The sequence below is a fragment of the Rana temporaria genome, chromosome 13 (genome assembly GCF_905171775.1).
Source record: "Rana temporaria chromosome 13, aRanTem1.1, whole genome shotgun sequence".
NCBI classification, from domain to species: domain Eukaryota; kingdom Metazoa; phylum Chordata; class Amphibia; order Anura; family Ranidae; genus Rana; species Rana temporaria.
The window spans coordinates 31,955,660-32,027,748 of record NC_053501.1 but is presented as its reverse complement, the minus strand read 5'-3'; the positions used below and the strand labels follow the sequence as shown (position 1 = coordinate 32,027,748).

At 45.2% G+C, this 72,089-nt stretch overlaps 3 protein-coding genes across 7 annotated transcripts in view; all 3 read left to right on the top strand.

The window, feature by feature from the left end:
* Positions 1–6,257, top strand: part of HSPA2 (heat shock protein family A (Hsp70) member 2) — a 15,829-nt gene extending 9,572 nt beyond the window's left edge. The window contains exon 2 of the mRNA XM_040333323.1: positions 5,417–6,257. Coding sequence (XP_040189257.1) covers positions 5,417–5,920 — 504 coding nt within the window. The 3' untranslated portion in view covers positions 5,921–6,257. The remainder of the gene's footprint in view (positions 1–5,416) is intronic.
* A 5,483-nt stretch (positions 6,258–11,740) lies between these two features.
* On the top strand, positions 11,741–56,194 carry PPP1R36 (protein phosphatase 1 regulatory subunit 36). Of its 5 annotated transcripts, none has more exons than XM_040332195.1 (11): positions 11,741–11,962; positions 14,382–14,446; positions 24,545–24,663; positions 27,389–27,455; positions 35,202–35,297; positions 35,990–36,127; positions 41,870–41,909; positions 47,015–47,217; positions 50,174–50,368; positions 55,356–55,602; positions 56,106–56,194. In XM_040332195.1, the coding sequence occupies exons 1-10, from the start codon at positions 11,954–11,956 to the stop codon at positions 55,564–55,566; spliced, it is 1,143 nt and encodes a 380-aa protein (XP_040188129.1). In that variant the 5' UTR covers positions 11,741–11,953; the 3' UTR covers positions 55,567–55,602; positions 56,106–56,194. The 5 variants fall into 5 exon arrangements, with proteins under 5 accessions (XP_040188129.1, XP_040188128.1, XP_040188130.1 ...); XM_040332194.1 differs by having other exon boundaries at positions 11,743–11,962; positions 41,867–41,909; XM_040332196.1 differs by having other exon boundaries at positions 11,744–11,962; positions 41,867–41,909; positions 47,015–47,202.
* Positions 56,195–68,038: 11,844 nt separating this feature from the next.
* BRF1 (BRF1 RNA polymerase III transcription initiation factor subunit) overlaps positions 68,039–72,089 on the top strand; it is a 437,396-nt gene continuing 433,345 nt past the window's right edge. The window contains exon 1 of the mRNA XM_040332965.1: positions 68,039–68,332. Coding sequence (XP_040188899.1) covers positions 68,149–68,332 — 184 coding nt within the window. The 5' untranslated portion in view covers positions 68,039–68,148. The remainder of the gene's footprint in view (positions 68,333–72,089) is intronic.

Sequence of the window (72,089 nt, the reverse complement as noted above, 5' to 3'; positions counted from 1 at the left end):
TCTGCGTCACACGCTGTCATGTACTGTCATCCCCTTCAGTCTTATCACCTGCTCTGATATCTGTTGCTAGAACACAGTTTATTTTACAGTGTAAACTTGAGCGGGGAACATTACATTTGTATGAAGGAAGATTCCTAACACAGACTATGACTAATAGGGATGGAGCTTGTCAATCCTAGAATACATTACATTCACTATAGTCATACATGCAGCTATCTAGTTACTGAGTGGTTCTAAAGACTAAAGGTTTTCCACCATAATACATTCTTAAAGCGGTGGTTCACCCTGCTGAACAACATTTCAGCATAAAATTCGGCATCGTAGCGCGAGCTACAGTATGCCGGTCTTACATTTTTTATCCCTGTACTCACTGTTATATCGTCCATAGAAGATTCCGTCTGCCGCGGGGAATGGGCGTTCCTAGCAAGAGGGAGGGTGATTGATGGCCGACTCTGGCACGTCACGCTCCCCGAAGACAGCCGGAGTAGGTCTCGGCTCTTCACGGCGCCTGCGCACAGGCTATGCGCAGGCGCCGTGAAGAGCCAAGCCTATTTCGGCTATTTCCGGAGAAGCGTGACGCGCCAGAGCCGGCCGTCAATCACTTTCCGTCTGGATTGGAACGCCCATTCCCCGTGGGCAGTCGGAATCGTCTAGGTAGGATTAAACAGTGAGTACAGGGATAAAAAATGTAAGACCGGCATACTGTAGCTCGCGCTACGATGCCGAATTTTATGCTAGAATAAAAAAAATTTTTTTTTTTTTTTTTTAATAGGGTGAACCCCCGCTTTAAGGTAAAAACCGTCTGTGTCACAGGTCCTCACCCCCTCCTTATAACCTGAGCCCGATCTCAATGGGATGGGGCCGAGCCGTGCTGTCTGTGTCAATAGATGCATACAGTGCGATTCGGGAGTGAGCCTGCAACAATGCCCCAATAAAAAATGGCTTTCTATGGTGCACTTGCCAAAGAGGAGGAGCCAGGAGTGCAAGTGGGGGACCCCAGAAGAGGAGGATCAGGGATGCTCTGTGCAAAAGCTTTGCCCAGAGCAAGTGAGTATGACATGTTTGTTTTTTTATAAAAAAAAAAAAATTAAAGCTTTTACAATCACTTTAAAGTCCTCTAAGGAGTGATGACTCAGCTGTAGCTGAACTCTGGTGAATTGAATACAGATCGTGTTAAGTCTGTCCTGGGTATAGAGGTAAAGCTGGCCATACACTGTAAGGCTGGCCATAGATCGATTTTTGCAGGAAAGAAAATTGCTCAATTTCCCCAGCAACGTAGAATCCTTCAGACGGACCATTGTGTTCTTCCAGCAGGGGGAGCCTTTCCTGCTGAGAGAACACTGTGATTATTGCTAGCAGCTATGACAACCACTAGCAATAATCACATGTAAAATCCAACAGGCTGGTTTCACCCAAGTTGATCAATCGATCAACTTGGGTATATTCTGCCTGTCCATATATGGTACAAATCTTGGCCAGTTCAGCGGGAACCGTCTATGGCCGGTATAAGATTTCATTGAATTGCCCCATCCATGTTACAGTGTGGATGGACGAATGTCTCCTGCCAGCTATTGAATTCTGGTAGCTGCTACTGTTAGAATACGCCAGCAGCGGCTCATCTGATTGGATGCAGCTGCCGTTCCGCCAACAGTTTCTCACCTGGCTCCTAGGATTTTCAGAAAGAAGACTATAGGGCGATTGCTGAAATTTTCTACATGTATGGCCAACTGCAGATCTTCCAACGTTGCCAGCATGACCTTCCATGCCCTGCTAACCCCGAGTGCCTCCCCACTGATGAACAATAAGACGCAATAGTGCGATAATGATGACATGGGCCAGGCAGACCTAATGCCAGACTTCCTGACAGACACAAGAAAGCCGCTCTGCAATTTTTACATAATAAAAGACATCTTGTCCAATCCACGGTGTGATCAAATCTGGCAGGACTGCAGAGTGTGCTATCCGTTTCCTTCACAAGAGTGTGAAAGAAAGCGTGCCAACACATCTGGAAAGTTCTAATCAAAGCAGAGTACAGTGTACAGCATGTCCGGCCAAAACACTTTGCCTTTAGATTGTGGGAAAGGATTAGAACCCCTGGATTTTGCGCCGTAAGTTACGGCGGCATAGTCTATCTCTGGCGGCGTAAGGGCGCGGAATTCAAATCTGCAATTAGTGGGCGTGTTTCATTTAAATGAAGCGCGTCCCCGCGACGAATGAACTGCGCATGCGCCGTCCCTAAATTTCCCGCCGTGCATTGCGCTAAATGACGTCGCAAGGACGTAATTTTTTTTAACATAGACGTGAATTACGTCCATCCCGATTCACGGACGACTTACGCAAAAAAAATTCAAGATAAACGCGGGAACGACGGCCATACTTAATATGGCAGGTCTAACTATACGCAACGAAATACCAGCTTTACCTATACGCCGGAAAAAGCCGTAAAAAAAATTCGCCGATCGTGGATCGTCGGAAATAGCTAATTTGCATACCTGACGCGGAAAACGACGTGAACGCCACCCAGCGGACGCCGAAGATTTGCATCTTAGATCCGAAGGCGTACGAAGACCTGTCGGATCTAACCCAGATGCCGTTGTATCTTGGTTTGAGGATTCAAACCAAAGATACGACGCGGGTAGTTTGAAAGTACGCCGGCGTATCAGCAGATACACCGGCGTACTCGCTCTGTGGATCTGCCCCATGATGTGCTAGTATGCATCGTATCATACCGGTCACGGCACTCGCTTGTGAATAAACAGCACGGGGGGCCAGTTCTTCACAGCGCATGCGCCGATGACATCATCAGTGCAGTATAAGTAAATATCTACTAAACGGCGCACGTTTAGGAGATATTTACAGTACCTATAGATAAGCCTTAATATAGGCTTACCTATAGGTACAACTTGCAAAGGGAGGTTTACAACTTCTTTAAAGGGGATGTAAACCCATTTTTTTTTCATTATTAAGGCTTGCACCTTGTACAGTATAGGATTTCATGTCATCTGTGCCCAGTCTTGCCACAAAGAGGTAATCCAGCGCTGAGCAGTCCTCTTATCTTTTTTGTAATCTTACATGTAAATCCCCTGTCACTCACAGCAAGGCGTGCCCACGCAGCGGTGCGATCCCGATGCGCTCCTGTCACCCGGACACAACGCATCTCAGATCGGCAGGAGGTCTCTGTGATTGGCCCTCCTGATCACATGACGGCCGTGTCCAATCACAACCAATGGTCCCAAAATGTGTCAGAAGTGTCCGCCATTATGTCGCAGTACCGAAAAAAATCGCTGATCGCCACCATTACTAGTAAAAAAAAAATATTAATAAAAATGCCATACAAATACCCCCTCTTTTGTAAACGCTATAACGTTTGCGCAAACCAATCAATAAACGCTTATTGCGATTTTTTTTACGAAAAATATGTAGAAGAATACGTATCGGCCTAAACTGAGGGGAAAAAAATGTTTTTTTATATATTTTTGGGGGATATTTATTACAGCAAAAAGTAAAAAATATTCATTTTTTTCAAAATTGTCGCTCTATTTTTGTTTATAGCGCAAAAACTAAAAACCGCAGAGGTGATCAAATACCACCAAAAGAAAGCTCTATTTGTGGGAAAAAAAAGGACGCCAATTTTGTTTGGGAGCCACGTCGCACGCCCGCGCAATTGTCAGTTAAAACGAAGCAGTACCGAATCGCAAAAAGTACTCTGATCTTTGACCAGCAATATGGTACGGGGGTTAAGTGGTTAAAAAATATTTTTTTTTCCCAAAGTTCCGGTATTTTTTCGCTTATATCGCAAAAAATATATGGTGAATAAATACCACCAAAAGAAAGCTCTATTTGTGCGAACAAAATGATAAAAATCGAATTTGGGTACAGTGTTGCATGACCGCGCAATTCTCATTGAAAATGTGAGAGCGCGGAAAGCTGAAAATTGGCCTGGGAAGGAAGGGGGTGTAAGTGCCCAGTATTGAAGTGGTTACAATGAAGATACTTATACTGACCTCTCCTGAAAATTCTAGATGCTTAGCTGTCTTGCTCAAGGTATTTGAGGCACTGACCAGGAACACTATGGGGGGGATTTACTAAGACTGAAGAGTGCAACATTTGGTGAAGCTCTGCATAGAAACCAATCAGATCCAAGTTTTTATTGTCAAAGCTTAATTGGAGAAGCTGAAGTCAGAAAATGATTGGCTACCATGCACAGCTGCACCAGATTCTGAGTGTCCCAGTTTTAGTAAATCTCTCCCTCTGTCTTTCCAGATTTTGATGCTTGTTCCAGGTCAATGACAAAGAACGTACCGTATTTTCGGCGTATAAGACGACTTTCTGGATGCAAAAAAATGCATCCAAAGTCGGGGGTCGTCTTATACGCCGGGGACAGTCTCCGTGCTGCGAGAGCGTCAATGGTTTAAAAGCTGCGCCTTCTCCTCAGAGTGTTCTGTGAAAGGCGGAACACAAATCTTCCCAGCAGCGCCTCTGTTCTGTGTTCCTCCTATCACAGATGCCTTCTCATTCTCGGACGAGATGAGAGGACGTCCGTGATAGGCGGAACACAGAACAGAGGCGCTGCTGGGAAATTTTGTGTTCCGCCTATCACAGGACAGTCTGAGGAGAAGGCGCATCTTTTAAATCATTGACGCTCACAGCACGGAGACTGTCACCGCACAGCCTATTCAGGAAAAAAGTGAGTGATGGCAGTGTTTGCAGTGATTGCACTGGGGGGCAAGTTCAGGCACAGTGGGGGCAAGCTCAGGCACAGAGAGGGGCAAGTGATGGCACAGAGAGGGGGCAAGTGATGGCACAGAGAGGGGGCAAGTGATGGCACAGAGAGGGGGCAAGTGATGGCACAGTGAGGGGCAAGTGATGGCACAGTGAGGGGCAAGTGATGGCACAGTGAGGGGCAAGTGATGGCACAGAGAGGGGGCAAGTGATGGCACAGTGAGGGGCAAGTGATGGCACAGTGAGGGGCAAGTGATGGCACAGTGAGGGGCAAGTGATGGCACAGTGGGGGCAAGTGATGGCACAGTGGGGGCAAGTGATGGCACAGTGGGGGCAAGTGATGGCACAGTGGGGGCATGTAATGGCACAGTGAGGAATGTAATGGCACAGTGAGATTTGAAAAAGCCTGTTTCTGTCAGCGGTTCTGGCTACCCCTCAGCTTCCAGAAAGACTAGTAAGAAGGGGATAGTCTTATACAGTGAGTATATCCCAAAACCAACATTTTTCCTGGAAAATTAGGGGGTCGTCTTATACGCCCAGTCGTGTAATACGCCGGAAAATACGGTAGTTTAGAATAACAGCCAGGTAAATAGCATTTTCAGAAGGAGGTTAGCATCCATGTTTCTTTCATGTTAGGTTTACTTTATGGTCGGTATTGTGATTCTAACATTTGCACTTGCTTTGCCTTTTGAAGGTAACTTTTGACATTGATGCGAATGGTATACTGAACGTGACCGCCGCGGACAAGAGCACAGGCAAAGAAAACAAAATCACCATCACCAATGACAAGGGCCGGCTGAGCAAAGATGACATTGACCGCATGGTGAATGAGGCTGAGCAGTACAAGGCGGAAGACGAGGCCAACCGTGATAGGGTGGGGGCTAAGAACGGGGTAGAGTCTTACGTCTACCAAATCAAGCAGACCATAGAAGATGAGAAGCTGAAGGGTAAGTTGAGCGACCAGGACAAAGAGAAGATTTCGTCCAAGTGCAAGTCAGTCCTTGATTGGCTGGACAAGAACCAGATGGCGGAGAAAGAGGAGTTTGAGCATCAGCAAAAAGAATTGGAGAAAGTATGCAATCCAATCATTACCAAGCTTTACCAGGGAGGAGCCCCTAATCCAGGAGCCACTTGTGGAGGAGCAGCAGGAGGAGCAGGTAAAGGAGCAGGAGGACCCACCATTGAAGAAGTAGACTAGGTCGCCTGAGCTCTGTACTGGCAGGGTTTGCAATCAGAAATACAAATGGTAATATCTAGATTACATTTATTCATGTATTAATGTTTGCCTTGTAGACAGTCCAGTACATGTTCCTTCTAAATTAGTTCAAGGTTAGAAGTTAATACTTTCATTGCTGGAAGGAGTTGCCAAAGCCAATTTGCCTTTTTAATGTTTCCTATAGTGTGAGAGCTTTTGGTTTTACATTTCTGTTGGATGAAGGTTGATCATTACTGACGGGTCCTTGGAGAGGTTTAAGCTGCTCAAAGCAAACCTACCTACCTGTCTGAAAATGCAAAACGAAGAATTCTGCCTTTGACTAGAAGATGAAAGGCCGACACCTGTATATAGGCAGATATGGGGCGCTATTCTTACCTCCTCATGATAGTTTCTGGACGGTCTCTGGTGCTAGTAATGAATTATCAACCTGGATGTCAGAAATCCTGACTTTCTAGTTTTGGACCAGTGATCAAGAACAATCCACATGACTGTAACCTGGGCAGCATTTTCAGGAGGAGGCTTAAAGCGGTGGTTCACCCTCAGTAACAACATTGTAGGATTAAATTAAGCATAGTAGCGCGAGCTACAGTATGCCTTATTTTTTTTTTTTTGCCCCGTACTCACTGTTTAATCCTATAGAGAAGATTCCGACTCCCCGCGGGGAATGGGCGTTCCTATCCAGAGGCAAGATGATTGACGGCCGGCTATGGCACGTCACGCTCCCCGAAGATAGCCGGAGTAGGTCTCGGCTCTTCCCGGCACTATACGGCGCCTGCGCACAGACATCGGAGCTGACTGCGCAGGCGCCGTGAAGAGCAAACACCTATTTCGGCTATTTCCGTGAAGCGTGACGCGCCATAGCCGGCCGTCAATCACGAGCCCTCTGAATAGGAACGCCCATTCCCCGGAAACGTTACTACTCGATTACAGAGTGAGTACGGCGCTAAAAAATTATATAAAGGCATACTGTAGCTCACGCTACTATGCTGAATCAAATGCTAGAAAAAAAAAATGTTTTAGGGAGAACCCCCGCTTTAAGATATGGTGGTCTTCATCCCCCCCCCCCCTGCACTTGGAGGATCCCAAGTATAGGGAGGGTACAAACTCAACCCCTTTGCCACCTTATGTGAACGAGACCCACATGTAGTGCGGGCACTTTGTCAAGCCTACCCTAAGACATGATTCTTTAACTTTACATTTTCAGAAAGCATGAGATCACTTTTTAAATATACCAACTTGGTAGTTTTACCTGCGAGGTCTAAAAACAATGAGTCTTGAAGATGCTTACATTTTTATAGTGAATAGGCTCAGTATAGCCTAATGCAGTGATGGAGAACCTTGGCACCCCAGATGTTTTGGAACTATGTTTCCCATGATGCTCCACTACGCTGCAGAGTGCAGAGCATCATGGGAAATGTAGTTCCAAAACATCTGGGGTGCCGAGGTTAGGCATCACTGGCCTAATGCATTGAGGACACATGGGTCACAGCATTGCTGATCGTTTTTGTCCTCGTCCCCTCTGAGTTTCAGTTAGTGTAGAATAATTTTAGCAATACACACCCTGGTGACTTTGTTCATGTACATGTTTCAGCCTCCATGAAATGGTATGATACCAAAGACCTGACAGCAGCCATTTTGTTAATTTAGAATATTTTTATTCAAAGATGTAACCTTGTTGTCAGAATTCCCAGTGTGATCTTCCTTCAGGAGAGATGCCGGCTTTTGCTTTCTGCAGGGGGAATCTGGACTATGGGTGTAATGGGCTTAGCTTCCTGCTTGCTCCTCTGTTCTGCTGGAAAACGCATTTCTACGTTCTTTGTTACATGTTAAAATTTCTAATCTTATATTCAATAAATATATTTTCTTCAGCATGTTGGTGGTGATTTATTCTCAAAATGAAGCTGTTGTCATTTTTTGGTGATAAAGGTAACTTCATCAAAACCAAAACCAAAACCATCAGGGGGGTACAGGCAGTAAACCTGTAAGGGGCCCGGATGGCAACCCCCTTTTTTTTTTTTTTTTTTTCCTGTTAGAGGCCCCATATGGCAACACCCCCCCCTTTTTTTTTTTTATAAAAAAAAAAAAAAAAACAATTATAAAAAAAATATTGACTTTTTTAAATATATATATATATATATTTATTATTAAAGGTCCCCAGGGCAACCCCCCTCAATTTGTGGCACCCCCCCCCCGCGCTTCTCAATTCATGGCCCCTCCCACCCGCTTCTCAATTAGCGGCGGCAGCTCGGCTATTGGAGGTGCTGTGTGTCAGTCTGACACACAGCAACTCCGATTTACTTCATCAGCTGTGACCAATCACAGCTGATCATAGCGTGAACCAGGAAGTGCCGGTAAACGGCTCTCTTCAGTTCATGCTGACAGGGAGAACCGATTGGCGGCTCTCCCTGTCAGAGGAGGGGGGGGTCTGTGCTGTTAATCAGCACAATGAGTAGCCCCATCAAAATGTGCCAATCAGTTTACAATAAATGCCCATCACATGCCAGCCTGTGCCCCTCTATAAAGCCTGTCAGTGCCCACAACAGTGCCCAAAAAAGTTCCAATCAGTAATGAATGTCAGTTCCCCATCAAAGTGCCAATCGGTGCCACTCAGAAAAGCCTGTCAGTAGCCCCTCCTCATTGCTGCCTATCCAGTGCCGACCATCAGTGCCAATCAGTTTTTTAGTTTAAAGCCCAACAATTTAAAACCACAGAGGTGATCAAGTGCCACTAAAAGAAAGCTCTATTTGTGAGAAGAAAATGCTAAAAATGTCATTTGGGTACAGTGTAGCATGACCGCGCAATTGTCATTCAAAGTGCGAAAGATAAAAATTGCCATGGGCAGGAGGGGGGGGGAAAGTGCCCGGTATGGAAGTGGTTAAAAATGAGTAGGCCCCCTTTTGCCAAAACAGCCCTGACCCATCAAGAACACCGGCAACGGAGGGAGCAGGGGCCACATAAGTTCATGCTTCCTCCGTAGTGCTGGCTCCTGATACCATGTGCACTCTGCCTGGGACCTTTGTTGGCAGCCTAGCAATGCCAGCAGAAGAAGGAAGAGATAAAGGTTGGTTTATTAAAAATCACATCGTTTTGCAATGGGCATATTAGCACTTTAAAAAAAGGGTTAAAAGGGAAAAATTATTTTCGTTTCGTTTTAATTCGTTATTTAATTAATTTCGTTACGTTAGATTCGTTACATGTGTTAAATTCGTTTTCGGAATTTGTTCGTTTTCAACCAAATTTCGAAAAATCCGGTCGAATTCGAAAATATTTCGACCAGATTCGATAATATTTCAATCGGATTCGAAAACAAATTCTATTCGAATTCGAAAACAAATTCGAATGAAAATTGAAAGCAAATTTGAATCAAAATCTAAAAAATATAAATCGATTAATAAAAAAGAATGCTATAAAATAGAATATAAAATAATAAAACAATAGAATGAAAATCAAAGAATAGTAAAGAACAGAATGTAATTTAATAGAATGTAATCAAATACAATAGAATATGACCTGGCTTCTTCTATCTATCTTCCATTTTCTGAAATTCGAAATTCATATAGAATGAACTCAAATTCGAATAAAAAAATATTAGAATAGAGCAGAAAAAAAAATATATATATATATATATTTTATTATTCTACTCTTCTAATATTTTTCTATTCGAATTTGAGTTTATTCTATATGAATTTCGAATTTCAGAAAATGGAAGATAGATAGAAGAAGCCAGGTCATATTCTATTGTATTTGATTACATTCTATTAAATTACATTCTGTTCTTTACTATTCTTTGATTTTCATTCTATTGTTTTATTATTTTATATTCTATTTTATTGTATTCTTTTTTAGAAATCGATTTATATTTTTTAGATTTTGATTCAGATTTGCTTTTAATTTTCATTCGAATTTGTTTTCGAATTCGATTGTTTTCGTGATCGAATTTCGTACGCGGATTTTTGATTCGAAAACGTTCGTTCGGATTCGGTTAATTCGTTAATATTACAATTTGGGAATTCGTATGCATCTGAATGTCCGAATAATGAAAAATGTGTCAGAATTTCGATTCGGAACGAAGCGAAATGCACATGCCTAATCACCACTGTGTTGTACATGGCCTGTGCAGAGAGCAGAGCTGTGGGAAGGACCCAGCAGGCCCCAGACTGCCTTCAGAAGAGGAGGGGGCGGAGACAAGACTAGTCCCCCTGCACAAGGAGAGAGAGCAGCAGTGACCGGTCCTTATTACAGGAAGCTCCCTCGCAGAGACAACGTTTTCTAGACAAATACCAAGTTTCAAGGAAGAATACACGTGGTGGTGCATAGTTGGCCAGTTCTTCTTTGGTCACCTTTCTATTGGCAACTGTTACTCATACAGTATTTCAGCACTGCTAGAAGTGAGAACAAAAACATTTGCACCTGACGTACTCATAGCTAGGTATTGTTAACATACTTGTGACTGCTAGTACTCTCTACTGCAGGGGTGCTCAATCCATTGCCCACGGAGTCCTCCGATGTGGTCCACGACCTCATGCTCTGGGATGGTGTGTTTGTAAGCCCAGATGATGTGTTGCTGATCCACCGTCAGAGAGCATGGCGCTGATGTTGTGCCCAGAAATGCCCCCCGTCGAATAATGCCCCCCCCCCTGTACTGCGCAGCGCTTGCGCAGTACCGAGCCGCCAAAAGTCTTCGAACATGAACAGTTGTACACTGTGCTTGCGCAAAGAAGACAACATTCTGCCACACGCTTGCGCACGCTCCCGATGCTTGTGCAACTCTGCAAGGGGTGGGTGTATTATTGATTGAACTCTGCAAGGAGTCTGTTCCATTTAAAGAAGAAGCCGTATTGTATTATGATGGGCAGAGCTGATACGATGGGCGTGGATTCCTCAAAGGGGAGGATGAATCAATAAAACATCCGCCCCTTTGAGAAATCCAGCCCCATCGTATCAGCTCTGCCCATCATGATAAAATACGGCCTCCTCTGTTGGCATCTGCCCCTTGCAGAGTTCAATCAATAGTTGCACGAGCATCGGGAGCGTGCGTGACCGCGTGTCGTCTTCTTTGTTGAGGCACAGTGTACAGCTGTTCATGTTCGGAGACTTTAGGTGGCTCCGTAGTGCACGCGCTGCGCCTGCGCAGTACAGGGGAGAATTATTCAACAGGGGGTAATTTCTCGTCAGAACACCGGCAACGGAGGGAGCAGGGGCCACATAAGTTCATGCTTCCTCCGTAGTGCTGGCTCCTGATACCATGTGCACTCTGCCTGGGACCTTTGTTGGCAGCCTAGCAATGCCAGCAGAAGAAGGAAGAGATAAAGGTTGGTTTATTAAAAATCACATCGTTTTGCAATGGGCATATTAGCACTTTAAAAAAAGGGTTATTAGGCTGCTTTCACACTGATCTGCAGGTGCAGCGCAGTGCACCTGTGGCTTTCCTGCGGGTTAGCGCACTGAGCCATAGACTTCTATTATATCTTGCAGGTTTAAATGCAGGAGTTTTGGTGCATTTCAGAAAGTGCAAGATATAATAGAAGTCTATGGCTCAGTGCAGCTAACCCGCAGGAAAACTGCAGGTGCCCAGAGATAGAGCTGGAGAAAGAGCCTGTAGGAATCTGGCATTGCACTCGCCATCCACCGATTGAGGTTGCAATGCTTTGCAGGCTCATTTGCAAAAAAATAAATAAACACACATTTGTTTCCGCAAATAAAGGTGCATTTATTTTTATTTTATTTTTTTGTAAAAAAATTGATGTAGCCATTAAAGAATCACTATAGAGGGAAATGATTGTAGTCTGTATTCAACTTAAGCAGCAACAATAGTGATCTTATAAGGGGAACATACACTGAATATCACTGACTCTTCCAGCACAATCAGCTCTCACACTCATCTCAGGCTGCATCCTGTAGCCACACCCCCCTGCCAATCACAGCCTACAGAGGCGTCTACTACAGACTGCCTAGCAACCAACTCCTGACTGTAAACAATGCAGTGATTGCAAATGGCCATCCTTCTAAACAGCCATGGAGCCGGTAAGTTGCTTTATTCCCATTGCTCTGCGGGATCAGTGTACTTCACAGTACTGTATATCCTGGAGTCGTTTTTAATGTTGATTTTATTCCAGTGAAAACTCACCCTAATTCCAAATATCTGTACACAGAGATCAGAAATAATGACATTCGAGTGTATGTGAACTCCAACAATAAGCTTCCCTTACGCCCACTCACATATGGGCGACGTGGAACGCCATTCCAAATCGCAGCTAAAGGCATGACGTGCCTGAAAGGCACTCCAAATGCAGCGTGATTTTTCTGCGATTGTCACATGACAAAACGTGCAAAAATCGCAGCAAAATCATCACTGACAAAATTTGGTCTTTGAGCTTCTTTGGAGCGACAATTGCGCTCACAAATTGCTAGTGGGAACCTGCGTTCCTGATAAAGCGATATGTCAACGAAGCCTTATTTGCTCCCTTTTGTTTTGCTAAATATACCATTAGCACAGGTTCACACTGGGCTGCGGGAATGAAGCCGCGCAAGTTCAGCTGAAATCGCACAATTTTACTCCTGCTTGTCAGTCCCGATTTCGGCCGCGATTTCAGAGACATCTGTGCAGGTCAATGTAAATTGCAGCCTGAAATCGCAAAAAGTAGTACAAAAACTACTTTTTGAAATCGGTGCAGCGTCGCAGATGCCGCCGATTTGACATGTCAAATCATATGTTGAAGCGCACCGGTGTGAACCAGGGCTAAATCGCACTTTATGACATCTGATAAATGCAAAAAGAAAATAGCTGCTCATCCAGCTCGAAATCAAGAGAGCTGATACCTCCCTGTACTCTCTGCACTGTTATCGGTTAGCATTGTTTCCTGCTATCTCCGTGAACTACAAGACACCTCCAGCATTAGGGAGTAGAGAGGAAGGTTATGTAGTCCTAAGGGGGGGGGGGCAATGGAAGATGGCAAGCAAACTAAGTTTAGCACTGCTCTATTCAGAAAATAATATTATCCACCAAAATAAATATTATATCAATGGTAAGTGACCAAGTGCTCCAATATTAGACCCTCCAGCCCAGCTCCTCTAATTGCCACCCATACAATGACCTAAATAAACCTGCACAATATATGTGGTACCTCATCCTGGCTTGGCACTTCATCCGCGGGCTGGGTCTCGATCAGAAGGACTTGGGCCCCCGAGCGACGCCGAGGTGGATCCGGCCTCCTGTAAGCCACATTTCCCGCAACTGTCGTACTGTCCCTTTACGTTTTTTGCTTCTTGCTCAGATAGATAAGTGCTCAAATATATGGACACATTTGGGTGTTCCAAAATGGCAGACTTCCAGCTGCATCCGGAATTGACGTCAACACGCTTCCATCCTACGCCCCACCAGACTTTATCAGGGATTAAGTGGGGCGTGACGTAATGTGTAGGACAGAAGCATGATGACGTCACCTCAGGGTGCGGCCTAAACGTCTGCCATCTTGGTACACCCAAGTACACCCTGTTTTCTATGTAAGCTGTGAATGGGTGTTTTTAGCCCTTTTTATCTGTGAGTAGCTTTTTTTTTACTGTTTTAACCTTTAAAGCGGAGGTTCACCCTCAAAATTAACTTTTTAGCTAACCTATCTCCAGCCTTAATAAAGGCTTGTAGCGTTGTCATTTTGTTTTAAATGTGTACACTTACCTGTCTTCAGCCTCACTTCCGGGTCTTTTTCCTTGCGGGGAGTGGGCGTGTCGCTCCTTTTCCTTGACGGGGAGCTCTGCGCAATGTCTCCTGGGAGTGAGTGTTGATCCTCCCAGGAGACGCTCTGTGCTCGAGGCATAGATGATTGACGTGTGGGTAAAGCGCGTCACGCCTTCCGAAAATATCCGAGGGGGACTCGGCTCTTGACGGCGCTATACGGCGCCTGCCGTGTAGAGCTGACTGCGCAGGCGCCGTAAAGTGCCGAGTCCCATCGTCAATCATCTATGACTCGTCTTAGGAACGCCTACCCCCCGGGGGAGCGAAAACCCGGAAGCCGGGTGAAAAGAACGAAAAAAAAAACGTAAGTACAGCAGAAAAAAAAAAATCCAGCATACTGTTGATGTCAGCAGTATGCTGGAAGTGACGGTATATAGATGTTTTAGGGTGAACCCCCGCTTTAAGTAAAAAAGTTGTTACTTCACCATTGGAGGCATCTTTGTCATATTTGAGCACTGACCCATCCCATTTAGCCTACTATTTGATGCCGTTTGGCGCGTGTGTGTGGAGGGCATGGTTGAGTTCCTGCACCTATTCTTCTGAGAAAGAAAAGCCCTGGGGAGCAGCCAATCAACAAGCCTGAACACTGTCACATGAGGAGCAGGATGCAGTCATTATGACATGGAGCACATACAGGTGGAAGGTGAGAATAGGCAAAGTCCGAGAATCTCTTTATAAAACATATGACATGTATGTGATATTTCATTGCAGATCCCGAAACCCACACCGGGACACTGGTACTGGAAAGAAGACACCAAGACCCTTGAATTTTCAAGGTAAAGATACAATTTAATGTTTAACACCTAATACATTGTTTTTTTTTTTTCTTACAGTCTATAAGTTATATACACTATTACAAAATCAATTATGTGACCCGGATTACAAGTGGCATGTTATCATACATACTGAAACTATAGACTGCTTTTAAATTATTTCCAAGCAAGGCGGTGCAGATATTGGTCAACACTGTGATCTCTATGGGCCAGATTCTCAAAAGAGATACGTTGACGCATCTCCAGATACGCCGTCGTATCTCTGCCTAGCGCCGTCGTATCTATGCGACTGATTCTTAGAGTCAGTTACGCATAGATATCCTTTAGATCCGACAGGCGTAAGTCTCTTACGCCGTCGGATCTTAACTGCAATTTTTTTTTTGCCCGCTAGGTGGCGCTTCCGTCGATTTCCCCGTTGAGTATGCAAATTAGCTAGATACGCGAATTCCCGAACGTACGTGCGGCCGACGCAGTAAAGTTACGACGTTTCCGGCTTTTCCCGGCGTAAAGTTGCCACTGGGTCTATGAGGCGCAGTCAATGTTAAGTATGGCCATCGTTCCCGTGTCGAAAATGTATAAAGTTACGTCGTTTACGTAAGTCGTTCGTGAATGGTGCTGGACGTAATTTACGTCCATGTCAAAACCAATGACGTCCTTGCGACGTCATTTAGAGCAATGCACACTGGGATTTTTTAGGGACGGTGCGGGGACGCGCTTCATTTAAATGATACACGCCCCTACCCGCCGAATTTGAATTCTGCCGGGTGATTTACGTTACGCCGCCGCAACTTTACACGCAAGTGCTTTGTGATTAAAGCACTTGCCTGAAAAACTAGCGGGGGCATAACGTAAATCAGATACGCTATGCCCGCCCAAATTTACGCCCATCTACGAGAATCTGGGCCTATGTGTTTTTTCATTGTTCCCTGTGATCAAGCTGAAATTTCATATCAGGCTGGCACTGGAAATATCTGCACTGGTTGCAGAAATTGGTTGCATCCTTACCGAGTTCCTGACAAAAATGACATTGCGTGGATTAACTGAACATCATTATGCAAGATGTTTTTTTCTTGATATTCTAACAAAGAAAGAGAAGCCTTTCTTCATCATAAAAGACTGGTATAAAAGTATATTGGTACTTTCTGGTACAAAGGACTGTTCCATCTGTTTCTCTGTCCTCTAACGCATTTCACTTTGTCAAAAGTTTAAATGTCGACGCGTGTTAGAGGGCAGAGAAGCGTACGGAACAACCTTTGTACCGGAAAGTAACAATACATTTTTATACCAAGCTTTTATGATAGAGAGTGGCTTCTTATTGGAATGTCATTATAACAAAGCGGGTAATGAACTGCTTGAAGCCAGCACCTATCGGCCAGTGGTGCAGGGGGTAAGAGCGATTGCAGGGCAGCATACAGCCTGTCTTCAATATGTTTTTTTTTTCTTCTCTATGACTTTTCTTTCATCCCTTGCACACTAGCTTAAATATCTAAGCAAGTATTTAACACTAAACTCTATCTACAGTCACTTATCTCAGAAGCTGCAATAGTACAATATTTCTTGTACAGGCCAGCGAATGCCTGTTTGCACATGTTTTGCTGCCAAACAAGCTGCTGACTAGGCCTGTGCTTTGAATTCACTCCAGGAAAAATACCATTGTAAGTCTAGTTCCCTTCTGGTTTGTTCACTTTGTTGCCAGTCAAGCCCTGAGACCCCCGAAATGCATTGGCTGCTTTTTGAATTGTACCCCTGACCTTTAATGAAATAAAGATGAATCTGGACCATTTAGCAGTGGTGTGGCACATCAATTTCAACTCTGTTTGCACATGTTTGTCAGGTATAGTTTAGATCGGTGTCAGTAGGGGAGACTGGAGGCAGACATGTAACTACAGGCTTAGAAAATATGAAAAATATTAAATAGAACGTTTAATGGGTTAGTTCACTTTTACCAAAAACTGCCAATGCAGGGATGTCTGTAGATATAAGCAAATTGTGCAGCTTTTACCAAAGTTGAATAATGCCCTTGCTATAGGTGTAGGTCATATACATACCTCATGAAGCCTGACTGGACTACCCCCAGTACGCTGGTAAGTGAGGCCTAGTCATTACTGCTCACCTCCACCATCACCAAAGTGAGATCTCAAACGCTGAGCTCAGAGCTACTGCATTATGGGAGAGAAAGAGCATGTGAGGGGGTTTGAATCAGAGAAAAAGCTCGCTCCTGTGATGGTGAAGGTGAGCTGTAATGACTAGGCCTCTTTTAGCAAAGGCCTAGCAATGTCCTGGAAGTATTCCAGTCAGGCTTTGGGAGGTATGTAAATGGCCTACACCTATAACAGGGGCTTTCCTCAACAATAGTCAGAGCTGCACAGTTTGTTTTAATTTACAAGCATCCTTTACCTGCTTACCAATCCCCGCCAACTACCATGCTGGGAGCACGCTCTCAGCACGGTACGTTTTTTTACAGGGCTGCATATATGCGGCCGCTCGACATTAAGGCCTACGCGCTGAGTGGGTATATACAGTATACCAGTATATACAGTATGCATGCAGCTGGCATCAAGAGGTTGAGGTACTACAGGCAATTTAGAGACTGAAATACTGTGAACATGATTATTAAAAAGTACCCTACATGTGTGTATAGAATCATATGCATATTGAAACCCCTGCCTCAACCCCATGCAAGTCGAAACAGTGACTTCAAAATGAAATGATTCCATATTGAATAATTTCTGAAAACTAGCCAGGATGGGAATGTAAACAAAGACGGGAGTATTTCAGCCAATCAGGGGATCAGAACATGGCCTACAGGTTTGGCATCTACAGTAATCAATATTTATAATATCAGTTTGCGTTAACCTATCGGGCCCCTTGTCTGCGTGGTCACTTTGTGGGGAAAGATGTGCCAAAGTTGAACTCAGCCAGATGCTTTAATCTGTCCAAAAAGCGGTTGTGCGCCAACACTAATTTAGCCCAGGCATGTTCTGGGAATGAAGTAGTAAAACGTTCTGCTCTGCATTATACAGATTGAACAGCAGAATAATTGTATGTGCTGCACTTCGTACTCTGCATATTAGAAGATCTGCCGGAACACATGAGCCGCTCTGTCTTGTATTATCCACGGTCTATTTTGCTGCAGTGACGGGAACATTGGAGAATTTTTAATATGATATTATCTTGGCGCTGGGCTTTGTCAGCTTTATATGTGTTGTACTTCCAGGAGCTTAGCCTGCCTTGATGAGAGATGCCAGGCCACAAACAGCCAAATTTAGATGCTCATTTCATGAGATGTTACAATAGGCAGCTTGTTGAAAGCTGGGGGATATCTAGGGGGAGTCCAAGAGTGACATTCTGTACACTCTCTGACACAGGCCAGGATCAACAAGACTGTTAGTGGGTTTTTAGGGGTACATACATAGTTATTTATAGGTGCATATTCTGTCTGCCATGACATTGCACCATAACCTTAATAACTAAGCTTGGATTTGAATACACACAAGCTATACCAGCCTTTTCAACTGGGGTACTATCTAGGTTCTTCAGGGGTGCCGTGGCAAAATGCCTAAAAATTGGCAAAAAATTGTCAACAAGCCAGCAGATGGATCAAGCCTGCCTATTTTGTTACACAAATCCACAGGTTTTTATTGTGCAGCATTAAAACCTTGGACACTGTGCTGGCCAGCCACCGGCACCCTAATAAACAATGACATCATCGGTTTATAAGGACCTTGACTGAAAAGAGATGGAGAAACACAGTGGGCCAGATTCACAGTCAGCGGCGTAAATGTAGGCGGGCGTAGGGTATCGTAGTTACGCTACGCCGCCGCAACTTAGAGAGGCAAGTTCTGTATTCACAAAGCACTTGCGTCTAAAGTTACGGCGGCGTAGCATAATTTTTCCGGCGTACGCGCGCCTAAATCAAATGAGGAACAGGGGGGCGTGTTTTATGTAAACTAATCATGACCCCACGTAAATTACGCTTTTTTCAAATGGCGCAGTATCACATCAAATTTTCTAATTAAATTACGCCCGCTCAATGCCTAGTCGACGTAAACGTAACTTACGTCCAGCCCCATTCACGGACGACTTACGCAAACGACGTAAAACACGACGCTGTTCCGACGTTTCCGACGTCCATACCTAACATGACTTACCCCTGCTTTATGAGGGGTAACTTTACGCCGGCGCGCACGTACGTTCGTTAATCGGCGTATCTAGCTCATTAGCATATTCGACAAGGAAATCTACAGAAGCGCCACCTAGCGCCCAGCATAAATATGCACCCTAAGATACGACGGTGTAAGAGACTTACGCTGCTCGTATCTTAGCCGAATGTATGCGTAACTGATTCTAAGAATCAGCCGCATAGATACGACAGCTCTTATTCGGACTTACGACGGCGTATATGGCGCTACGCCGTCGTAAGTCCTTTGAGAATCTGGGCCAGTACTTATACACATTCTTGCAGTCCTCTATGAAGCACAGAAATATCCAGATGTATTTTGTTTGTGGGATGACATGTATGTGTATATATCATAAGGTCCCAATGTAAAGAGAACCTGTCAGCATGTCAGTATTTTGTATTTACTAATGACAAATATACAGTTTAACAGACATACTCTCAACAAAATAGGAAGCCTTACCAATGTCCATACAGCCAATAGTAATTTGGAAAAATGTAGTAGGAGGGCTGGGGCCCCAGGACTGTTCTTTTAAAGATTAAAATTGTAAATCTGTCGAGCCCCTCATACAGTGCCTTGCAAAAGTGTTCACCCTCTTGGCATTTTTCGTGTTTTGTTGCCTCACAACCTGGAATTAACATGGATTATTTGAGGATTTGCATCATTTTATTTACAGAACATGCCCACAACTTTGAAGATGTTTTTTTTTTTTTTTTTATTGTGAAGCAAACAACAAGTAGGACAAAATAACAGAAAAAAGCATAACTATTCACCCCCCTAAAGGCAATACTTTGTACAGCCACCTTTTGCGGCTATCACAGGCTGCTCCAAGTCACTTTGGATAAATCTCTATGAGCTTGCCACATCTTACCACTGGAATTTTTGCCCATTGCTCTTTGCAAAACTGCTCCAGCTCCTTCAAGTTGGATGGTTTACGCATGTGAACAACAATCTTTAAGTCTGACCACAGATTTTCTATTGGATTGAGGTCTGGGCTTTGACTAGGCCATTCCAACACATTTACACGTTTCCCCTTAAACCACTCAAGTGTTCCTTTAGCAGTGTGTTTGGGGTCATTATCCTGCAGGAAGGTGAACCTCCGTCCTAGCCTCAATTCACACACAGAATGGTACAGGTTTTGCTTAAGAATATCCCTGTATTTAGCACCATCCATCTTTCCCTCAACTCTGACCAGTTTCCCAGTCACCACTGCTGAAAAACATCCCCACAGCATGCTGATGCCACCACCATGTTTCACAGTGGGGATGGTGTTCTTTGGGTGATGTGATGTGTTGGGTTTGCGTGAGACATAGCATTTTCTTTGATGGCCAAAAAGTAAAATTTTTGTCTCATCAGACCAGAGCACCTTCCTCCATACATTTTGGGAATCTCCCACATGCCTTTTCGCAAACTCAAAACGTGCCATTTTGTTTTTTGCTGAAAGTAATTGCTTTCTTCTGGCCACTCTGCCATAAAGCCCAACACTGTGGAGTGTACGGCTTGTTGTCGTCCTATGTACAGATACTCCAGTCTCTGCTGTGGAACTCTGCAGCTCCTCCAGGGTTACCTTAGGTCTCTGTGCTGCCTCTCTGATTAATGCCCTCCTTGTCCAGTCCGTGGGTTTTGGTGTGCGGCCGTCTCTTGTCAGGTTTACTGTTGTGCCATGTTGTTTCCATTTGGTTATGATAGATTTGATGGTGCTCCTAGGGATCATCAAAGATTTGGATATTTTTTTTTTTATAACCAAACCCTGACTTTTACTTCTCAACAACATTGTCCCTTACTTGTTTGGAGAGTTCCTTGGTCTTCATGGCAGTGTTTAGTTAGTGGTGCCTCTTGCTTAGGTGTTGCAGCCTCTGGGACCTTTCAAAAAGGTGTGTATATGTAATGACAGATCATGTGACACTTAGATTGCACACAGGTGGACATCATTTCACTAATTATGTGACTTGTGAAGGTAATTGGTTGCACCAGAGCTTTTTATGGGCTTCATAACAAAGGGGGTGAAATACATATGCACGTCGGGCCAGATTCAGAAAGATCAGCGGATCTTTCTGCTGGCGTAACGTAACTCATTTACGTTACGCCGCCACAAGTTTTTCAGGCAAGGGCTGTATTCACAAAGCCCTTGCCTGTAAAGTTGCGGCGGCGTGGCGTAAATTACCCGGCGGAATTCAAATTCGGCGGGTAGGGGGCGTGTATCATTTAAATGATGTGCGTCCGTGCCGAACGAACTGCGCATGCGCCGGCCGCGACTGAATCCCAGTGCGCATGCGCCAAATGACGTCGGCAATTCGTCATGCTTTCGACGTTTACGCAAATTACGTCCATCCGTATTCGCGAACGACTTACGCAAACGACGTAAAAAATTCAAATTTCGTCGCGGGAACGACGCCCATACTTAACATTGGCTGCGCCTCATAGACCCAGGGGTAACTATACTCCGGAAAAAGCCGAACGCAAACGACGTTCGTTTCTGAATCGGCGTAACTCCTCATTTGCATATTCGTCGCGTAAAAATACGGAAGCGCCACCTAGCGGCCGGCCTGGAATTGCAGCCTAAGATCCGACGGTGTAACACACTTACACCTGTCGGATCTTAGGGATATCTATGCGTAACCTGATTCTATGAATCAGGCGCATAGATACGACCATCGGAACTCAGAGATACGACGGCGTATCAGGAGATACGCCGTCGTATCTCTTTCTGAATCTGGCCCGTCAATTATAATTTTTGTTATTTCTGAAAAATAGTTTTATGTATATATTTTTATAATTTTACTTCGCCAACTTAGACTATTGTGTTCTGAACCATCACATATAATTTAGATTAAAAAAAAACATTGAACTAAAGGCTGTAATGTAACAAAATAGGTAAAAATCCAGGGGGTGAATACTTTTGCAAGGCACTGTAAGCAGGGAAGCCCCCTAACCTGCCATTGAAGAAAATCAAAATTGAGATGCCAAAACAAAAAATTGCACATCCAGATACAGCTTTATTCCTAAATCAGACAAAACAATGGTCAAGTGAAAAGATTGAAGTGTTGGATAAAAGTATATAAAAGGATTATTTAAAGGGGTGGGCTAGGGACACTCAGGCTGGGGGGGGGGGGGGGGGCACGACTAGATGATGCTGGACGTCCTTCAGTCATGAAATGAGGCTTACAGACATGATCCAGCTTCTACTGCACACTGTAAGAAGCTCACAGTGTGCAGTGAAATCAGAGTGAGAATTTCAGAACAGGAGAGGATCCTGTACAACTGTGCTAGACTGAAGGTAAGACTGGAAGTTCAGCTTTAACTATTCATCATGATAGAACTGTTTAAAGAATGTAAGGTTGCTTCTCATTGGTGTCTGTGAATGTACTTGGCACACCGCTGTTTTTACATAAGCCTGATCATGCCAATGTGTAACTAATTTGCTCCTGGCAAGTTGCAGAAACTTGTATAACATTAAGCTGGCAGAGTGGCACTTGGTATGACTAATACACACAGTTAGCACATTCTTCGCTTCTGGTGGACGGAGCGGTGTCGGTGTATGTATCAGTGTATGTGTCCTTTTGTTTCTATGATTCTGCTATATATTAAAACTCTTCTACATAAAACCTGACAAAAGTTCGAACTCCTAACTATTCTTTCCAAAGCCAAAAGGTTTGGACTTTAGATACACTTTCAGATTTGGCTAAATCTGCTGCCATTGGCAATATATATTTTCACTTTATATATTTAACACTTTCCACAAGGTAGAGGGGTAAAATCGAATACTATTATGTTGTTTTCTCTCCAGGTCAAATGTAAAAATACTGCACTATGGCCCCCAGATGGAGCTGATGATACTAAACAAATATTTATTTCCTTTGATTATCTTGCTCAATCTAGTGAAGATATTTGGTATTTTCCTAATTCACTCTATTCTGTATGAATTATAAGCATTCGACCTGGAGACAAAACAGCCTAATAACATTTGATTTTTGCACCTATTCGCATAGAACAAATGTACGTGCAGTGTCACAGGATGAATAGCTATGCAAATTTGTATTAAATACACCCTAAATAGTTTATTTATCTCTGGGGAGCACTCTGGGTTGAATGGCCCACATTTTATAGTTTTTGTAGTAGTTTGTGTCTTCTTTTCCGCAATCAAGATCTTTGCAAAAGTGACTGTAAGGCCCGGTACACACGAGCAAACATGTACGATGAAACCGGTCCGTCGGACCGTTTTCACCGTACATGCCTGCCAGAGGGCTTCTGTACGATGGTTGTACTAACCATCGTACAGAAGTCCGCGCGTAAACAATACGCGGGGGCGTGTCCGCGTCGTCGCCGCGACGATGACGCGGAGACGTGGGCGGGCCTGCCATTTAAAGGCTTCCACGCATGCGTCGAAGTCATTCGACGCATGCGAGGGACGGCGGGCGCTCGGACATGTACGGTAGGTCTGTACTGACGACCGTACATGTCCGAGCGGGCAGGATTCCAGCGGACGGTTTTAAAACACGTCCAGGAATATTTGCCCGCTGGGAAAAGGCCCGGCGGGCAAATGTTTGCTGGAATTCGGCCCGCTCGCGCCTACACACGACCGAACATGTATGCTGAAACTGGCCCGCGGACCAGTTTCAGCATACATGTTTGGTCGTGTGTACGGGGCCTAACGGTCACCACCATTTACGACCTTCCATCAACTACGACAGCTCACCTGACACACAGACAAATCAGCAGGCATCCCATTTCCCAGAATAACGAGACTTGCTCCGTGTTCTCTGGTTTCAAATGTAAGACAACTTTAATGGTTCACTCTCAGATTTTATACAGTTTTCAAGGCACAGGAACAATCAAACTCTCCACCCACACCCTGGGAGGGCTTCAATACACTTTCAGAGGGCTAATTGCTAAACATTCTAGACATGTCGGCGCCGGCCTATAATTATCATGATCTAATCATTGCACATTCCTTCATTAACAGAACTCAAACAAAACACAATGATCTCTTCTCAATCCACATCCCTAGACAGACGTTCTGTCTCCGCATACAGCTTGACAGAAAGGTATTCACACCTCTGAGCATCAATAGGCTTAAAGTAGTGTTATCACACAATGAAAGGTCTTCCAGGAGCCTGACTCAATTAGCAACTCACTAGCCAGGGCTAATCATAGAAATGAGTCACTATTGACTGGTTGGGTCACAATTAACCAACAACTTGCAATATCTTAAGATCCTGCAATATGAACTATCAGTGATGTCCCCTGTCCTGTAATTTAGGATATAATTTCTCAGTAACCCTATGGCCCTATCGGACATAAGGTGACCCTAGACATAAGACTCCTTAGTGACGCCGATACAGGAGTACCCCTCATCCTTACAAAGTCTCTGTTTGTCCCGGGTCATTCCGTTACAGTGACCATCTTTTGCAGCTTTTTTTGCATCATAGGGAATCTTCATGGCTCTATAACAAGATGCGGCCCTTTGCTTGCCTTTATCCGGCACTTGGCGCAGTATTCCTCCCGCTGATATGAGGCTCTATTCCTCCCACTGACTTCAATGATGAGGCACTATTCCTACCACTAATAAAAAATAATGGGGTGTTGTTTACTCTCACCCCGGATCATTTTCTACCCCAACTAGCCAGTGGCGAAAGTCGGACCCCCTAAATTCTGATGGACAATAAACTGATCCTATGTTTAGAAAGATTGGCGCTCCCTGCTCTATACCGATGGTGGCAATTGATTACAACTTGCACTTCTATTTAGTATAGCTCACTAGGTAGTACTCAAGAGATATAGGAAGCCAGCATGTGATTCAATGTGCCAACAACCAGGTAAAAATGATAAAAGTTGTTGGTGGAGCTTGTTTACCACATGTGATATGGTATTGTTGGCTTCACTTTGAGATCTCAAGTAACCTCATTTGCACTCTCTATTTAAGAGCATCAAATACATCATTACAGAGGATTCCGGAATGCACAGAACTTGATAAAGTCACCAAGTCCCCCCGGCTTGGAAGGATTCCAGACAACAGATGTGTGACATTGGATGACGCCAAGGGTAAGTTCTTAGTGATTTCACTTAGTTATATAATAAGTGATGTTGTGTAATATATTGACGCTTATAATGTTTTAATAAACTTGCTGCATTTAATGTTGCGGGCTAGTAGAAAACCATGATGTCTGGCCTACTGGTTATTGTTCAATAGCAACCTTTTTCACCCTAGGGTTTCTATGGGGGTTCCTAAGTGGTCAATCATCCAAAGCTCAAGTAACCCCCTAGCATTCTCTGGAGGAACCCTAGGGTTTCACGGAACCCTGATTGAGAATGGCTGACCTAAAATATAACCTAACCCTTAAATGAACCCTTGACCTGACCATAACACTTATCTGATCATTTCCTTCACCTTTAAGCCTTAACCGGAGCTCTTCACGTAAACCTTCTAAGGCCCCTTTTACACTGGGGTGGGAGGTGTGTCGGTGGTAAAGCGCCGCTATTTTTAGCGGCACTTTACCGCCAATTTTGCGGCACTATTCGGGCGATATCGGGGCGGTTTTACCCCCCGCTAGTGGCCGATAAAGGGTTAAAAACTACCGAAAAGCGGCCATTGATTTCAATGGGTGGGAGCAAAAATAACTTTTTTTACCGTCCTGCTAGCGCACCGGTCCTAGAGACACAGCAGCGGCTGTTTAGGGTCGGTTTGCAGTCGCTAAAATCTATACTTGCCTTGTCTTTACTAAAAGTAATCGGAAACTGTTGAGCACTGAAACTGCTTTGATTTGAAATGGCTATCTATATCAGCCTGCATTTTTTTGTTTTTACATAGGTATTGTATATATATATATATATATATATATATATATATATATATATATATATATAATTCTCTTCATGTACAAGAATAACAAACTGGACATAAACACATTTTTTTTTCTGAAGCACACATTGACAAATGCCTACTTTAATGCTGAGCTCCAGGAATTCTTTTTTTTTTATCTTACATTAATTTAGCTTGGTTACATCTTATCCTACATAGCTCTTACATCCAGAGGGCTGCTGTGAATGCAAAACATCACTGTATCCTTTGATACATGCAGTCAGTGATGGTCTCTTCCCAGGTGCTGCTGAAATGACCAGTTTTCTGTATACTTAAAGGGGTTGTAAAGGAAAAAATGTTTTTCCCTAAATAGCTTCCTTTACCTTAGTGCAGTCCTCCTTCACTTACCTCATCCTTGGATTTTGCTTTTAAATGTCCTTATTTCTTCTGAGAAATCCTCACTTCCTGTTCTTCTGTCTGTAACTACACACAGTAATACAAGGCTTTCTCCCTGGTGTGGAGAAAGCCTCTTGAGGGGAGAGGGGGCAAGCAGGAGTGTCAGGATGCCCACTAACACACAGCTCCTTTCTCTATCTGCAAAGTAGAGAGCGTCCTGACTTGCCTGCTCACCCCCTCCCCCCTCAAGAGGCTTTCTCCACACCAGGGAGAAAGCCTTGCATTACTGTGTGTAGTTACAGACAGAAGAACAGGAAGTGAGGATTTTTTAGAAGAAATAAGGACATTTAAAAGCAAAATCGAAGGATGAGGTAAGTGAAGGAGGACTGCACTAAGGTAAAGTAAGCTATTTAGGGAAAAACATGTACCTTTACCCTTTAACACAGAGGGTTGCTTGCATGGCATCTGCCCCATACAGAGAACATCTTGTATTTTTTATAATAATTTCAAGCAAATTTGATTGGACAAGAAAGAGAGGAGGGGTGGATGGTGTAAAGATCGCCATCTCAGCCAATCAGAGAATGCATTGTCTTCAATAAAAAAAATACAAGGCGTTCTGTTACTGGCAGGTAAGGACGAGCTCCGGCGTGTTCGCATAGAACACATGCAGAGCCCGCCAGGAAGTGAGACCGGTGCTGCGCTAATTATTATTATTATTATTATTATACAGGATTTATATAGCGCCAACAGTTTGCGCAGCGCTTTACATCAGGGAAGACAGTACAGTCACAATACAATTCAATACAGGAGGGATCAGAGGGCCCTGCTCGTTAGAGCTTACAATCTAGAAGGGAGGGTCAAGTGGAACAAAGGGTAGTAGCTGTGGGGGATGATCAGATGGACTCAAATGCAAATACAGTTGTTAGGTGTGGGTAGGATAGGCTTCTCTGAAGAGGAGGGTTTTCAGGGATCCTCTAAAAGCTAGTAGAGAAGGAGATAGGCGGATAGATTGGGGTAAGGAGTTCCATAGGTTTGGAGAGGCTCTGGAGAAGTCCTGGAGACGAGCATGGGAGCATAATTGCATGATCCCTGCAGCCAAGCATCGGGACAATGTCTCCCTGGCTGTGATTAGCACAGCATCGTGCTCACTTCCTGGCGGCTCTGCACGTGTTCTATGCGAACACGCCGGAGCTCATCCTTACTGGCAGGTGTACCAATGGAGTACCCCCAGTGTTCAGTATACAGAAGGCAAGTCATTCAGTCAAGACCGAAGAGATCATTGTGAATTTCTGCATCCCCAATAGGTCCTCCGGTTGTGAGATATGAAGAATTATATGTTACAAGCCTCGACCAATGTAAGCTTAAAAAAAAAGATAATTTCTGCAGTTCAACTTTAAAGTGCGCTCGTGCTTCGTAAATGCTAATCCCCACAGCAATTTCTACTTTCTTTCCTTTTGCCTCCTTCCCCAACTACCACCCCCCCCCTAAATCACCCTCTCACCCTTCATTTGCTTGCTGATATATATGTATTAAATGATTTACAGTTGTGCAAATCCTTTCCTCTCATTCCAGGAGTGGCTCTGAACATGCTGGAGGAGCAAGAAAGAAATTGCATAGCTTCATTCTCTTTGGGAGCAAGGTAAGCCCACAGTAGGTCGTTCATCCCGATTGGGCCTGGACTTACCCTTTATGGTGGTGTAAGAAATTTGATTATACTCATTTTGGTTGCTGCATTCTCTCCCTGACTTATGTATGAACAGATGTGGTGTTGTTGTGATGAAATGTTAATTTCCATCCCTGTAGGGAAACTGGACCGAAGTAGCCAGGCATAATACGCAATCATTATATGCAGAGATTTCCAGCATGTTTAGAAATCTCTGTTTAAAAAATGTACAGCTGTTTTCGGTGTTCACTTTTTGTCTTGAGGCTTTTCAGATTCTTACACCCCACATATGCTATATGTACTGGTTCATTGAAGACTGGGGTTAACCCCTGTTTACAGCAAGTCAAGCGATGGCCAGGTCTCTCAATACTAAAAGTTCTTAGTGAGGGATCAGCCCATTTTTGTCCAATATTTTAGCTTGTGTAGGGTTCTGCTGTCCTCTACTATTTGTATTTGTGAATAACCTAGCTATTACAGAGTTAAGTGTATTTATGTATCAGCACTTTCTGTCTCTGGGAGTCTGGCTTGGAAACCCCAGAATGAGGAATTGGAGAGAGAGAAAGAGATGCTGATACCACATTAGGGTGACCACGTGTCCCGGATTGCCCGGGCCAGTCCCGCATTTTGCAGGTCTGTCCCGGGCACCTTCATTCCAGGACAATACAGTGTCCCGGAATGAAACTGACACAGCTACCCCCCCAGGCCAATCTGATGCCCCCAAAAAAGGCCGCCACATCACTGCTTTACTCACTGACAGTACTTGCCCTGCCCAGGAATGCCTGGAGGAGCACAATCCCCGCCCCCTGCTTGTGATTGGAGAAATCATAAATCCCGCCTCTTGTGTCCAATCACTGTGCTGTGATTTGTTACAGCACAAGTTGTTTTTTGGGAAGGGAGGGTGTCCCTGAATGGTAGTTTGGAAATGTGGTCACCCTAGTATCAGCACTTTCTGTCTCTTGGAGTCTGGCTTGGAAACCCCAGAATGAGGAAGTGGAGAGAGAGAAAGAGATGCTGATACCACATTAGGGTGACCACGTGTCCCGGATTGCCCGGGCCAGTCCCGCATTTTGCAGGTATGTCCCGGGCACCTTCATTCCAGGACAATACACTGTCCCGGAATGAAACTGACACAGCTACCCCCCCAGGCCAATCTGATGCCCCCAAAAAAGGCCGCCACATCACTGCTTTACTCACTGACAGTACTTGCCCTGCCCAGGAATGCCTGGAGGAACACAATCCCCGCCCCCTGCTTGTGATTGGAGAAATCATAAATCCTGCCTCTTGTGTCCAATCACTGTGCTGTGATTCGTTACAGCACAAGCTGATTTTTGGGAAGGAGGGGTGTCCCTGAATGGTAGTTTGGAAATGTGGTCACCTTATACCACATGTCTCCATTGAAGAAATGTTGCTATTCCAGACCAGAAACAGGGGTTAATAGGAAAGTGTTCCTATGGTAATAGTATACTATTGCCCATAACTTCTGCGTGTACATTTGTATACAGTAAAACCTTGGTTTGAGAGTAACTTAGTTTGAGAGCGTTTTGCAAGACAAGCAAATATTTTTTAATACATTTTGACTTGATAAACAAGCGATGTCTTGATATACAAGTAGCCAGGGCCGGATTAACAATGGGGCTGATGGAGCTGCAGCTCCAGGCCCCTTTCTCAAGATAGGCCCATTTGCCCAAAAAAAAAAAAAAAAAAAAATTTTTTTTTTTTTTAAGATTTTTTTTTTTTTTTTAAGATCGAATTTGGTGGGTTGTAGCTCGATGACCAGAGGTCACAGAAACCCCACATTTGGGGGTAGGCATGGGAAGAGCTACCCCACAACTGGTTAAAATATGGGACGGCTATCATTTATGGTTCCGGAGATACGGACCTGCTTGCACAGCCTGTCAGAAGCTACATTCAGAGCGGCCAATATAAATACAAGCTGACACACTGCAGCAGACTGATAGGATCACAGTGCTTATAATAATTATTTGTATATTACTCATGGTAATTAACCCCTCGCCACCCAGGCCAATTCTGACACTTCTCTACTACATGTAAAAATCATCATTTGTTTTTTGCTAGAAAATTACTCTATGGTGGTCTTTGCACTTTTTATGTTGCACGGTGTAGAGCTGCACGATTCTGGCTAAAATGAGCATTGCAATTTTTTTGCTTAAAAGATAGATGACGATTCTCTCACGATTGTTGCGGCGTAACATCATCTTTCACATTAAAACCAAAAAAAAAAATGGGCTAACTTCACTGTTTTGTTTTTATGGTTTTTATTATTCATTGAAGTGGGAAAATGCAGTGTGACATAAAATATTGCAGCAATAGCCATTGTATTCCCTAGAGTTTCTGCTAAAATATATATAATGTTTGGCGGTTCCAAGTAATTTTCTAGCAAATAATATTGCTTTTTAATTTAAGAAACAAGTGTTGGACTTTAAGTGGTTAAATTTAGTTACAATGTTTGTTAGTTACAATGTTTCATTTTGTTTACAAACTTCGCAGACTGCCCAGATGTGTTCTTTACACACAGAAGTTTATCCCTTTGATCTAAGAAGGAAGTGTCAGTTACAATGTTTCCTGTTAAAAACTTGGCAGACTGCCCAGATATTTTCTTTTGACAGCTGAAAGTCTCTCCACTTGTTATATGAAAGAATCAGCAAACTCTGCATTGAAGATCGTCAGGGGGGTTGAATCGAGATCACGATTTTTTTAACGATTAATTGTGCAGCTCTAGCACGGTATTTGCGCAGCAATTTTTCAAACATGTTTTTTTGGAAAAAAATGTTTCATTCATTAAAAAAACAGTTAGTTAGTTAAGTTAGCACAATTTTTTTTTGGTATCCTAAGCGATGCTTTCAATTTTTTTAGGTTACATGTTTAGAGTTACAGAGGAGGTCTAGTACTAGAATTATTGTTCTCGCTCTAACGATCGTGGCGTATGTAACCTGTGTGTATCTGGCTCTGATACTACCAGTGCCTACCCAGCTACTGACTAGTATCTCTCCCCAGCCTGTCCCCACACACCCTCTCACCTGCTGACCTGTGGATGGGGGAATCACTCCTGCAGTGTTATTGTGTTCTGCCAGTGCGTACAATGATCAGTGTTGCTAACTTTAGCTGGCAGCACTGATTGTTTTAAGAAAAAAAAACAGGCTGGTTGTACTCAAGTTGATTAATAGATTGACTTGTGTAAAACCAGCTAGCCCATACATAGATTGACTATGGCTGGTCTCTGCATAATTGGCGTAATTTCAATCCATGTATGACCCGCTTAACCACTACTCAGTCCCTAAATATCCTTCCACTCCTGTACATAGTGCTCACTGTCATACTCTCCACACTCCTCTCCTGTACATAGTGCCCACTGTCATACTCTCCACACTTCTCTCCTATACATAGTACCCACTGTCATACCCTACACACTCCTCTCCTGTACATAGTGCCCACTGTCATACCCTCCACACTCCTCTCCTATACATAGCGCCCAATGTCATACCCTTCACACTCCTCTCCTGTACACAGTGCCTGCTGTCATACACTTCTCTCCTGTACTTAGTGCCCACTGTCGCACCCTCCACACTCCTCTCCTGTACATACTGCTCACTGTCATACCCTCCACACTCCTCTCCTATACATAGTGCCCACTTTCATACCCTCCACACTCCTCTCCTATACATAGTGTTCACTGTCATACCCTCCACACTCCTCTCCTATACATAGAGCCCACTATCATACGTCTACATTCCTCTCCTGTACATACTGCCCACTGTCATACCCTCCACACTCCTCTCCTGTACATACTGCCCCATCATACCCTCCACACTTCTCTCTGGTATGTACTACCCTCTATCATACCCCCTCACTCTTCCTGTACATACTGCCCATTGTCATACCCTTCACACTCCTCTCCTGTACATAGTGCTTTTTTCCGTACCCTTTGTACTCCTCTCCTGTACATAGTGCCCACTGTAAGACCCTCCACATTCCTCTCCCTCACCTGCACATACTTCCCACTTATATACCGTCCATACTCCTCCCCTATGTCACTTACCCACAAAAACAGTTCTTTAAAATTATACTGAATATCCTCAATGTTACCAGCTCTAGAATGGACACACTTTTGTTAGTTCAACTAAAGGAAATATCAGTTCTCATATTTGTTCTGCCCCATTATTAGTACTCATTTAATTTTGTGATTACTACTATGATGTATAGAGGAACATCGGGGATCTCAGCTACTCTAAATATAGCACTTATATAAAAAAGTGGCCCTGAAAATATTTTTTAAATGTTGGCAACTGTGCACTTAGGCACTGCCCAAGGGCCACCGTCCACCGGGTCAGTAGGGGGCCCCATGAGAGGCTCCTGGGATCCTGTGATAATAAAGCGGTAGTAAACTTTCCTGACATTACTACTTTTTAGAGACCCTGGGGTAGGTTATGCCACAATGTACAAGTATACACAGCATATTAGCACATTAGTGTACACTTCAATTTTCAGACTGAGCCCTCCAGTGCTGCGATGAATCAGGCGGGGCCTGGACACTTCCATCTTCACCCGGTCTTCCTTCTGGGTTCTGTGCCTTTGGTCACTTGCCTTGGCTGGGCTGCGTTCATGTCATTCCCACGCATTTATTTATTATTTATTACACCCCATTCACACCTCCGCGACAAAACGCCCGACGCCGGCCTCTCGTGCCGCTGGAGGGGAGAATTCCCATTGCTGTCTATGAGATGGTTCACATCTCATAGACGCCGTACACCTGCGGCATGAAAAAAAGTCCTGGACCCTTTTTTTCAGGCGGCATTGGTGTTCGGCCATACAAAGCAATAGGAAGGATTTATAAAAAAAAAGTTACACTATTCGCGGCAAAATACGCCGCGTACGCGGCGTTACTTGTCGCGGAGGTGTGAATGCAGCCTAAAAGGCCCCACCAAAATCCTCAGCACCAGGCCCATGATGTTCTTAATCTGGCCCTGCAAGTAGCATTATGTCACAACTGAGTATAAAAGAGAAGAGAGGCGCCTCTTACTGTAACAATATGTCACATGGTTGATGATTAAAGCAGGAGCATCTAAGTATGCAGGCACCCAGGGTAAATCTGTCCACATAGACTTCCACGCTGTGCTCCATGAGCGGTTCAAGCCTCGCTTTCAGATCACTCTACTGCAAGGTAGTCTTCCCAGTCACGATTACAGACTGACAGCTGTGAGATCCATATTGCTACACTTAGGCCCCATACTCACGACCAAACATGTCTGCTGAAACTGGCCCGCAGGCCAGTTTCAGCAGACATGTTTGGTCGTGTGTGGGCGCGAGCGGGCCGAATTCCAGCAAACATTTGCCCGCCGCCCTTTTCCCAGCAGACAAATATTCCTGGACTTGTTTTAAAACAGCCCGCTGGAATTCAGCCCGCTCGGACATGTACGGTCGTCAGTACAGACCTACCGTACATGTCCAGGCGCCCGCCGTCCCTCGCATGCGTCGAATGACTTCGACGCATGCGTGGAAGCATTTTAAAGGCGGGCCGCCCACGTCGCCGCGTCATTGTCGCGGCGACACCGCGTCATTGTCGTGGCGACACCGCGTCATCGACGCGGCGACACCGCGGACACGCCCCGCGTATTGTTTACGCGCGGACTTCTGTACGATGGTGTGTACAACCATCGTACAGAAGCCCTCTGGCAGACATGTATGGTGAAAACGGTCCGACGGACCGCTTTCACCATACATGTTTGTCCGTGTGTACCCGGCCTTAGAGGCGCCTCTTCTCTTTTATACTCTGTAGCTCCTGCTGGATTTTGCTTCTAATCCCCTTGTAGAGGCTTCCATTTTTGATTGGACTTTTTTTGGTTACACAACCTATCACATTGCTAAACTATTAACTGAAAGACTTATGAATAAATGGTTGTGGAACAAATCATCTGAGTTTCTATTATTGCTTATGGGGAAATTCGCTTTGATATACAAGTGCTTTGGTTTACAAGCATGTTTCCGGAACAAATTATACTTGCAATCCAAAGTTTTACTGTATATTTAACAACTGGTGACAGAAATATATCTGTTTCCTTGTTGTTATCTCACATGTATTATACCAGATAGATCGGTCTGTGACACAGTGGGCCAGATTCTCAAAGGCGTTACGACGGCGCAACACCATTAGCGCCGTCGTAACACCTCATCTGGCCCCGGGTATCTATGCGACTGATTCTCAGAATCAGTTGCGCATAGGTACCCATTAGATCTGACATGCGTAAGGCTGTTACGCTGTCAGATCTTAAAAGTAATTTTTTTTCCCGCCGCTAGGTGTCGCATCGTCGCTTTTCCCCGTCGTCTATGCAAATGAGGTAAGTACGGCGATTCCCGAACATACGCGAGGTCGACGCAGCGAATTAACGTCGTTTGCGTAGCGTACCCGACGCGTAAGGTTGCCCCTGCTAATTAGCAGGCGCAACCAATGTTAACGATGGCCGTCGTTCCCGCGTCGAATTCAATAAAAATTACGTCGTTTGCGTAAGATGTCCGTGAATGGCGCTGGACGTCATTTACGTATACATCTAGGCAAATGACGTTGGGGCGACGTCATTTAGCGCAATGCACGTCGGGTAATTTACCCGACGGAGCATGCGCAGTACGCTCGGCGCGGGAGCGCGCCTAATTTAAATGGTGCCCGCCCCATTTGAATTGGGCAGGCTTGCGCCGAGCAATCTAACGCTACACCGCCGCAAGTTTACAGGTAAGTGTTCTGAGAATCAGGATGTAAACCTGTAGACCTGCGGCGGTGTAACGTAGATCTCATATATTACGCTGCCCAGGAGCAGCGCGAATGTATGAGAATCTGGCCCAGTGTGCGTGTGTGTCTAGCTGTCGCATTGCTATATGTTAGAGGGTGAACCCATTTATTGCAGTAGTTTTGTTCCTGCCCTGTCTCGTCATCATATTGGAAGGGCATATTTTCTTTCTTTGATAGCACCTTACATTTACCTCCTGAGGCCGGACTGCTTGGTGTGTTTAATTATTTTATACACCGGACTCATTCTCGAACTCTTGTGTGTGTCTTATTATTCTATGCTAGGAAATTGATTTTGCTACGATGGAAAAATGCCTCTGCTCCGGATATACAAACCTTTTACAGCATGGTGAATAAAGTGTTACCTATTTTGAAGCTCGTTTATAATGGTAGGGCTTGCCCCAAAAAGTTTAAGATTTGGAAGCCCTGGCTTGCAACGATCACAATTTTATTCTCTAGGGTGTTATAATAAAAAAAAATATATAATGTTTGGGGGTTCTAATTAGAGGGAAGGAGATGGCAGTGAAAACATTGAAAAAACACTTTAAGAACTGCTGTTTTACTTGTAATGCCAACGGCCACCACCAGATGGCGCCAGGTCACAGAAGCCGCAAAGCCGCGGCCTCAATTACTGGCCGTCGTGGGCCCACCACAATCGCGTGGCGGGGGAGGTGGGGGCGCACGGAGACACAGGATCCTGTGCCTCCGTGCGCCCCCACCTCCTCCGCCGCGCGATCACACGGCGGGCCCACGACGGCCGGTAATTGAGGCAGCGGCTTTGAGGCCTTGTAGGCCACAAAGCCACGGCCTCAATTACCGGTGGGCGCCAGGTCACAATTTCTTGTCGCAATTGCGACCGGGCGCCCGGATTTTGTCAAGCCCTGATCTACGTGATACTAAGAATATGTTTTTCTTTGTTTTATTAGAAACCACCTTCTGAATGATTTCCTCATGGCCCTGCTGAACTACTTGTCCTGCTTTTTGGAAAAACATTCTGACAAAAACCCCAAATCTTTGATGCCGTAAGTTCTGTTTTCTTTATACAATGGAATAAATTCAATTTGGGTCTGATGGGAAAGTTGGTGCAGAATTTATCAGCGGTAGCCCCAAACCCCTACATTGAACTTCTGTGTTATCATAGTTCCCCATTCTTTATCCCCCTAATGCAGTCATTAGGGTAGCCAACCTAAAATGTATTCTTTTATAGGCAACTCTAAATTTTTACAGATGCATCACCATAACTATGCTAAACTACCCACAATAATAGGGTGGTCTCATTTTTGTTAACTATTATGTGTAATGCATAGTAGCCAAAATATTTGTTTGATTTTTAGGGACACTTTTTTGTCTGTAGGCAAAGTATTATATTAATTAGGGACGGGCATTCATTTGAGCCGGCGTAACTTAGGGAGAAAATTTGATGTGATACTGAGCATGCGCACGCATGCGCCGTTCGTTAGACGCGTCATTTACGTGGGGTCACGATTCATTTCCATACAACACGCCCCCTACCAGCCTACTTTGAATTACGCCGGCCCATTTACACTACGCCGCCACAACTTACGGAGCAAGTGCTTTGTGAATACTGCACTTGCCTGTCTAAGTTGCGGCGGCGTAGCGTAAATAGGATACGCTATGCCCGCACAAAGATACGCCCAGATACGTGAATCTGGCCCTTAGTTTGCATGAAATACACGTTCACTCTTCTTTCCAGGAGGATGATTATCCTAGAGAAGGACGAGGCTGACCTGAAAATGAGGACAGAGATTGCCCTAAAGCACTTTGCACACATGTATTGTATCCTTGTTCTTGGAGAGGGAGTCAGTGATCAGCATCAGCTAGGCTGTGGAAGGTAAGTCACTGTTGTATGTACATTTATGCACCAATATATTTATCTTTGCTGCTCACTATTTGCATTTACTTATTATTTTGGAAAATAGTTAAAAATTGATCTTTCAGTTTAAATCAGCTAAATACATCCCAGGCTCATCAAGACAATCTCTATAGAGAGACCACTGCAGGGTCCCATTCTGCAGCTGCTTACAGGAGACAGGCCTTTGTACTTTGGGTATAGCTCATTTTTAAAGAAAACAACTACAAAGGGCGTTTGAACTTTTTTTGCATACAGACGGCAAAACTTTGTCAGCCAACAAACACGAAACAACGTGTTTTTTCAGCTCTTTAGCGCCACCCTTTGGGCAACTTCTGCTAATGTTGTGCTATGGTTAGCATTGCTTCTGAGCATGCTTGTTTGTACTTTGTAAGCTTTACTTACAGTCTGAGCAGTATGCATAGAGAATAATAGTTTTTTTCCACTCCAGCGTTTTGTAGCTTCAGGCTTCAAGTTACAAAACACTCAGGTGTGAATGGGGTTTAATCCTGCACAAAAAAAGTGGCAATTACCCCAACCTATAACTAGCCTTTCCAGCAAGGTGCACATGGAAGGACAATGCACATCAGAAACAAAGATTTCCCAGCTCACTTACCAGCCAGCCTGCAAAACAACCAAATTGGCCTGTCTGACTGTTTACTTTAAAAACAGAGGGCTTTGTTTGCACACATTTGTAAATATATGCGTAAGGTGCAGTGCCCACCTCAAGGGACCTCCTGTATATACTTTGGTCCTTAGGCCCCTTTCACACATGTGGATCCGTTTTTAGACATCCGTTTGCTCAGCGGAGATCGCTCTGTTGATCCACACTGAGCCGGCGGATGACTAGTCCTTCTCTGCACCCTGTGCAGAAACGAACTGTCAGATCTCCATTTTCCTCTATGGGGATTGGATGAAAACGGACCATCTGAAAAATACGGTTTGCATCCGTCAGATTTTTTGCGGATTGGATTAGATGTCAGCGGACATGTCACCACTGACATCCATCGCTCCATAGAGATACAGTGCCTTGTGAAAGTATTCGGCCCCCTTTGAACTTTGCGACCTTTTGCCACATTTCAGGCTTCAAACATAAAGATATAAAACTGTAATTTTTTTTTGAAGAATCAACAATAAGTGGGACACAATCATGAAGTGGAACGAAATTTATTGGATATTTCAAACTTTTTTAACAAATAAAAAACTGAAAAATTGGGCGTGCAAAATCATTCAGCCCCCTTAAGTTAATACTTTGTAGCGCCACCTTTTGCTGCGATTACAGCTGTAAGTCGCTTGGGGTATGTCTCTATCAGTTTTGCACATCGAGAGACTGAAATTTTTGCCCATTCCTCCTTGCAAAACCGATCAAGCTCAGTGAGGTTGGATGGAGAGCGTTTGTGAACAGCAGTTTTCAGTTCTTTCCACAGATTCTCGATTGGATTCAGGTCTGGACTTTGACTTGGCCATTCTAACACCTGGATATGTTTATTTGTGAACCATTCCATTGTAGATTTTGCTTTATGTTTTGGATCATTGTCTTGTTGGAAGACAAATCTCCGTCCCAGTCTCAGGTCTTTTGCAGACTCCATCAGGTTTTCTTCCAGAATGGTCCTGTATTTGGCTCCATCCATCTTCCCATCAATTGTAACCATCTTCCCTGTCCCTGCTGAAGAAAAGCAGGCCCAAACCATGATGCTGCCACCACCATGTTTCACAGTGGGGATGGTGTGTTCAGGGTGATGAGCTGTGTTGCTTTTACACCAAACATAACGTTTTGCATTGTTGCCAAAAAGTTCGATTTTGGTTTCATCTGACCAGAGCACCTTCTTCCACATGTTTGGTGTGTCTCCCAGGTGGCTTGTGGCAAACTTTAAACAACACTTTTTATGGATATCTTTAAGAAATGGCTTTCTTCTTGCCACTCTTCCATAAAGGCCAGATTTGTGCAGTATACGACTGATTGTTGTCCTATGGACAGAGTCTCCCACCTCAGCTGTAGATCTCTGCAGTTCATCCAGAGTGATCATGGGCCTCTTGGCTGCATCTCTGATCAGTCTTCTCCTTGTATGAGCTAAAAGTTTAGAGGGACGGCCAGGTCTTCGTAGATTTGCAGTAGTCTGATACTCCTTCCATTTCAATATTATCGCTTGCACAGTGCTCCTTGGGATGTTTAAAGCTTTGGAAATCTTTTTGTATCCAAATCCGGCTTTAAACTTCTCCACAACAGTATCTCGGACCTGCCTGGTGTGTTCCTTGCTCTTCATGATGCTCTCTGTGCTTTAAACAGACCTCTGAGACTATCACAGTGCAGGTGCATTTATACAGAGACTTGATTACACACAGGTGGATTCTATTTATCATCATTAGTCATTTAGGTCAACATTGGATCATTCAGAGATCCTCACTGAACTTCTGGAGAGAGTTTGCTGCACTGAAAGTAAAGGGGCTGAATAATTTTGCACGCCCAATTTTTCAGTTTTTTATTTGTTAAAAAAGTTTGAAATATCCAATAAGTTTCGTTTCACTTCATGATTGTGTCCCACTTGTTGTTGATTCTTCCAAAAAAATTACAGTTTTATATCTTTATGTTTAAAGCCTGAAATGTGGCAAAAGGTCGCAAAGTTCAAGGGGGCCGAATACTTTCGCAAGGCACCGTTCAGGTCCGCCTGGAAAAACTGTCACGCGGATCTGAATGGTCCGCCCATGTGAAAGGGGCCTTACTCTAAATTTCCAAAGCCTCCAAGGTAAGAGCACATATACGAATGGATATATTAAGGGCAGGTATGCCTGGAGGGAGACCACCCCTCCTTAAAAGCACAGGGATGTACGTGGTCCTTCTGCCGATGCTGACCACTCCTTCAAAAAGCTTGTTTCCTGGCTCTCAAAGGGCGTTCTTCAATAGTTTGAGTCACTGATCTGCAACAAGTGTGCAAATATGAACATCTGACTTTCCTCCAACCTTCTTGATCTGCAGTTCAGTGACTCAAACCTATGAAGCCATTGGGCCAGCATGACAGCCAGGTGTCTACCATTTTCAGAAGAAAGTTGGCAACAGAAAGTCCTTGTATTCCTTTCATGACAGGTTTGCCTTGGGCATTGCCCGCCATCTGTGTTCCATTTTGCGCGTCCCATCCAGTAGATAATCCATTGACTTAGTCACAACATGCCATTTTTCAGCCTTGGCAAAGCTCATGGCAGGTTTGCTTTGGTTAGATGCTCATCGCTCAGCAGCGCTTATTAACTATTTACATATTTGTCCTGCGGCCAACGCAGAGCATTTCAGGACAAGTGCCTGCTACTTTCTTTGTTCCCTGCTGAAAAGATATTTATTTAAGTTGTACCGACATCAGTGAGAACCTTTTCCAAAACCAGTTCCAGTCGGTTCACTTTTTAAAGATCAGTTGGACCTTTTACTCAGCACTTTAGGCAGACAAGCCCTAACAGAACATTTCACAGACTTGTGCCGTATTTATTATGTTATGTTGCATAGCTGCAGCACTGTTTGCTTGTTTAAAATTTTAATATTTAGATATCTTTGATGGAAACGAGATACAACCATCTCCCAAGGGAGAATATTCAAAATGTTGGATTATGGAATACAAAATGCAAACCGCACATTAGGCATTGTGTCACCTAAACCTAGCTAATACATCCAATTCCTTTTTTTTGTTAACAAAACAGGGGTGCTTTATTTCAATCTGTAGTAATATAGTATAAACAGAGCACAAAAACATGGTCTAGGTCGGGTAAATGTAAGCAGACTAAGCAATGTAAAATACATCAAATTACACACGTAAGTCAGTGTTGCCAACCACCTGTATTTTTACGGCAGCCCATAAAAACGGGCACTTTTTGCCCGTAAATGTCCGTAGTTGCAGAAATGTGCCAGTAAAAAATAGCCGAGATCGGCCCGGCATGGAACTGCGCATGCGCACTTCCGGAGCTTGCCTAGCCGAGCATATCCTGTATTCGGCCAGCGGGGGGCGTATTTCACAGAGGCTGTGTAGCACCGGTGAGTGATGTATTAGCACATCCTGCCAGGCGCACGCGTGCCAGAATTTTAAATCTGTAACTAACCACGAGTAGCACAGCACTGGAGCGCGACTCGGAGGCTGAGCAGCACCCTGCGGTGGCGGAATGGAGGAGCCCTGCATCCAGGCAATTCAGAGTTCACAGGGGAGTCAGGGACGGATGGAGTGACAGACAGCCCAGCCGACAGTGACAGCAGGTGATGGTGGCAGAGGGGGATGGAGGCAGGGGGTGATGGTGGCACCGCAGAGGGTGTTGGTGGCAGGGGGTGATGGTGGCACCGCAGAGGGGATGGAAGCAGGGGGGAAATGGAGCCAGGGGACAATGGAGGCAGGCGGTGATTGGAGGCAGGGGGCCTGGGGACGATGAAGGCAGGGGGTAGTTGGAGGCAGGGGGTGGTTGGAGGCAGGGGGCGATTGGAGGCAGGGGGCGATTGGAGGCAGGGGGCGATTGGAGGCACCGCAGAGGGGGATGGAGGCAGGGTGCGATGGAGGGGGAGAGGGAAGGGGAAGGGTGAAAATATGAAGGGGAGAGGGGATGGGGAAGGAAGGGGGCAACAGATGGACAAATAGAGCAATCAGGAAAGGGAGGGGCTGGTAGGAAGGACACTCCAAACTTACTACCGGACCCTTCACCCAAACAAGGATATTGCAGGTGAACCACCTCAGGCCAATGTCCAAGAGGACCATACTTCATGCAATGCATGAATATATTTATTGTTGAGTGAAGGGCGCAGGAGAGAGGGGGCGGCGCTCCTGTGCCCACTATGGACGCACCGCCACTGCTTTAGAACCACTTTAAGAAAACATTAGACTCCAGTACACTATAAAGTTCCAGAAATGATTAAATCATTTTTTATTAATGACTAAATTTAAAGATTTAGTGAAAGGTTGATTTAGGTCCTATTGATCATGAGACCTGGAAAGAGGCCACTGATTAGATTTCCTGAAATTTACGGACAATCTCACCCATCTACAGTATTTATACTTCATTGTTCCTATTTGACACCAATTTGATTAGTAAGCCATAAACCATCTTAGAACTTGTTATGCCCTAAAGCTAGCCATACACTAGTAGATTTTTGAACGAACGTTTGTGCTAACATGTGTACGAAAATTCTCAGTACAGTGAATGTCGTTCGAAATTACTTTTCTAAGGGTACTACTGAGATCCAAATATCCCTATATTTGAGATGGCATGCACTTTTATGGTTTCTCAAGCAATCATACTTTATTATATTGGTTTTGCTATATTATTTTGTTCTTATTCCTACAAACAAGCTTCGATTAGATCTGTCATTTCATTTGTCTTCAGCAATCTGATAACTTGTCAGTTTTCTATGCAATACATTTCTTTTGTGCTATATTGTAGAGATCGTGTCATATCTATTTCTGTACAACATAGGCCCATATCTTTGTCAGCATTATTAAAACAAAAATTCATAAAATTTATCTTTACTGGCCATCCAAAACCAACTTTGAATTGATAAAGTACTGTATATGTTTTTACTGTATTTGTACTATATATTCCAATTTAATAACTTGGTACTGTAAGAAAATAATTTAATAGAATACAAATATATTGGTTATTTTTATTATTAGTAGTTTATTATTAGTTTTATTTTTTTACTTATGTCTGTTTGAAATAAAAAAAAAATAAGAAATCTCATCATATTTTTAAATTTTATTACAGTAGCAGAGCATCATTCAGCAAGCAGGAGTGGATATTTTATGAGGTAACAGAACATGATTGGAATATTTTTAAATCCAATTCAAGGAATTTGGAAATATCTACCCTTGCACGGAGCAGCTGTACATGGCAACCAATTAAAGTGATACTAATAGCCAGATTCAGATAGACTGGCTTAATTTTGAGGCGGCGTAGCGTATCGCATATACGCTACGCCGCTGTAAGTCAGAGAGGCAAGTGCTGTATTCACAAAGCACTTGCCTCCTAAGTTATGGCGGCGTAGCGTAAATGGGCCGGCGTAAGCGCGCCTAATTCAAATGATGAACAGGGGGGCGTGTTTAATGTTAATGACTAGTGACCCGACGTGATTGACGTTTTTAACGCATGCGCCGTTCGTGGACATATCCCAGTGTGCATTGCTCCAAAGTACGCCGCAAGGACGTATTGGTTTCGACGTGAACGTAAATTACGTCCATCCCTATTCACGGACGACTTACGCAAACAACGTAACATTTTCAAATTTCGACACGGGAACGACGTCCATACTTAACATTGGCTAGGCCAGCTATTTGTTCGACTAACTTTACGCCGGAAAAAGCCTTACGTAAACGACGTAAAAAAATGTGCCGGGCGCACATACGTTTCTGAATCGGCGTATCTAGCTAATTTGCATATTCTACACCGAACTCAACGGAAGCGCCACCTAGCGGCCAGAGTAAATATGCACCCTAAGATACGACGGCGTAGGAGACTTACGCCGCTCGTATCTTAGCCTAATTTAAGAGTATCTGGTTTCCAGAATACGCTTAAATTTACGACGGCGTAGATTCAGAGTTACGACGGCGTAAACGTCTCTGAATCTAGCTATAAATGTAATTTTTTTTTTTTTTTTTTAGTAACAACCATGTTTTACGTTCCTGCTCTCTGCAGTAGATTTCCACAGAGCAGCTCCAAACCTCTTATTTTCGGGTCCCTCGCCGGTGCTCCGGGCTCCTCCCCCTCAAACAGTGCCCCCAGGGAAAGCAGCTTGCCCTGGGGGCACCACTGCATGCTCGGTCTATGCGTCCATAAAACACATAGAGTGGCGGCTTGGCCCCGCCCCTGCTCTCTTCTCATTGGCTCACTGATTGTGATTGACAGCAGTGGGAGCCAATGGGTTCCTGCTGCTGTCTCAGACAATGAGGGAGAGTCCCCATACAACTGAGGCTATTGTTAACATCGCTGGATCAGAGGGGCTCAGGTAAGGATTGGAGGGGAGGGGGCGCTGCACACAGAAGGCTCTTTGCGTGAAGGTAAAAAACCTTCAGCCTTTAGAACCACTTTAAGTTCTAGCTTACGTTTTCAAAGCTTAAAGAGGTTGTAAACCTTTGAAAAAAAAAAAAACAACCTGCAAGACAAAGGCATAATGAGCTAATATGCATCGCATACTAGCTCATTAAGAAATACTTACCTTAGAACAGGCATGTCCAAAGTCCGGACCGCGGGCCAGTTTTGAACGTTATTTAGACATATATATCTTTTGTGGCCCCCAACGATCTCCCAGCGCCAGGGGCCACAAAAGATGTATATGCCTTGGAACGGGACAGGGAGGAGGCAGGATGAGCGCCGCCGCCGTACACACACAGGAGTATTTCCTGTTTACGGGCGGCCCCTGTAATAGGAAGTCCCGCGCTGCCATTGGATGACTGTTCTGTCCATCAAAAGAGGCGGGACTTTCTATTAAAGAGGCCGCTGTGTAAACAGGAGATTCTCCTGTAATTAATTTTTGGCGCTCGTGAGTGCATTCCCGGCAAATATGGTGCTGCATTCCTGGCAATGGTGCTGCATTTCTGGCAATGGTGCTGCATTTCTGGCAATGGTGAGTGCATTCCTGCCAATGGTGAGTGCATTCCTGGCAATTGGGAGTGCATTCCTGGCTAGTGAGGCTACATTCATGGCAATGGTGGGTCTGCAGATGGGCACTTGTGAGGCTGCAGATGAGCACTGACCCTTATTTTGCTTCACAGTTCTTTATTAAATTATAATTTTTTTCCTGAAACTTCGCTCTTAAAGCGAAGGCGTGTGTTATACGACAATAAATACGGTATATCCAAATAATACGCCCAAGCTAATCTCTTCACCACACACAGCCACAAAGGCAAGAGAATTCTTGTTGGGCAGTGTATTAGTGCTCGGAGGAACACACTTAGACTGAATTTTAATGGTTCAAAGAATGTCAGGCAAAATGTTTGGCCCTCACGCATGTTCACTTCATCAAATCTGGCCCTCTTTGAAAAAAGTTTGGACACCCCTGCCTTAGAACAATGTCCTGCTCCCACGGCCGACATCTTTCACCGGAATTACTTCCGGGTTCATGGGCTCCGGCACTGTGATTGGCCGGAGCCGTGATGACGTCACCCCCGCGAATGCGTGCAGGTGCCGCCAGTCAGAGCACAGGTACTGAAGAAACAGCCCGAGCGGGCCGTTTCTTCAGTGCTAATGCGCCAATGACATCAGCAGCAGCGCATATAGTGAATATCTTCTAAACTGTGCAACTGTGCCCTATTATAGGCTTACCAGTAAGTACAGGTGGTGTAACAGAGTTTACAATCACTTTAACTGAACAAGTTAAACATAGAAGCTGATTGGTTGCCCCAGCTTCTTTGCGCTCCATTTTTGATGAATTTGCCTCATTATATAATCAGATTGTATATTGTATGGTCAGCTTTACACCTCGGGCCTAACTATAAAGACATGCAGCAAAATTTTGATCATGAAAAATCAGACCGACATTTTCAAAAAGCCTAATAACCAAAATGTAAAAAAACAAAAACAAACAAATACCGTAATCATCTATATAAGAGACACTAGCAGTTACATTTGGGCTCCCCGACCCCTAGACCAAAGAGCAGTTACCCCCCCCCCCCCCTTGTGTCCACCTCTTTCAACCTAGGCACCTATATTCTGCTCAGGTAATGGAACTGGAGCAAAAAAGTTAAATATTCCACTTGCTGCAAATTCCCAGAAACCACTTTTTGCCCATATCAGATTCTAGCAGGGAAAAAATGATTTTTCCCATGAGCGGCATGAACATGGTATTACACCCACACTGGCAAAGTCCCAAATAATCATTTGGTTATAAATAAAACTTCAATTCCTTTTGGCGCTCTATGTGTTCTCTTCTACTTCCTCTTCTATTGTTCTGTTTACGTCAGGTTTTGTATGTCTCCATGCCTAAACAGTTGTTAAAAGATTAAAGGAAAATTATTACAACATTAGTAAGTACAATGCCTAAGATTTACACTACATTAACACTACCATTAATGTCAGAAAATATGTTTATCTCTCCTGGCAGGGGACAAAAGAGTTGGGGTACACACATATATATATTGTGAGGGGTTAGCTCGGTAGCGGGGTGTGTGACCCCTTGGATGGGTTCACCACACACTGAATTTATACAGACTGGCAGTCGAAGACGGTTGAAAACAAAGTTTGGTTTATTTTTCCATCTTGCTGGAAAATAATTGCAAGCATCCAAACAGCATAAACAAAATCAAACATAAAATAAATCCTAGCCACTCTGGGCGTCTACCTTCCACACAGGAACCTATCTATGAAGTCTAACACAGCCTACTGCTGGGTAGACAGTGCTGGTCATACAGCACAAACAATAGTCTTTTGATTTTTATCACACAGAAAAATCAATCCTCTCCTCACCTCCACAGAAGACCTTCTGGCACTGCTCTCCTACTCACACAGCCTTAGGAGTGATGCAGCCAATTAGTTGTAATCCTTTGGACTACTTATAGAGGCCTTGTATTCGTTGACTCTCTCTGTCTTGTATTCGTTCCTCTCTCAGGGCTTAATGGGACCCAATCTATGAGATCCTTGTTAAATGTAGACAATACTGGGTATTGTTCAACCCTAAAGCAGAACTTTGCCCATATCAACTTGATATAAATACAGTCCTTTAGTAATAGACATACATTCCACATTAATAATTGTGCTACCAAAATTTATGTGTGCTGTAAATTGCCTCCAGCATTGTTCCTGTTTCTTGTTGCTGGAAGCTGCCATTTTTCTGAAGCCCCGAGCCCCTGAGCAGCAATAAATCTTTAGGCTGTCGGCAGATCGGCCTCTACAAATTCGGCACCGTGCCTAAAAATAGAGAGCAACTGAGGATGTGCAGATTGGGGTGAAACAGTGTATTACTGGATTTTAAATAGTATAGGCACTTATTTTTAATGTTTTACAAAGCTATACCTGCAAAAGGGGCTAACCTGAAGTGGTCTAGCAGGACCCAATTTTCTGACTAAGGTTCCTTAAGGTAAGGTGTACTCTTTTTGGTCAACTATAACTTTACTGTAGTAGAACTCAACAGAAATGGTGAAAGTACCAGAACTTTATTTGTTGCTCTCCCAAGGCTCAATGGGGCCCAGTCTATGAGGTTACTGTTAAATGCAGACAATACTAGGTATGGATCATTAAGATAGATGTACTCTGGTATGGTCAAATATTACTTTGCTATAACTTTACTGTGGAAAAGAGTACCGCTCCAAACCCTGCGACCTATGCTGTGCTCCCGCCCTGTAGTACTGACAGGTGCAGACTCTGCGCATGACTAAGCATCTATCCATGATGTGAAACATGTTAGCTTTTTTGTCCCCTATGTCCACTTTCTACCATTGATTGCAGTGTTGCATGAATTTTTGGATGTTATATAGCTTTGGATTTTATCCTTTGTTTATTTTGTTTCAATAAATCGCCTATCAGAGTGCGGCAGTCCAGGAACATTTCTTTTTTCCAAATATAACTTTACTGTGGCAGAGCTCATGTGTAGAGGGGAAAGAAGCACAGCTGTACTAGTTTCATTGGCCCACAAGGCTCGATGGTATACAGTCTATAGAATCTACAATAAATGCAGAAACTATTGGCTGCCTGCTCTGTGAACAGAGGTAACTGGAAACTTTCCTGAGAGCGGGAATAGAGTACATTTCCCAAGTTAAGGTCAATAAAGGACAATGTACTGGGTGGAGCGCAATGTTGCCTGTAAAAACATTGCTTCTGGGCCTTGGGAAGCAAACAAGTACATTCTTGATTATTAGTTGAATCTTACTATGATAGATACGGTAAATACTACTGTAAATCTCACAATAATTTATTTCTTTGCAGAGTCTGTACAATTACACAATCAAGGTTGCTTGGGTAGTATTCCGTCGCAGAGAGCTGAATTTAATACAGGAAGAGGTTGGCAGGCTTCTGCGTTCCAACACATTTAATCCTGCCCTGAGGAAGCAAGATGCCCCATCGGAGCCAAGCAAAAACCTGTCTGGGAGGAGGACATCCAAAAAAAGAGCTGTGTATGCAGAAAAGGGGTAGAATAATACCCTCCCGTACACAATATAATGCATTGCTACATGTTTGGAATAGAAACACCAACCTATCAATGTCAGATTTATCCACATGGGGAGGTGTTCTGTAGTTCACAGAGGGCTGGTAATATTGTTTGAGATTTTAGGACAGCATTGTCAGTTCACTACAGGAGTTATGAACCCTTAAGCCTCGTACACACGAGCAGTCCATCCGATGAGAACGGTCCGAAGGACCGTTGTCATCGGTTAACCGATGAAGCAGACTGATGTTCCGTCGCGCCTACACACCATCGGTTAATTAACCGATCGTGACAGAACGCGGACACGTAAACCACGTACGACGGCACTATAAAGGGGAAGTTCAAATCCAATGGCGCCACCTTGGGGCTGCTTTAGCTGATTTTGTGTTAGTAAAAGACGATTCATGCTTTTCTGTCTGTTACAGCGTGATGAATGAGCTATCTCCAAAACGAACGCGAGTTTTACAAGAACGAGCGCTTCCGTCCCCTCATTTAGTCTGAGCATGCATGGATTTTTAACCGATGGTCGTGCATACTAACGATCTGTTTTGACCTATCGGTTAAATTTTAAAGCAAGTTCTCATTTTTTTGACCGAAGGATAACTAACCTATGGGGCCCACACACGATCGGTTTGGACTGATGAAAACGGTCCTTCAGACCGTTCTCCTCTGGCAATCCTATCGTGTGTACGAGGCTTTATAGTGAAAAGGATAAACTACATTTCTGATGGCCTTAAAGGGGTTGTAAAGGAATTTTTTTTCATAATAAGCATCCTTTACCTGCAGACATTCCTCTTTTCACTTCCTCATTGTTCGTTTTTGCTCAGAAGTTGCTCTATTTCTTCTCTGTTCTGTTCACTTCCTGCTTGTCTGATTGTTACTGACCACCGTGACGTGCTCGCCCCCTCCTGGGAACTACATCTGTGCGGCAGGACGCTCTCTACGTGTTAGAGACTTCAAGGAGGTGTGAATTACAGGGCGTGCCACAATGCATACTGGGAAATGTAGTTCTTACACGAACGAGTGCCGCAAACCAGGAAGTGAATGAGAGAACAGAAACTAGAACGCCGGAGGTGATATAGATGAAGGAATTTAATAGGTATTTACTAGTTTTTTAACAGAATCATTACACTATTCTGTCTGTCTACCTTGCAGACATTAATTTTAGGCAAACAAATGTTTTCCTTTACAACTCCTTTAACCACTTAAGCCCCGGACCAATATGCTGCCTAAAGACCCAAGGGGTTTTTACAGTTCGGGACTGCGTCGCTTTAACAGACAATTGCGCGGTCGTGCGACGTGACTCCCAAACAAAATTGGCGTCCTTTTTTCCCCACAAATAGAGCTTTCTTTTGGTGGTATTTGATCACCTCTGCGGTTTTTATTTTTTGCGCTATAAACAAAAATAGAGCGACAATTTTGAAAAAAAATCAATATTTTTTACTTTTTGCTATAATAAATATCCCCCAAAAACATATATAAAAAACATTTTTTCCCTCAGTTTAGGCCGATACGTATTCTTCTACCTATTTTTGGTAAAAAAAATCGCAATAAGCGTTTATCGGTTGGTTTGCGCAAAACTTATAGCGTTTACGAAATAGGGGATAGTTTTATTGCATTTTTATTTTTTTTATTTTTTTTTACTACTAATTGCGGCGATCAGCGATTTTTTTCGTGACTGCGACATTATGGCGGACACTTCGGACAATTTTGACACATTTTTGGGACCATTGTCATTTTCACAGCAAAAAATGCATTTAAATTGCATTGTTTATTGTGAAAATGACAGTTGCAGTTTGGGAGTTAAACATAGGGGGCGCTGTAACATTTAGTGTTCACTTAGTGTGTGTTTACTACTGTAGGGGGGTGTGGCTGTAGGACTGACATCATCGATCGAGTCTCCCTATAAAAGGGATCACTCGATCGATGCGCCGCCATAGTGAAGCACGGGGAAGCCGTGTTTACACACGGCTCTCCCCGTTCTTCAGCTCCGGGGAGCGATCGCGACGGGGCGGCTATAAACGAATAGCCGCGCCCATCGTCCCGGATCGCTCCCCATGGCTTACCGACCGCCGCATGTAGCGGGGGGGTCCCGATCGGACCCCCCACCCACGTCAAGCAGAGGACGTACGGGTACGTACATGTGCCTGTCCGTGCCATTCTGCTGACGTATATGTACATGAGGAGGTCGGTAAGTGGTTAATAGGTATTTTATGCACTTATTGAACAGATAATATAAAACACTTTCAATGGTATAATTAACAGACCATATGGGATCAGATAGGAGAGGTTCATTGTAGGTGACCTCCTAGGCTGATATGGACAACATATACATAATGTAATCATTAATACACTATTAAACATATTTTTTAAATGCAAGCCGTGTAAGTACCTGCAATTGACCCAGTAGTAGCCTTTTGCAGTCCCTAAAGCAGAGCTGGAATGTGAGCGGAAGAAGCAGTACAAGGAGCTAGACATGTGCTGAATGGAAAAGTTTGTATAGTTTCAGATTTGTTACGTTACTAATTTTGATTTGTTTCAGATTTTTTTTAGTTTGGTTTTGTTTAATAATTTTCTAGTGAATTCTAAATTGCCCCCCTTACAACCACTGTGCAAAAATGTTGGTGAGGAGGCTCTTGTCCCCATCAACATGTCCATTTCCATCCAACAGCCCATAGAGGAAAGCGGGCTGTGTCCGTGTCTGCTCCACATCAGAAGAGTGGACACGGACCTGTCATCCGCCTGCTCAGTGGGGATCAGCGGAGAGATCTCCTGCTAAGCGGGACTCCGCCATTGTGAAAGGGGCATAACTGAACAAGCTGAATTAGAAGCCGATTGGTTTCTGTATGCACCAGTTTTAGTAAATCCCTCTACTGTTCTCATAAAACAGAACTCATTCATACAATATTTTGCTAACTATATTATTTATTATGCAACAGGAAGATTCTAGCCAAGCGGCCTGCTATTCATGACATAGTCACACAGCGTTCTCCAGCTCTCACCTCCCTGATCCCATCTCCCAAAGAGAAAGCTCAGTATTTATTCCAGCAACACGAGCTTCACCCAAAGGGCAGTGCTGGCACCATCGATGTGAACACCTGGCTGGAATCCTCCAGCGCGATCAGCACACTACGGTGAGTGTAAATGTACCGCAAGCCTCTCCCTGAAAAAACTGGACCAGCTCCAAACCAACTCACACAAAGCACAATCAGTCCAAACACAGGACTATTTATTCTGCCACACCCAGCTCCTTTTTACTTCTTTCTACACATTATTTTTTGGTTTCAACAGATCTGTTTTCTATACATTTTCCTGTTTGCCCAAATATTACTGAAAGACAAACCTTTCCAAAACGTGCTTTATGATATTCTTCAAGTTTGTACTGTACTAATGCTTCAGTTTGCTAGTTAAAGCTCATATTTTGAGATATTATGAAGGTGTTTGTCATAAAGAGATGTTTGGGGTATATTAAAAAACTAACATACATACTGATCGCTATGCCGCAGCATTGGTGTGCAGCAGCGTTGGCCCTAAGAAGACCAAGAACTGAGTAATCACATGACCACTGAATGCTCAGTTCTTGGTCTTCTTAAACCTCAAACACACGATCGGACTTAAAAAAAAATTTCCGTGAATTTTTGTTTGAAGGGCGTTGGCCGGGAACACCCATAGCATACGCACGGCAGGACTTTTTTGCAAACTTTCCCAACATCACGTGGTTTTTCTGCTCTTTACTGCCATCCTTTGGTCAACTTCTGCTATTGTTGGTTGATTTTAACATTGGTTCTGGGCATGCATGCTTGTACTTCGGACAAAAGTCAGATGGATTTCTGTACACACTATAGGACTTTGCACCGTAGGACTTTTGTTGCCGAAAGGAGCGTACACACGGTAGGATTTTTTTGAAAACGTTCTCATTTTGAAGTTTGTTATCAAAAAGTCCTATCGTGTGTATGGGGCTTAAGAGAGGACAATAGTCACTGCTCTTTGCTCTACTTCTCTAGCGCTCAATGAAGCGCCGGGCAGGGAAGGAGGCAGGCGCAGCTGCCTTTTCAGTTCTCATGCTGGAAGCCAGAGCCAGCTGTCAATCAGACAGCTGGGTGGATCCCAACAATATGGTCGGGATCCTTTCAGAGCCTAGAGCAGCTATCATGTAGTTGCAGTCTAAAGCCCTGTACATACTATCAGAATGTCATACAAAAAATATGGCTTTTGAATCGATTGTACAATAATCTGATCATTAGTATACAGCTTTCGCCAGAAATTTTCCAAAGAAATTTGAAAATATTTCTCGTACGATACCAGATCGCATGATTTTCGTTTTACCAGTAGTTTTCGTCTGAAAATACAATACAAATACATTACATCACTTCCGAATTCTGTCGTACGACAATTTTCGGACTTTAGTAACCTATTAGTTTTCGTTATGGAGACTAGCATGCAAAAACAAATAGACGATCATTCATCTGATAATCTCATCGTGTGTACTAGGCTTAATCCACCTCTGTAATGTGTGGTGGTGCAGGTTCTGCAGGCTCTGGCCGGTTTCTTTACTGTTACATTACAGCATCTCTCTCCCTTGTCTCTGAAGTTTCCATGCAGACCCATGGGAAGGCGATCAGTTCCACAAACTTTTGCACCATCTCTATGGGCACATCTTGGCAAACCTTGGACCCGTCACTGACAGTAGCTGATACGGAATAGAGAAAAGCAGAAAAAAGGTCATCTGACACCAATTTTAATTGTGATTTTTATATAATGCAAACGACATTATATTTAGTAGTTCAGCCAATAGAAGCAGGGTAGATTTGTCACTGCAGTGACTCTACCTAACTGCCTTAAAGCATATTTATGGTCAAAAATGTAATTCATATCTGCAATGCCTGATTGATATTCCATGCAGCCTGGCCTAGCAGTTGTAAATAAAATGCTCTGCAAGTATACAAACATACCTTCAGAATAGAGCTGCACTATTATTGTTAAAAATTGATTCAACCCCCCTCCTGATCTTACCACAGCATTTCCTCGATTCAGTGCAGAGCATTCTCTGCGCACAGCTGACAGCTGTCAAAAAAACAAAACAAAACAAAAAATACCAGGCAGCTTGCCAAGTTTCACAACATTCCCCAGTGCTTGGAGATAACTATAAACATTGTTCTGTTTATTTTGGATCAAAGGAATGAACTTCAGTCTGTAAATGTGGTAATTTTAACCACTTTCACACGATAAGCCTGCTCAGATCCGTCTGTCTGTTTTTTAGGCGGATCCAAGCGGGCCACTCATTGACTCCTATGGGCAGGCGGATGTCAGCGGAGTTGTGTCCGCTGACACCTGTCTGCCATCAGATTTATGGTGATACATGGATCGGATCGGATGAAAACAGACATGCTGTCCGTTTTCCCCATAGAAATCAATGGGCAGTGAGCAGAGACAGACCTATCAGCCACCGAACTGATCCACCCAGTGTGAAAGGGGCCTTAAAATGGTTGTACACCCTGTACAACCCCTTTTACCTACAGGTAAGCCTAGATTAAGGCTTACCTGTAGGTGCTGGAAATATCTCCTAAACCTTCACGGTTTAGGAGATATTTACATTAGAGATGTGCGCCGATGTCTATGGCGCTTGCGCTGTAGACAACGGCGCAGGCGCACTTTAGGAATGGCAATCGTGACGGGGAGTATATGTGGGGCGTAGATGCGTAATTTATTTAAGCTGCTAGGCCTTGTTCACATGGCATCAACATGTAAGTGGTGTGTACAGCAAGCAATGTGAACAAGGGCTTACTTTCTAAGGTGTTTCAGATGGAGAAAGTTATAGCCAGAGCCAAAAGGGGCAATTACTGTAAATTATGTTATTTCTGTAAATTATTTATTCACTTTTCCAAGGCACAGAGCACTCCCTTTATACAGAGTTAAAATACAACCTTAAATATTTAGGATGTTCAACATCGTAATTATATTACTTCCACCACCTTCGACAAACATTATCAAAGTACAAATATAAACCAATACGGAAACAAAAACGCACCTTCTTTCTAAAGTGGATCTAAAGAAAACATTCCAAGACTCAAGAAATCTTAAAAGAGAAGTTCAGAGTTTTAAAAAAAGAAACAATTATACTCACCTAGGTGGATGCAGCATTGGTCCAATGCTGTATAATCAGTCCCCTGTTGGCTCTGCAGTGAGAACTGAGCGATCAAAGGCCACTGATCGCTCAGTTCTCCCCTCTGCTCTGAGCAGACTGGGCTGTCAGTTAGTGGATCTCTGCTCTCCCTTCCAGTGCTCACTGGAGCTCTGGGCTGTGGAAGGGGCTGGAGGGGCTGACTCAGGCTCTCAGCGGATCGCTGAGAGGCTGAGACAGGTGCTGTTCCAGACTTCTGGGTGGATCCCAACCATATGCTCAGGATCTTTTCAGGGCCTGGACTGGCTCTGTGATGTCCACTGAAAACAGATCACAAGAGTGCAGAACAAACTGCACTCCCGTAATCCATTGGAGAAGTACAGCCAAAAAAGCTTTGGCCATGCTTCTCCATATACTGGAGGAGCATTTTATGAAACCATGCAAGGTAAAAATGGACGATTATTTATACGATCGCTCCACAGAGAGCTAGAACTGGGATCTGCCAGTGTAAAAAAGGCGGGTCCCTGTTCTGACAGTGGAGTAGAGAGAGATGTCTGTTCCTAGTGATTAGGAACAGCAATCTCTCTGTACTCCCAGTCACTCCACTCCCCCACAGTTAGAAAGCACCTCCTTAGGACACACTTATCCCCTTGATCGCCCCATAGTGTTAAGCCCTTTCCTGCCAGTGTCATGTATACAGTAATCAGTGCATTTTTATAGCACCGATCGCTGTATAAATGTCAGTGGTCCCAAAAAAGTGTCTGCTCTGTCTGCCATAATGTCGCAGTCCTGCTAAAAATTGCTGATCACCGCCATTACTAGTAAAAAAAATAATAAGAATAAAAATGCCATAAATCTTTCCCCTATTTTGTAGACACAATGGGCCAGATTCTGGGACATCGTGCGCATCTCTGCGGCGGCGTAACGTATGTCATTTACGTTACGCCGCCGCAAGTTTTTCAGGCAAGTGCTTTATTCACAAAGCACTTGCCTGTAAAGTTGCGGCGGCGTAGCGTAAAACACCCGGCGGAATTCAAATTCGGCGCGTAGGGGGGCGTGTTTCATTTAAATGAAGCGCGTCCCCGCGCCGAACGAACTGCGCATGCGCCGTCCCTAAAATATCCCAGTGTGCATTGCTCAAAAATGACGTCGCAAGGACGTCATTGGTTTCGACCTGAACGTAAATGTTGTCTAGCCCCATTCACGGACGACTTACGCAAACAACGTAACTTTTAAAATTTTCGACGCGGGAACGACGGCCATACTTAACATTGGCTGCGCCTCATATAGCAGGGGCAACTTTACGCCGGGAAAAGCCTAACGTAAACGTCGTAACTTTACTGCGTCGGCCGTGCGTACATTCGGGAATTCGCATATATAGCTAATTTGCATACTCGACGCGGAAATCGACGGAAGCGCTACCTAGCGGGGGAAAAAAAATTGCAGTTACGATCCGACGGTGTAAGAGACTTACGCCTGTCAGATCTAATGGATATCTATGCGTAACTGAATCTAAGAATCAGTCGCATAGATACGACGGCCCAGATTAGGACTTACGACGGCGTTACATGGCGCTGCGCCGTCGTAAGTCCTTTGAGAATCTGGGCCAATAACTTTTGCACAAACCAATCAATATATGCTTATTGCAATATTTTTATTAATTTTTTACCAAAAATATGTAGCAGAATACATATTGACCTGATTAAGATTTTTTTTTTTTTTGCTTTAGCATAGTTGCAGTATTTTCTGTTTAGGATCAATAGCAAATTATTTATAGTAGTTTGGAATTGCGCTTTTTCTATAACCCCCTGGCCTTTTTGACAGCCTTTATAAAACAAGAAAGGAAATATTTGATGCTGACAAGGCAAAAACGTGTTGGAATATGTGCTGAAAGTCGGGTCTGAGGAATGGGTTGTGAGCGTGTCAGCAATGTTAGAACATGATATGACAAGATAACAGCTCATCTAAGCTGATTCTGCTGCTGTGTCTCTTCAACACAGGATCGGGATACTGGGGGAACCTCTGAAACAGTTTAACCGTCACAGTCTACTGCCGATCGGTGACGAAGACGATGAAGAGCAGGAGATGCAGGAGAAGAAAAACATGGCGTCTTCTCATTCTGGTCCTCACTCTCCAACCCGCCCTGCCACTGGACGTCACAGCCTGGTTTCTAGAGCTACGACTGAGGCCGTCTACTCTGACACCGAATAACAACTGTCATAGTGACCCATGTATTCATCATTTAAAGCGGTGGTTCACCCTGCTGAACAACATTTCAGCATAAAATCCGGCATAGTAGCGCGAGCTACACTATGCCGGTCTTAATTTTTTTATCCCCGTACTCACGGTTATATCGTACATAGACGATTCCGTCTGCCGCGGGGAATGGGCGTTCCTAGCAAGAGGGAGGGTGATTGACGGCCGGCTCTGGCACGTCACGCTCCCCGAAGACAGCCGGAGTAGGTCTCGGCTCTTCACGGCGCCTGCGCACAGGCTATGCGCAGGCGCTGTGAAGAGCCAAGCCTATTTCGGCTATTTCCGGAGAAGCGTGACGTGCCACGGCCGGCCGTCAATCACCTTCCCTGTCCATAGGAACGCCCATTCCCCGGAATCTTCTATGTAGGATATAACAGTGAGTACGGGGATAAAAAAATACAGACAGGCATACTGTAGCTCGCGCTACTATGCCGAATTTAATGCTAGAGGGGAAATTTTTTTTTTTTTTATATAGGGTGAACCCCCGCTTTAAGGACCAGTGATTACATAAGCGATGTTTACTGGACTGGTGGGTTAACCTAGTGTTGGCATATTAGCTAACTAAAAAAATAAAAAATTACAATATATAAAGTATATGTAGTAATATGGAAACTAGGGATCACCAGCCACCTACCATTTGTAAAAGATGGTATTGTCCACTCAAAAAAAATTAAAATAGCGTCCTTCAGCAAAACCAAAAAAACAGTCCATAATTGTGGTATAATGGGAATTACATGTTGGCTCACCTCCAGTACACCAATCCCACATCAGGGTTTAAGGGTTCCTGTCTGCTGCAAAGGCTGCAGGAGTTTAGCAAACAGTATCTCCGTTGCCATCCAGCTTGGAGTTGCACAATTAATTTTAAAAGAGCATACTTCCCTAAACTGCGCTCTAGAAGATATTAAATGGGATAAAATCCTAAGAACAAAGAACACGGAGAGAAAATGGGAGTGCTTTAAGAGCATCTAAATAAAGGTATTGGCCAGTGCATTCCAATGGGTAATACATTTAAAAGAGCTAATAAAAATCCTGGGTGGTTAAACTCCAGCATAAAAATACATATAAAAATAAAGGAAAAGGCCCTCAAAAAAATACAAAGCTGAGGGGTTATTGTCTGCATTCCAACTTTACAAAGACTGCAATGAAAAATGTAAGGGTGCAATCAGGGCAGCTAAGATAGAACACGAATGGCACATAGCAGGAGAGTAAAAAAAATCCCAAGAAATTCTTTAAGTATATAAATAGTAAGAAAGCAAGGCCAGAACATATTGGCCCCATAAGGGATGATGAAGGGAATCTGGTTACAAAAGACGGAGAGATGACGAAGGTTTTGAATTTATTCTTCTCCTCATGCTTCACAAGGGAAACGGAGGAATAAAGTAACCAAAACTGTAATGTTATTTTTATAGCGTGTCGCAGGAAGCACCCTCATGGCTAACAGAGGACAGAATTCGAAATAGACTTGAATAACTTAACATAAATAAGTCATTGGGACCATATGACTTACACCTGAGGGTCCTTAAGGAACTCATGCCGCGTACACACGATCAAATTTTCCGTCGGAAAAACCTTGGATGGTTTTTCTGACGGAATTTCGCTCAAGCTTGGCTTGCATACACACGGTCACACAAAAGTTCTCTGAACTTTCGACCGTCAAGAACGCGGTGACGTACAACACTACGACGAGCCGAGAAAATGAAGTTCAGTGCTTCCGAGCATGCGTCGAATTGTTTCCGAGCATGCATCGGAATTTTGCGCGCCGGAATTGCTACAGACGATCGGAATTTCCGATTGGAATTTTTTCCGTCTGAAAATTTGAGAACCAGCTCTCAAATGGGGCATCAATCATCTCACTTCGCATGTATACATATGTGAGGCGGCAGTGGGGGAGACCCGACGCGTTTCGTGTGCTAACATATCAGATGATGTGTTAGAACACGAAACGCGTCGGGTCGTCTCCACTGCCGCCTCACATATGTATACATGCGTGATTTGTACAGCTTACATGTGAGTGTACCTGTTTTACTTTATTAAAATTTGGTTTTATTTAACTGGATTACGCTATGTGGCCACTTTTCTCCTTTATCTTCTCTGGCTATTGATATCATTGGAGCGATACTGTTGTGGAACTTTCATATCCTCGCATGTCTTCCCATGGTTGGAATCACCATCTAAACAGCTAACCAGACGTGGATATCAACTTAAACCTCTTGTGTGCCAGATTTAGAACCACACATATAAGCTTGATCTGACTTGTAGTGGCGTATGTCACCACAAGTCCACCCTTTCTGGTAAGCCTCCATTTCTATCTGGTGGTGGTCACTCTTCACTGAAAAGAAGCAATTAACTGTTTATGCATTGGTTATCAGCATTCATGTGGTGGAACGTTGTTTACGTCGGGTCACGATGTTTATTTACATAAAACACGCCCCCATCACATCCATTTAAATTGCGCGCCCTTACGCCGCCAAAGATACACTACGCCGCTGTAACTTACATCTTAGTTACGCTACGCCCGACGCAAATATGCGCCGATGTACGTGAATCTGCCCCAGTGTGTTTTAGTTGGGATAAAAAAAAGCAAAATATGCACTATTGTTTCTGACCGTGCTATGGGTACAAACTACGAATGTGGTATCCCTGTGATTGTCAGGAAAAGGAGTATTTGCTGTGGGTAACGCCAATTCAAGTGTCTTCTCTTACGATCCTAGGGGGGGTCAAACACCCCCCTTTGCCCTATGGAGCGGACGCCCATGTTTTCTCTGGTGGTGGGTCATGGATGGTAATGGCAGGAAATATACGGCTAAATTTCAAAAATGTTTTTTTTATATATATTTTTTACTATTTTGGGACGGATTTTTTTTTTTACCTAATAATAACAATTTATATATATCCATTACCATTTACCACAAATATGGTAATGGACAAAAATGGAATGAATTGGGCTCTTCCAGCACTTAAAGTGATTGTAAAGTCTTGCGTTTTTTTCCCCTAAAATAATAAACATGTTATACTTACCTGCTCTGTGCAATAGACACACACGGCACAGCTTAGCCCCGCCCTTCACTTTGTCGTAGTTGCGATCATATGTACAGTTTTACTAACACATGTCAAAGTTGCGAAACTGATTACATGCACTAGGATTTGTTTTACCTTTGTCATGAAGGGGTTAATAGGCCCAAGCACTTGAAGCACAAGATGTACAACGTTAGACTTTACATACACTGAGTGTTGAGACAAATTCCTTTAGCATTCAAAGCGAAAAAAGGTGCGCCCCCAGTTAGCTGTGAAATACTTGAGCAGTATAGGTTGCAGACCCTCCCCTTTTCCCCTCCTTCTGCTAAAACGACCAGTGCGGCAGTGAAAAGCCTGCTCTAAAAATGGTTCTGCTAATGAAATTCTTTTAAAAACTAACATTAGCATACACAAGCCATCATCTTTTCAACAAACAGCAGTAATATTGCACATAGAACACTAGAGGGAGCATCAAATACAAGTATGTACTGCTTGTTGTGTTGTGAGGACATCTAGTGGTAAACAATGAGTATGGTAATGGTGCTAGTGGCAGTACATTTATATTCACGTATTTATATACAAAGGGCTAGATTCAGCAACAAGATATGGCGGCGTATCTCCAGATACGCCGCCGTAATTTCAAATCTGCGCCGTCGTATCTTTACGCCGATTCTCAAAGGCAGATACGTTTAAAAAATAGGCTTCCTCCACCGACGTAACTTGAATGCGCCGGCGTATAATTGTGGGCAATTTTACGCTGGCCGCTAGGTGGCGCTTCCGTCGTTTTCGGCGTAGAATATGCAAATGATCTAGATACGCCGATTCACAAATTTACATACGCCGGCGCTATTTTTTTACGTTGTTTACGTTAGAATTTTTCGGCGTAAGGTTACTCCTGCTATTAGGAGGCGCACGCAATGTTAAGTATGGCCGTCCTTCCCGCGTCGAAATTTTAATTTTTTACGTCGTTTGCATAAGTCGTTCGCGAATAGGGCTGGACGTAATTTACGTTCACGTCAAAACTATGCGTCCTTGCGGCGTACTTTGGAGCAATGCACACTGGGATATGTACACGGACGGCGCATGCGCCGTTCGTAAAAACCTATGCGTCCTTGCGGCGTACTTTGGAGCAATGCACACTGGGATATGTACACGGACGGCGCATGCGCCGTTCGTAAAAACCGTCAATCACGTCGGGTCACCAAGAATTTACATAAAACACGCCCCCTCATCCGCATTTGAATTACGCGCGCTAATGCCGGCCCCATTTACGCTACGCCGCCGTAACTTAGAAGGCAAGTGCTTTGTGAATACAGTACTTGCCTCTCTAACTTACGGCGGCTTAGCGTAAATACGATACGCTGCGCCGCCGTAACTATGCGCGCCCCTACCTGAATCTAGCCCAAAATGTATTTAAATGTATATAAAATGTATTTATATACATTTATATACCACTTCAGCCCTAGAAGGTTTTACCCCCTTAATTACCAGGCTATTTTTTGCGATACGTTGCTTTAGCTGACAATTGCGCGGCCATGCAACGCTGTACCCAAACAAAATTAATGTTCTTTTTTCCCCACAAATATAGCTTTCTTTTAGTGGTATTTTATCACCTCTGCAGTTTTTATTTTTTGCGCTATCAACAAAAAAATACTGCAAAAATTTTTAAAAAAATATATATATTTTTTACTTTCTGCTATAAAACATAGCCAACAAAAAAATGTAAAAAAAAATGAATTTCTTCATGAATTTAGGCCAATATGTATTCTGCTACATATTTTTGGTAAACAAAAACCCAATTAGCATAAATTCATTGGTTTGCAACTTTGCACAAAAGTTATCGCGTAGACAAACTATGGGATATTTTTGGGGCTTTTCTATTTATTTATTTTTACTAGTAATGGGGGCTATCAGCGATTTTTAGCGGGACTGCAACATTGTGGTGGACAAATCAGACAAACAGTGACATTTTTTGGGGACTAGTGACACTAATACAGTGATCACTGTATAAATGAAACTCACATCGAGGGGCTCAAAGGGTTAAGTGTGCTCCTAGGGAATACTTTCTAACTGTGTGGGGGTTGGATTTACTAGAGCAGTGGTTCTCAACCGTACTAGTGCCGTGACCCCTTGATATGCTGCAGTATATATGGGGTGGGCGGTCCGGAAGCGGTTAAAGTAGAATTGAAGGCAATTTTTTTTTCCCATTTTGGATAGAGTATAGCCCCCTGTCAGTTTTTTGCCATCTGTGTCCCACTTGGGAGATTTCTCTTCACTTCTTGTCTAATATCCAAAACAGTAATTGAAAGCTAATCCCTAACTGACTGGTGACTTACAGTCACCAGATCTCTGCTCACGGACCTGTGAGAACCGAGTGATCGGCGGAGTTTGATCGCTCGGTTCTGCATCCACCTAGGTAAGTATGATTCAAGAAAAATTACAAATCCCATACTTCTCTTTTAAGAGGAGTCAGAAGACTTGCTACAGTTCAAAAAACTTGAAACCCTCTCTCCTTTCTCTTGTTTGGTGGTCTGTATGAATGAGATAAAGCAAAACTCTTTGGCCCCTCCAATAGCACATTTTAGCTGTAATTCCACAACACAAGGGGTAGATCTTGTATAAAGCAAAAGCAAAAGGTTTGCCTAATGCCACATTGGATCTAAATGCGGTCCTGACTCAATATTTGCCAATTGTGATACACACTTGTGATTTTCCTATTTTGTGTCCTCTTCTGTCTAACTGGTCATTTACAGCTAAATTCGGCAAGAGATTTGCAGGTATGATGGCGTGCAGGGCAGTAAGTAGGGTTTTATCATTCAGGAAACATGAAACCATGAAACCCTCTTCCCTTTTTCATATTTAGTGGCCTTTGTAATTAAGAAGTATGTGCACCAGACCACATCCTCTAATACAATAGACCAGTGTTTCTCAACCTTTTTTCAGCCAAAGCACCCTTTAAAAATTGTGGACAGTCTCGAGGCACCCCATTCAAAAATCCAAAAAAATAATAATATTCTAATAGCTTTACATAATGCAGAAACATCCACATTTTTATTATTAAATCTCCCCCTTTTTTTTCGTCCTTAATACTAGGTTGTCACTATTTTTCTGGATAAGTTGTTCTGTAAACGTTATTTTACCTTTATCTTTATTTTCTTTCTTCACCCCCCCCCCCTTTTTCTTTCTACTATCTATGTATATCTCCATATGGATAAAACTTTGGGCTGGTTACAGGTGGGTAGCTTAGTGGAGGATACATGGGGTCTGGGAAAGGGCATGCAGTGGATATGACTCCCTGGGGTAGATTCAAAAAGCAATTGCGTCTGCGTAACCATAGTTACGCAGCGCAATTGCTTACTTGTGCCGGCGTATCGAATGCTCCTGATTCAGGAACCTCGATACGCCGACTGCAGCCTAAGATATGACTGGCATAAGCCTCCTTATGCCGTCATATCTTAGGCTGCATTCTTACGCAGGCCGCTAGGTGGCGTTCCGGTAGTGGTCAGCATAGAGTATGCAAATTGCATACTAACGCCGATTTACAACCGTACGCGCGCCCTGCGTACGCAGTTTACTTTGTTTGCGTACGTCGGTTTTTGCGTAAGGCTGCCCCTGCTAATAGCAGGGGCAGCCAATGCTACGTATACCCGTCGTTCCCGCGTCGCGAAATTTGAAATTTACATTGTTTGCGTAAGTGAATCGTGAATGGCGCTGGACGCCATTCACGTTCACTTTGAAGCAAATGACGTCCTTGCGACGTCATTTACCGCAATGCACGTCGGGAAAGTTTCCCGACGGAGCATGCGCACTACTCTCGGCGCGGGAACACGCCTAATTTAAATGATCCACGCCCCCTATGGGATCATTTAAATTGCGCGCGCTTACGCCGGGCAGTTTTCCGGTGCGCACACGCAATTTACGGAGCTACTGCTAAATGCGCAAATGTACCTGAATCTACCCCCCTATGTAGCCAATATATGTTTAGCCATATAGGATGTATAATGTTTCATATGTTGTAATGCAGGTTTGATGTTGTATGGTGGGTTAAGATTGTATAGTATTTACTGTATGCCTCTGTACCATGCCCTTTGACTAAATAAAAAAATTGAAAAAAAGAACTCGGAAATGAACTGCATTACTCCCAACCCGCATTGATTCTGTGAGACTTTTCCGCCTAGACACTTTTTTCCGCAGTAGAGGAAATTTTCCCGCCCCCCCCCCCCCTTATCCAGTAAAAATAACTGTAATGTCCGGTTGTCGGCGGCAGTCCCCTCCACCCCTTATCAACTGTAATGTTGGCGCCGACCCGCGGTAGGATCCCCCCCCTCCCCGCTCAACAACTTTGATGCTTTGATGTCAGGGAAAAAATATTTTTGAATGAATGTCCCACTGTTAATTTTGAAAAGTTGGGAGGTATGAAACTGAACTGTGGAAAATACAAATTTCCGAATTCAAAGTTTTCGAATTTTTGAATTTCCAAATTACGAATTTTTGAATTTCCGCATTTTGGAATTTGGAATTTCTGATTTTCTAATCTCCAATTTTGTAACCTCCGATTTTGGAATTTGGAATTTAGAATTTTGGAATTGTCCTAGGGCACACTATCACACAGGGTCTCCAAAGATGAGATCGCCATCAAATTTTGAAAGACCCTAATCTGGAACATTTACAGTTAAAAGAAAAGTGTAAAAAGAAAAGAAAACACAAGAAAAATAAAAAAGCCCAAAATGGTTGTCTTCTTCTTCTTCTCTATCTATTGTTCTCTCTATTGTTACTGTATTTTATGCTTAACTGTAAGGCCCTGTACACACGACCGGTTCATCCGATGAGAATGGTCCGATGGACCGTTTTCATCGGTCCACCGATGAAGTGGCCTGATGGTCTGATGTGTGTACACAAAAACCAATCGGGTCAGAACACGGTGACGTAAAACACACGACGTGCTGAAAAAAACGAAGTTCAATGCTTCCAAGCATGCGTCGACTTGATTCTGAGCATGCGCGGGTTTTGAACCGATGCCTTTGTGTGCTAACCATCGGTTTGGCCCGATCGGTCAGCGGTCCATCGGTTCGATTTTAAAGCAAGGACAACAGACCGATGGGCTATACACACGGTCGGTTTGGACCGATGAAACTTAACCTTGGTCCATTCTCATCGGTTTTGTCCGACCGTGTATGGATTCAGAAAGGAGATACGACGGCGTATCTCCGGATACGCCGTCGTATCTCTGAGTGTATGTGGTCGTAACTATGCGACTGATTCAGAGAATCAGTTACGCATAGATTTCTCTAAGATCCGACCGGCGTAAGTGTCTTACACCGTCGTACCTTAGGCTGCATATTTACGCAGGCTGCTAGATGGCGCTTCCGTATATTTACGCAAGGATTATGCAAATGAGCTAGATACACCGATTCAGAAACGTACGTCCGGCCGGCGCATTTTTTTACGTCGTTTACCTTAGGCTTTTTCCAGTGTAAAGTTACCCCTGCTATATGAGGCGTAGCCAATGTTAAGTATGGACGTCGTTCCCGCGTCGAGTTATTAAAATTTTACGTTGTTTGCGTAAGTCGTTTGCGTATAGGGCTGTACGTAAGTTACGTTCACGTCTAAAGCATTGACGATTTGCGGCGTAATTTCGAGCATGCGTACTGGGATTTTTTCACGAATGCGCCGTTTGTAAAAAAACATCAAATACGCAGGGTCACAGTTAATATACATAAAACACGCCCACATCATCCACATTTGAATTAGGCGGGCTTACGCCTACACACATACGTTACGCCGCCGTAACTAAGGGCGCAAGTTGTTTCTGAATACGGAACTTGCGCCCAAATTTACGGTGGCGTACCCTATCTGCGATACGTTTCGCCCGCCCATAGATAGACAATTCTATCTGAATTTTTCAACTTAAAGGGGTTGTAAAGGTAAATGTTTTTTCACGTTAATGCATTCTATGCATTAAGGTGAAAAAACATCTATATATTAGCGGCCCCCCTTTACTTACCTGACCCTTTTAAAGTCCCGCACCGTGAACGCGCAGGCTTCTGGGCCATCTTCCCGGCTCATTCATTGGTTGATTGAAAGCAGCGCAGCCATTGGCTTGCGCTGCTGTCAATCACATCCAATGATGCGGTGTGCCGGGGGGGGCGGGGCCGAGTGATACAGTGAGCGGCTATGGCCGCCGGCTGTATCACCGGAGTGCGCCCGTAAGCACTTAACACCATGCAAGCTCGCTCGCATTAAGGTGTTGAGTCCTTGTGGGGGGGAACCGAAACAGCCGCTGAGGGACCCCAGAAGACCAGGTTCGGGGCCACTCTGTGCAGAACGAGCTGCACAGTGGAGGTAAGTGTAACATGTTTGTTTGTGTAGCACTACCCCAAAGGAGCTGCTTCCAGCATGCACAGTTCTCCAGCCAGAGTGGGCATTGCCCAACCAGATAGGTCCCTCTCACTGGCCCAGCAGCCGGGAAGGGGCACAGAACAAAGCACAGTCTCTGCCATAGACCTTCCTTTATGAGGAGACACTTTTGGTCCAGAATCCCCTGCCACAGGATTCAGCACCCGAAACTCTCCAGCTTAGCCTCACTCAGCCCAAACTTTAGACCCGACAGGCGACACCGTCAAGCCTCCCAGTGCACTGTGCATTACCTCGATGAAGCTTCCAGGCCTTCTCCCAAGATACCAGCCCCTGCATGGTCCTCTCCAGGATAGGTCCTCCCCTGGCCTCCATCATCAAGTGGCTTCCTCCTGCAGGACGGACAGCACAGGATCACCTCTGAAAAAGAGCAGGCCCCAGTCCGACTACTGGGCCCACCAGGCGAAGCCGCGATTCTGGACCAACGTGGTCCCGGGGCCAGGATTCAGGACACGCACCCCAGACCAAGCTGGCCACAAGGCGCATGGGACGACGACTGACCCCCCGCCAATGGCGTCTGTCCCTTAAGTACCCCTTCCCAGCATGCACAGCAAGACAACCACTCCCACTGATTCACTGCCAAGGGGGACACCCAATACACCCTGACTTTGCTGGTGCCACCCTTGGCCTGGAGTGATAACGACACCCCCAGGCGTACAATGGTGGGAACTCCCAGCACAACCATGGCTGGAACAGAGGCTAAATGTTGTCATTAATCATTAGTCTGGGCCAAATAACAGCTCAGACCCCACTAAATTTAAAGCAGCGCCTGTTCGACAGGAGCAGGCCGCTACATATGCTTTCACATGTGACACATAGCCAAACTCAAGATAATACTTTTCAAGCAGTTACAACAATTTTTTCCCCCTTTTGGGTTAAAGGGTTTATATAAATAAAAGATGACCATTGTAAGCACCCCTGTCAGTGGTATATGGTTTGTCCAAAACCTTCTAACTGCTACATCTGCAGGACAGCGTGTTCTGTTTAAAAGCAACAGACTTACTGGCAGGAGCACCAGATGAAAAAGTTCCGGGAACATGCGAAAAATGCAAGCAACCGGCTAGTCGCGCTTACAGTGCCATTACTAGTTATAAAGAAACACCCGCATGAAGCGCTACACCATAAGGACGGTAAACCACAGTGTTGTCAGTGGTTAAAGAAGTTTCACTAAAACACAATCCGTGCAGCTGTCAACCACTAAGGAGACATGGGCAAAAAGCAAAAGAACAAAAACATACAGCGCACAAGGGTTAAGTGAATGTCACTTTATAGTCTGTAATGTGTGGAAAAACATATATGCATGAAAAATTGAAAAGTTGAAAAAATTGAAGTAGCCACAAATAGCACACAGGAAAATAGCACATTAAAATTTTTAAAAAATTTTTTTTTAAAAAAACTAATAACATTAGTCCGCATAACATAAGCAGCAGTTCACGTGGAGATGGTAGAGTGAAAACACATACACTTCGGGGGAGATGTTAGAAATGAATCCAGGTAGTGTGCATACACTTGTATGCAGAGGTAAAACAATACCTCAATAAAAGCAGCCGCTTCTACGTCTCAATGCAGGGAGATGGAATCCGTTGGTGGGATGATGACAGCCACACTGGGAGCAGATGTAGAAGTTATATCCATGCAGAGATGGATACTGCCGTTTAAAGACCACTAGCTCAGGGGCTGATGGAAAGGAAACCTTCCTCGCAAACAGAAATCTCCAGCGGCAGGGGAAGTCCTGGAGGGGAGCCACCAAGCCGGTTCAGTGACGCAGCCGCGTCACACGGGAGCGAGGAAAGGGGGATGGTAGCCTGATGGAGTCACACAGAGAGCAGGAGGTGTCCGGACACCTTCGATCCAGCGTCAGGTGACTCAAAGCACCAATCAGTGTGGGCAGAAAACGAGCAGTAGAGATGCTGGCGCTAGTGTCACTGAGAGGATTTCCCGAGTGTCGGCACTACACATCAGCTGCAGTGTGCTTGCTGCAAACATATAGGGGCATCAAGTACTGTGTGACTCCATCAGGCTACCATCCAGGACTTCCCCTGCCGCTGGAGATTTCTGTTTTACGCCTCATAACAGTAGCTTTAACTATACGCCGGAAAAAGCCGAACGCAAACTACGTAAAAAAATGCGCCGGCCGGACGTACGTTCTTGGATCGCCGTAACTAGCTAATTTGCATACTCGACGCAGAATTCGACGGAAACGCCACCTAGCGGTCGACGAAAAAATTGCATCTTAGATCCGACGGCGTACTAAGACATACGCCTGTCGGATCAATAGATACGCCGGCGTAATTCTTTTGTGGATCTGCCCCATTATGTTTATAGCAGAACATATAAAATATATATATATTTTTTTTTTGTTCAAAATTGTCTGCCTTTTTTTGTTTATAGTGTAAAAAATAAAAACTGCAGAGGTGATCAAATACCCCCAAAAGAAAGCTCTATATGTAGGGGAAAAAAGGCACGAATTTTATTTGAGTACCGCGCAATTGTCAGTTAAAGTAACGCAGTGCCGTATCGCAAAAAAAAAAGACCTGGTCATGAAGGGGGGTAAACCTTCCGGAGGTCAAGTGGTTATTGTAATCCCACATGCATCTGACAAATGTGTAACAAATGTGACAAAATGCGCGGTAAAAAAAACGCCAGAAAATGTCCTGGAGCTTCTGTTGGCGCGTTTGTTTTTCTTAGGGCAGCCCATTCAAATGAATAGGCTGTCACATGAAGAAAGTGCATAAAAAGACATGACAAGTGAGGTGCGGAGGTGTGCATGGGGCTGATAAAAAGGTGAAAAACAATGTTTTATAATAATTGTTAATTTGGTCACCTCAAAAAACAATGATCACCTCATTACGTGACAGTAGTACTGATAAATGAACACTAGATGGCGAGCGAGAGAAGCCATTGTAGATGGCGATGCTGAGGGCGACATCTAGTGGCCATTATAATACCCGTGAGAACTTTCTGAATTGAGCGGGAAAGTCTCGCGAGAAGTGGAGCGGGAAGTAGCCTGCAGCGCCGCCTTGTGTAGGCCCGGATTGAAGCCGGCTGCTGGCTTGTGTAGCGGTGCCGGTTCTCTCCCCAGCACACGTGTTGTTTGTAGCCGGCAGGATGAGTAGCCGGGTGTGTAAGAACTGCGGCTGTACGGACATTGATGTGGACGCGGCCCGGGGAGATGCGGTGTGTACGGGATGCGGGTCGGTGCTGGAGGACAATATCATCGTATCCGAGGTGCAGTTCGTGGAGAGCGCCGGAGGAGGATCGTCCGCTGTGGGACAGTTCGTGTCTTCCGAGTGTGAGTGACCGGAGAGGGGGATACATTATATACATGGGGGGTACTTCATTATACACAGGGGGGGGTGCAGGGACTGGTGACAGGAGAGGGTGCCCGGGGTGCAGGGACTGGTGACAGGGGAGGGTGCCCGGGGTGCAGGGACTAGTGACAGGGGAGGTTGCCCGGGGTGCAGGGACTAGTGACAGGGGAGGGTTCCCGGGGTGCAGGGACTGGTGACAGGGGAGGGTGCCCGGGGTGCAGGGACTAGTGACAGGGGAGGTTGCCCGGGGTGCAGGGACTGGTGACAGGGGAGGGTTCCCGGGGTGCAGGGACTGGTGACAGGGGAGGTTGCCCGGGGTGCAGGGACTGGTGACAGGGGAGGGTTCCCGGGGTGCAGGGACTGGTGACAGGGGAGGTTGCCCGGGGTGCAGGGACTGGTGACAGGGGAGGGTGCCCGGGGTGCAGGGACTGGTGACAGGGAAGGTTGCCCGGGGTGCAGGGACTGGTGACAGGGGAGGGTTCCCGGGGTGCAGGGACTGGTGACAGGGGAGGGTGCCCGGGGTGCAGGGACTGGTGACAGGGGAGGGTGCCCGGGGTGCAGGGACTAGTGACAGGGGAGGGTGCCCGGGGTGCAGGGACTGGTGACAGGGGAGGGTTCCCGGGGTGCAGGGACTGGTGACAGGGGAGGTTGCCCGGGGTGCAGGGACTGGTGACAGGGGAGGGTGCCCGGGGTGCAGGAACTGGTGACAGGGGAGGGTGCCCGGGGTGCAGGGACTGGTGACAGGGGAGGGTGCCCGGGGTGCAGGGACTGGTGACAGGGGAGGTTGCCTGGGTTGCAGGGACTGGTGACAGGGGAGGTTGCCCGGGGTGCAGGGACTGGTGACAGGGGAGGTTGCCCGGGTTGTAGGGACTGGTGACAGGGGAGGGTGCAGGGACTGGTGACAGGGGAGGTTGCCTGGGTTGCAGGGACTGGTGACAGGGGAGGGTGCCCGGGGTGCAGGGACTAGTGACAGGGAAGGTTGCCCGGGGTGCAGGGACTGGTGACAGGGGAGGTTGCCCGGGGTGCAGGGACTGGTGACAGGGGAGGGTGCCCGGGGTGCAGGAACTGGTGACAGGGGAGGGTGCCCGGGGTGCAGGGACTGGTGACAGGGGAGGGTGCCCGGGGTGCAGGGACTGGTGACAGGGGAGGTTGCCTGGGTTGCAGGGACTGGTGACAGGGGAGGTTGCCCGGGGTGCAGGGACTGGTGACAGGGGAGGTTGCCCGGGTTGTAGGGACTGGTGACAGGGGAGGGTGCAGGGACTGGTGACAGGGGAGGGTGCAGGGACTGGTGACAGGGGAGGTTGCCCGGGGTGCAGGGACTGGTGACAGGGGAGGGTGCAGGGACTGGTGACAGGGGAGGGTGCAGGGACTGGTGACAGGAGAGGGTGCCCAGGGTGCAGGGTCTGGTGACAGGAGAGGGTGCCCAGGGTGCAGGGACTGGTGACAGGGGAGGGAGCCGGGGTGCAGGGACTGGTGACAGGGGAGGGTGCCCGGGGTGCAGGGACTGGTGACAGGGGAGGCTGCCGGGGGTGCAGGGACTGGTGACAGGGGAGGTGCCCAGGGGTGCAGGGACTGGTGACAGGGGAGGGTGCCCGGGGTGCAGGGACTGGTGACAGGGGAGGGTGCCCGGGTGCAGGGACTGTGACAGGGGAGGTGTCCCGGAGTGCAGGGGACTGTGACAGGGGAGGGTTCCCGGGGTGCAGGGACTGGTGACAGGGGAGGGTGCCCGGGGTGCAGGGACTGGTGACAGGGGGAGGTTGCTGGAGACTGGTGACAGGGATGTGCCCGGGTTGCAGGACTGGTGACAGGGGAGGGTGCCCAGGGTGCAGGGACTGGTGACAGGAGGAGGTTGCCCTGGGGTGCAGGGGACTGGTGACAGGGGAGGTTGCCCGGGGTGCAGGACTGGTGACAGGGGAGGGTGCCCAGGGTGCAGGGACTGGTGACAGGGGAGGGTGCCCGGGGTGCAGGGACTGGTGACAGGGGAGGGTGCCCGGGGTGCAGGGACTGGTGACAGGGGAGGGTGCCAGGGGTGCAGGGACTGGTGACAGGGGAGGGTTCCCGGGGTGCAGGGACTGGTGACAGGGGAGGGTTCCCGGGGTGGAGGGAGTGGTGACAGGGGAGGGTGCAGGGACTGGTGACAGGGGAGGGTGCCCGGGGTGCAGGGACTGGTGACAGGGGAGGGTTCCCGGGGTGCAGGGACTGGTGACAGGGGAGGGTTCCCGGGGTGCAGGGACTGGTGACAGGGGAGGGTTCCCGGGGGGGAAGGGACTGGTGACAGGGGAGGGTGCAGGGACTGGTGACAGGGGAGGGTGCAGGGACTGGTGACAGGGAAGGGTGCCCGGGTGCAGGAACTGTTGATAGGGGAGGTTGCCTGGGGTGCAGGGACTGGTGACAGGGGAGGGTGCCCGAGTGCAGGAACTGTTGATAGGGGAGGGTGCAGGGACTGGTGACAGGGAAGGGTGCCCGGGTGCAGGAACTGTTGATAGGGGAGGTTGCCTGGGGTGCAGGGACTGGTGACAGGGGAGGGTGCCCGAGTGCAGGAACTGTTGATAGGGGAGGGTGCAGGGACTAGTGTCAGGAGAGGATGCCCAGGGTGCAGGGACTGGTGATGGAAGGGTATAGGGTCTGGTGACAAGGGAGGGTGCCCGGGGTGCAGGAACTGTTGACAGTGGAGAGTGCAGGGACTGGTGACAGGGGAGGGTGCCCGGGGGGGTAGGGACTGGTGACAGGGGAGGGTGCCTGAGGTGCAGGGTGCAGGGACTGGTGACAGGGGAGGGTGCCTGGGTTGCAGGGACTGGTGACGGGAGGGTGCCCGGGGTGCAGGTACTGGTAACGGCGGAAGGTGCATGGACTGGTGACAGGGGGGGGGGGCCCGGGGTTCAGGAACTGGTGACGGGAGGGTGGCCAGGGTGGCAGGGACTGGTGACAGGGCAGGGTCTGTTGACAGGGGAGGGTGCAGGGACTGATCAGGGGAAAAAAGGGAGGGCGCCCTGGGTGCAGGGACTGGTGATTGGGCAGGGTGATGGGAGGGTGCAGGGACTAATCACAGGGGAGGGTGCCCGGGGTGCAGGGACTGGTGACGGAAGTGATGTAATGTGTTGTAATGTATTTGTATTGTATGTACGATCTGGTATCATACAAGGAAAATTTTAGTGCTTGTCAGATGGAATATCATCAGATGAATTGTCATGATCGGCTCTCGAAAGCTCTGTACTAACGCTCTGATTATGGTACGATCGCGTGGAAAGCGGTATTTTTCGTCCGATTTTCGGATTGTGTGTACAGGCCATAAGGATAAGGAGTTTCTATCCATATTGGACACATTGCGCTACGTTTACTAAAGGCAAATTCCCTTTGCGGTGCAGGTGCACTTGGAGTTGCAGTCGCTGTAGATCTGAGGGGGACATGAAAGGAAAATAAAAAGAGCATTTTTGCTTGAACATGATTGGATGATAAAATCAGCAGAGCTTCCCCTCATTTCAGATCTTCCCCTCAGATCTACAGCGACTGCACTTCACTTCAGTGCACTTGCAGTGCAAAGTGGATTTGCCTTTAGTAGATCTAAAAATAGATTGCGTTGTTTACAATACATAAAGTGCCCTAGTGACAATACTTATTATCGATAAAGTGACTCCGTACAACCATGCAACGTGTAAAATCTCATCACGTCATCTATTAAAAAATTAACACTTACCTGTCCAGCACGTCCGCAAAGTCAACAGATTGTTTACATTGAGG

What these genes read in the sequence shown, in the direction of transcription:
- PPP1R36 (XM_040332194.1), top strand. An exon ending in AACCCCAAATCTTTGATGCC is followed by an intron (nt 35,298 to 35,989) that starts GTAAGTTCTGTT and finishes TCTTCTTTCCAG; the next exon opens with GAGGATGATTATCCTAGAGA. An exon ending in GCTGTGTATGCAGAAAAGGG is followed by an intron (nt 47,218 to 50,173) that starts GTAGAATAATAC and finishes ATTATGCAACAG; the next exon opens with GAAGATTCTAGCCAAGCGGC.